Genomic DNA, 71,975 nt, shown 5'->3' with positions numbered 1-71,975 from the left:
TTCCTTCCTTCCTTCCTTCCTTCCTTCCTTCCTTCCTTCCTTCCTTCCTTCCTTCCTTTCTTTCTTTCTCTTTCTTTCTTTCTTTCTTTCTTTCTTTCTTTCTTTCTTTCTTTCTTTCTCTCTCTCTCTCTCTTTCTTTTCTTTCTCTCTTTCTCTCTCTCTCTTTCTTTCTTCTTTTTTTGACAGTCTCATTCTGTTGCCCAGGCTGGAGTGCAGTGGCACTATTTCGGCTCACTACAACCTCAGTCTGCCAGGTTTAAGCAATTCTCTTGCCTCAACCTCCCTCTCTCTCTTTCTCTCTTTTTCTCTCTCCCTCTTTCTTTCTCTTTCTTTCTTTCTTTCTTTCTTTCTTTCTTTCTTTCTTTCTTTCTTTCTTTCTTTCTTTCTTTCTTTCTTTCTTCCTTTGTTTCCCTTCCTTCCTTCCTTCCTTCCTTCCTTCCTTCCTTCCTTCCTTCTTTCTTTTTTTGACAGAGTCTCATTCTGTTGCCCAGGCTGGAGTACAGTGGCACTATCTCGGCTCACTGCAACCTCAACCTCCTGCATTCAAGCAATTGTCCTGCCTCAGCCTCCCGAGTAGCTGGGATTACAGGCATGCACCACCACACCTGGCTAAGTTTTGTATTTTTAATAGAGATGGGGTTTCACCATGTTGGCCAGGCTGGTCTCAAACTCCTGACCTCAAGTGATCCACCCGCCTCAGCCTCCCAAAGTGCTGCAATTACAAGCGTGAGCCACAGCGCCCAGTCAGATTTCATGCAATGCATTATCCATGAGACAAAGATGCCCTTGGATGTTGTTCCTGTCCTCAGGGAGCGCAGGTCCAGTAGAGAAGAGGGACGGATGACACAGTACAGTGTGCCAGAGCAAGAGGCACAAGATCAGAACATCTCATGAGCCACCTGTTCTGCTTGGGAGTGAAGAGCAGACCCACGCGGAGGAGCTGGGAGAAGCAGTGGGTGCAGCGTCACGGGATGACGGCTTAGTGGGCAGCCTAGTGGGGCTTTTATTGCCAACAATTTGATGCCTCTGGCGCCTGACGGAGGCAGCAGTGGAAGCAGTGGATGGTACGGAGCAAAGTCAGCAGGAAGACGGTGGTTGGCAGCCCAGGGGCAGGTGAAGGGTGGGTAGGGCCCTGGCCTGGAGATTCTAGCTTGCATGCCTGGGTGAGCGCCTGCAGTGTGAGAGGACAAGGCAGGGAAAAAGGAGGAGAAATAGCGCTGGGTTCCGGGGGTGGGGGGGCGGGGAGGGAGTGTGATCATCACTTTGTTGTATTTATTAAGATGTGTGATAAAATAACTCTTGGGAGCTGACAGGTAGCATCTTCATGACATAAATGTTACCTGAAAACACGCCTGAAACACTTTTTAACATGATAAAGTCAAACCACAGGCTCCTATGTTAATAGTGAAGTATTATGCCAAAGAATTAAATTCTTAAAAAATCCTTAATAATATTACTTTCCTGTTAGATATAATGCTTGATGATATATTTCCAAGCCTGACATTCTTTTTTGTTGTCTCCTTCACAACTGAAAGCAGCCCATCAGGTTAAATCTAGTGAGTAAAGAGTCATCATTTTCAGCAAGGTTAACAGTCTTCATCTTTATCTGTGTTGTATCAAGCACATGAAATGAAGTTACATGTCTCTTATCAATGGCATCTGCTTTCATCTGTATTTATTTTTGAATTTATTCTTTATTCATACATTCATTCACGGTAAGGAGAACATCTCAGTTTTTTTTCCCTCTGACCACTTCCTTGCTCAAGCATTCTTTCATAAAAAAGAAATGATATATTACAGACACAGGCAACATACCCTATGTACCTGATTCCATGTCTCCCCTTTCCTCCCGAGGAATAACCACGATTCTTTAATTTTACGTTTTTGTTTCCCTTGTCCTTTTTTTTTTTTTTTAAAGACAGAATCTCCCTCTGTCACCAGACTGGAGTACAGTGGCGCGATCTTGGCTCACCTCAACCTCTGCCTCCCGGGTTCAAGTGATTCTCCTGCCTCAGGCTCCCGAGTAGCTGGGACCACAGGCGCCCGCCACCACGTCCAGCTAATTTTTGTATTTTTAGTAGAGACAGCGTTTCACCGTGTTGGCCAGGATAATCTCGATCTCTTGACCTTCTGATCTGCCCGCCTTGGCCTCCCAAAGTGCTGGGATTGCAGGCGTGAGCCACCGCGCCCGGCCCCTTGTACATTTTTAACACTTTAATTGCAAGTCCTTGTGTGCCCCCTCAATACTGTTTTTGTTGCTTTAAATTTTATATAAATGCTCTCACTCTCAGCTAATCCTCTGTAACCTACTTTTCATCCTCGGTGTTAGATTTCTGATATTTCTCAATAGTAATCCATGTAGTTTATTCGTATTAACTGCTCTATAACATTCCATTATATGAATACACTACATGTCTTTATATATCTAATTTCAGTATTCATTTCATTTTTTACTATTTAAAAATAGCAAAAATGACTGTAATGAGTATTCTATCTCCTGTGCATGTAGGCTAGAATTTCTCTAGGGCATATATTTAGGAATAAAATGGCTGGGCTCTAGGGTATGAGCATCTTCAAGTTGATTTGGTATTGTCAGATTATCCCTAAAGTAACTGTTCTAGTTGTACTCCCACCAGCAATGTAGGAGAGTCCTTTTAAACTTGGAACGGCCAGTGTTAACATTTTACCAGTCTGATGGCGGTGAAAACTGTCAGATTCTTCAACTACTCTTTCCTATGTCTTCAAGCAGCTTTTATCCATTCAAAAACATTTTCTTGAATCTGAAAACTCCCACAACAAACAATAAAAGTCTTGCATGTTTTCAAGACCAATACATAGATTTCTTTTATTGCTAAATGTAATGTTCATGTTAGTGTTCAAATGCTGCATAATGCATTATTTTTGAGCTATTATTGAAACAATGTATCTTTGTGCATGCAAATAGTTACCTTCAACTTAGACTTTTGCATATTTCCAAAAGATGGAAAATGTATCCTGCAATTCTTGTCTTTAGTTATATATATATGTATAAGCCTTTCAGTGAAGCATCAGTTACTGCAGCTAATTTATGTTAGGATTTATTGTGCAAAGTTGGAGAACAGGATTTCCAGAAATCTGCTCTATGTAAAGTTGAATAACTGTAATTAAGAAGAATTTTGAAAATGCAATGACCTCATGCAATGACAAGCGACTACTAAACAATAACCAAACTTGGGGCAAATACACTCAGAGAAAGAACAAATATATTAGCAGCATAGTAAGTAAAGAGATAATAGTCCTAAAAGAAGAGGTGGACATTTTCAGCAACTTTAAGCTGTAGAATATCTTTGGGTCAGACAATAAGGAAGAGTACCTTTGGTGAGGCAATATTTGTTATTTACTTTCCCTAGCTAGAGCTGTATACATGGATAAAACTTTCATCAGCAGGTTGCACATTCAGTTTAAAAACAAAAAATCACAAGCGTTCATATGCATGCATAAAAGATGCCCAAATAATTACCAGTATAAGAAATAAGCTAATTTAAAGCAAGAAGAAAAGGTGGGAACCTTCTGATAGTACAAGTATCTACTGGGCATTTAATTAATTGCCTTTTCAAAAAGAAAGGCAAATTTTTTTTTTTTGAGACAGAGTCTCGCTCTGTCGCCCAGGCTAGAGTGCAGTGGCCGGATCTCAGCTCACTGCAAGCTCCACCTCCCGGGTTTACGCCATTCTCCTGCCTCAGCCTCCCGAGTAACTGGGACTACAGGCGCCCGCCACCTCGCCCGGCTAAGTTTTCGTATTTTTTAGTAGAGACGGGGTTTCACCGTGTCAGCCAGGATGGTCTCGATATCCTGACCTCGTGATCCGCCCGTCTCGGCCTCCCAAAGTGCTGGGATTACAGGCTTGAGCCACCGCGCCCGGCCAAGAAAGGCAAATTTAAAGCTTAAAGATGATGTAGTTCTACTCCTTGTTAAATATTTCAGAAAAAGAAAGCCTTAGTAATACTTAATTATAATTATTAATTTGTACAATAACAAACAAGATGAATATCATGAAGCAATTACAGAAGTTATGTGGTATTCACCAGCCCTACCACAATTACCACACACACACACACGCACACACACACAAACACACACACCATCACTACCATTACAACAACTACATGCTTACACACAGCTGTACATTCCAGCACCACCACCACCGCCAACATTACGTGTGTATACACATACACCCCAGTGCAGTGCCTGAAATATTTTAGAGGGAAAAAGCAAGCAAATGACTGCACAAATTACGACATTATTAAACTGGTATATCCAGAATAGTGAACTAGTTTATTCAATTACCACTGTGAATCCATTAATACATTACACAACTTATTTCAAGCCATTTTTCAAAAATTGCAAAATAGATTTCATTTCTTGATATTTCATCTCTATTGCTTTCTGCTTATCTTGTTCTGCATTTTTCTTCCATCTGAAATTACTTTTATTTTCTTTTATGGTCACTTTAATTTTCTATCATATTACATTTCAAGCCAATTGCTAGCATCATTAGGAAGAGATTCAGAATTTTCAAGGCCAAAAACATTATCTGCTATAATAATGTGAAATCTGTGTAACAGTGCTCAAGAATACCTTCTTTCAATAAGAAAAAAATTGAACCTACTAGTTCAAATTTCAAATGAAAGATAACAAAATATCTTCCATGGACACTTCATTTATGATAATTAAAACATACATACATTTTACTGATAAACATTTCAATATATGCTTAGGACAGAACAATTTTGTCTAATTTGACTGATTTCCTCCTGGTCAATCATTTGGAGGACTTAGTTAAGCTTTAAGATAATCCTGCATAGAATTCAGAAACATATACATATGCATATGCATTTATGTATACAAATATCTTGACATACAGTCAAAATTAAATGTTTCTCTAAAGCAGTTTCTAAGTGAAAGAAAAATTTATTATTTCTTGTTTCTCTTTTTAGACTTTATAAAATGTAGACAATAAAATTACCATTGCCCATATAACTAACATAATCTGATGTTTCTAAAATAGTGTAAACTGAAAGACTTATACTATTTTATAAATATTATTTAAAATCTGTTTTTTCATGAAATTGAAAAGCTAAAAATCCAAACTCCAATAGAGAAAAAAAAGACTAAAAAATGAGAGATGAAGAGATGGAGTTACAAAAATACTCAATTGTATAATTTGAGAGGCTGCCATGAGAACCAATGAAACTACGGTAATAAATAGAGAAGGCTTTAGAAAAGACGCCAACATCCCAGGAAATGCGAATTGGCTGTGATGCTTATAAACCTGAGGCTTGAGGCCTCTCACTTACTGGGGATCCCTGTGAGTTCCAGGAGTTGCAGAATGTTCCAATTGCTGAAACAGGCCTAAATCTTCAAAGCTCCAGTGACTTGCTGTGATTTCTTTTCTCATTCCAATAAACCTTCACATTTGTATTTAATTCCGTAATCCTAATTTTGTATTCTTTTACTTAGAGTTCATTCCAAATACAGTTGTCAGAATTAGCAAATAAAATTCAGGACTCACGGTTAAATGTGAAAATCAGGTAAACAGTGAATAACCTTTTAGTTTACGTATGTCATGAGTGATATTTGGGACATACATATATTAAAATTTCCTTATTTGTTTGGCTGAAATTCAAATTTAACTGGGCTTCAGGAATTTCTCTGGTAACTCTATCCCCAAATTATATATACTTTGGGCTTCATAAAACCTGAATCTACCAGATTTTCCTCCTGGGTAAGAAGTACTCAAAGAGGAAGCTTATGGGGTCATTAGAATCATTCTTTCAGAATCGGAAGAAATGTTAAGGAACCTCTAAGGTCAGCCCCTCAATCCCCTTCTTTGTAGATGGAGGAACCGGTGTGAGATCAGATGGCAGCTGGGCCTAGAACTCAGTGCCCCTGAGGCCCAAGATTGCACCAGGGCCAGAGGCGCCACTCTCAGTCTCAGCCTCACCCTCGCCTGCTGAAAAAGCTCTTGTTCCTTCTCAGGCTGCTTGGAACCTCTATCTGCACGCTTACTGCAGGGCAGCTTCCAGAGGAAAGCTGTGAGTCAGCAGGGTTTGGCTTGGCTCTGCATGGGTCTGTTCTCTCCTCACCCTGACACACCAGGACACCCAGGGCCCTTGGGCTTATCTGACTGTCACTGATCTCATCGCTTTGCCTCTCCACCCATCCCTTCCTGTTCCCAGGCTGGATCTCTCCAGGTCCCCTAGCAAACCCACCATACATGAAAGAGGCTGTGGAGGGCTGGTTCCAGGTAGCTGTTCCCATGATCATGTCTCTTTAACTATAGAGCCGTTTGAGAATCCAATAAAAGCTACACATTTCCTGGTTCCAAAGAGGTACAAGGGCACCAAGGCAATTTTGCATCTAATATCGAGTGACTCATAGATCTCCTAATGCCCTGTTTTTGGGCCCACGGGTTAAGCATCTCTGTATCACACCATGCTTATGCACTGATATTTACAAGAAGGTTGGGCCTTACCAAAACTGCCTGTGCACATATGCCCTAACATTGAAATATATGTCTTGACAAACCCAGGACACTCAGCCCATGGTGGGACGCGTCTTGGAACACAAGAAACTCATTTATGGAGACAAGGGAGCACTACAGGCACTTCCAGAGGTGCTAAGTTGCATTTTAAATAGGGAACAATGTTTAGGAAACCAGAGAAGTTCTCTAATAAGGCACTCCAGGCCTTGAGAACAGGCTGACTGAAGCTGGGTGTGGTGAGGCGCGCATGTATTCCCAGCTGTTCAGGAAGCTGAGATGGGAGGATTACTTGAGCCCAGGAGTTCAAGGCTGCAGTGAGGTATGAGTATGCCACTGTACTCCAGCCTGGGTTCCAGAGGGAGACCTTGTCTCTTAAACAAACAAATAAACAAAAAATAGGCTGACTGAGAAATTTCCCTCTCAAAGCACATCATGCCTTTAATCCCCACAGTGCCTGTGTAGAGTGCTAATAATAATGATAGTAGCTGCTCGCATTGACTAGATGCATTGACTAGTCATTCTAGACAACTGTTCAGTATGTCACAGACACCACGCAAAGTACTTTGACGACACCTCTGTGAGGCAGGTATTGTTATCAATCCCTTTATTCAGGTGAGAACGTGAAAGCTGAGAGAGTTTAAATAGCTGGCTCAAAGTCAAGCAGGTTCAAACCCAGGAAGATATGAAGCCATCTCTCTCATGAAGACTTCCGTGAGGAGTCTGCAGTTGTCCCTTTGAAAGTTGAGTTACGGCCTCTGGGTTGGAGACAGCAGCCTGCAATATCTGCTGTGCTCACTAGTCACTCTCCTTTTTTTTCTTTTTCAAGTTTAAAAGCAATACAATTTTTTTAAAAATTATACTTTAAGTTCTAGGGTACATGTGCACAACGTGCAGGTTTGTTACATATGTATACATGTGCCATGTTGGTGGGCTGCACCTATTAACTCATCATTTACATTAGGTATATCTCCTAATGCTATCCCTCCCCCCTCCCCACTCCCCACAACAGGCCCCGATGTGTGATGTTCCCCTTCCTGTGTCCAGGTGTTCTCATTGTTCAATTCCCACCTACAAGTGAGAACATGTGGTGTTTGGTTTTCTGTTCTTGTGATAGTTTGCTGAGAATGATGGTTTCCAGCTGCATCCATGTCCCTACAAAGGACATGAACTCATCCTTTTTTATGGCTGCATAGTATTCCATGGTGCGTATGTGCCACATTTTCTTAATCCAGTCTATCACTGATGGACATTTGGGTTGATTCCAAGTCTTTGTTATTGTGAATAGTGCCGCAGTATGTTTATTGCGTCATTCTCCTTTTTTGCCCTCTGGGCAAACATCTGGTGAAGCAAAAAATCCAGTGATTGCTTCAGGGTGTTCGTTCTGGGAGCATTTAGGAGGGTGATTAGAGATATCTGGTCAAAACACAAAAGTTTACATCCTTTTTTTATTCAAAGGTGTGTGGAATTTGCACAGCTTTTCTCTCCTTGAAATTTTATTTAAAAACAATTTCAGGTTGAGTATCGCTTATCCGAAATGCTTGGGACCAAAAGTGTCTGGATTTGACTCTGGGATTTTTTCAGATTTTGGAATATTTGCATATGCATAATGAGATATCTTGGGGATGGGACTCAAGACTAAACAGGAAATTCATTTATGCTTCGTATGCACCTTATGCACATAAGCCTGAAGGTAATTTTATTTTTCCCTTAAGGACGCTGGATAACCTTGGGGCATGCACTTGTGTTTTGACTGCTGCTGGCCACATGAGGTCCAGTGTGGAGTTTTCCACTTGTGGTGTTATAACAGCTCCCAAAAAGTTTTGGATTTTGAGAATGTAGGATTTTTGGATAAGAAATGTTCAATCTGTACTACAACAAAAGAGGTAGGGGACGGTCTCAGTGACAGAAGTGAATGAATAAGCCCTGGCATTTCAGAAACTTAAAAAAAAAAAATCACATATATCCCATCTTTTGGCCCAGTGACCTGAGCCAGCTGTTTAGGTGACAGAAAATACTAAACGAATTGTGATTTGGCTTGATCATCTAAACACGAATGTGATCCAGGAATAAGTCGTCTCCAGCCCAGCCCCACTGTGTCATCTGCCAGATGTCCCTCACTGTAGATCCTCTCGGCAGAGATAGCTAATGGTCCCTCATTCCTGTTTACCCCTCCCTCATCCCAGCTCCCAGTCTCAGAATCAGGCTCCCCTGCAAGGAGCCCCCTGCAGCCCACTACTGCCTTAAGTGCTAGAAAAGCCGACTTCAACTCGGGTTCCTCACATTTTCAAAGAAGGAGGTTCCAAACCTGCTCTGTGTTTAGGGAGTTCTCTGGCTAAAACCCCCTGCTTATGGTCATTCCAGTGTACACTTCGTGAATTTAAACCTATTGTGAATTTAATGTGGTCTAATGAGCTTTGCTTAGGAAAAAACTGTCATTGGGTCATAGAATCACATTCGTTGCTCTCAGCAGCCAGCTTTTAATTACATGCTTTTCATTACCAGGGCAACGAGGGGAGAGACTGAGTCCTCTGGGTGACCTCATCACCACAAACAGAAAAACAAGGAAAATAGCAGGCACTCTGTCTTAGAGGGAGCATTACATTGATCTATGAAGCAACACATTTATGGGGTGACTTTATCTTGATAACAGTGCGGGATGGTAGCTGCTTCTGGATTGGCTTTTGTTTCTTTGTAGACTTTGAACTGCTTGAGAAAGGAGACTATAAGATATATATTTGATTCTGTGCTCTTCCAACACACACACACACACACACACACGCACACACATTCCACATTACCTCATACACTTTATGCTGAGTTAGAATTTATTTGTTGTTAAACTGACTGGCATAGAAACGTTAAATGTTTCAGGAAAGAAATGGGCAGATTCGAAGCCTCAAGGGATCAGGAGTAGGGAGAAGCCACATTTCAGTTTCTAAAGAAGCAAGAATCTGCCCTGGGACACGGAGAGGGCAGCTGGCCAATTGGAAGGAATACATTTTGGCAGCTGGCCAATTGGAAGGAATACATTTTGACATCAGAAGCAGTGGACCCCTGGCTCTCTGGGTCCCACCTGCATCCCCATGCCTTTGCCAGCTCCGTGCACGCTAGTCCTCCCTCCAAGGGTCAGAGAACCTTCCTTTCACTGCCTGAGACCTTCTCTGAGTAGTGTGAAGGTTGCTTCGCCCACCTATGAAGCAGGCCGGAACTTCCAGGAAATTAACGCCCCTGGGAGCAACTCTCAGCCAATGACTGACCACTGGTGTATGTATTGGATATCTATGCTTCCTAAAAAACTGATGTACAGTAACTCTGTAAAACAACAACAGTTTTGTATTTCTCATGATTCTGTAGGTCAGAAATCTGGGAAGGGCTCAGCTGGCTTCAGGTCTCTGTGACCTTGGGTCAAGTGCTCAATTGCATTCAGCTGGCCCCTAGAGGATTTGGCGGGCCCAAGAAGGCTTCCTTCACATGGCTGGCACTTGGGTGTTCCTCCCTGTGGCTGCTTTCTCTCTCTCTCTCTCTCTCTTTTTTTTTTTTTTTTTTTTTTTTTTGAGACAGAGTTTTGCTCCTGTTGCCCAGGCAGGAGTGTAATGGTGCAATCTTGGTTCACCGCAACCTCCGACTCCCGGGTTCAAGCGATTCTCCTGCCTTAGCCTCCCGAGTACCTGGGATTACAGGCATGCGCCACCACGCCCAGCTAATATTTTGTGTGTGTTTTTTTTTAATAGTGATGGGGTTTCTCCATGTTGGTCAGGCTGGTCTCGAACTCCCGACCTCAGGTGATCCGCCCACCTCAGCCTCCCAAAGGGTTGGGATTACAGGCATTAGCCACCACGTCTGGCCCCTGTGACTTCTTTCTCTTTACATAGTGTCTCATTTTTTTAGTAGATGAGTCCAGATTCTTTACAGGATGACAGCTGGCCTCCCCAGACAGCATGGAAATGGAAGCTTCTAGATGTCTCAGAATGGGCCCAGCATCCGTTCTCCTGATATGTGCTGCCTTCTCCTGATAAAAGCATGTCACAGGCTACTCTGGGTATGAATAGAGGAGAAATAGACTCCACTTCTCGTAGGGAGGAATGGCAGGCCCATGCATATAGGGCTGGGAGGAACTGCAGCCCTCACATTTGGAAACCATCTTCCCTGGGGTGCCAGTATGTAGCTCCCTCAACCACTGGGCTGGACTAGGTTGCCGGGCACACTGTGCACTGGCTCCGTAGCAGCCGCAAGCGTGGGAACTCGCTGCTCTGCCTTTCCTGCCTGATTTCTTCCCTCCCTCAGCCATGCTTCTTGAGATCACTCCCAAATAAACCTGTTGAACTCAAAGCCTTTCCTCAGGGTCTGCTTCTGGGGGAACACAAACCTAGGCATGAGGGATCAGGAATATTTAAGGCACAAATGTGAAGCTCTCAGATTTCCAGTCAGTTGAAAGCTGTGAGTGGGAATGAGGGAAGATGAGGGAATCAGAACACCTTGTTCTTTTCCCTGATCTTAAAGCCCTCAGGATAAACTCTGTGGCTAGGTGTGAGGCACGTAAAAGAAGGAATGTTGCCCACACCTCTTTCTCTCCCTGATTGACATCCTGGGAGCTGGTACATGGGGTGCGTCCTCTTTAACATCCCCACCTTGGAAACAGCACTGCAAGTCACTCCCTACCATGAAGTTCTGGAGATTCACTACAAACTCTGCTCTTACTCATCTTTAGGTTAAAAAGCATATCTTGGCCGGGTGCGGTGGTTCTCACCTGTAATCCCAGGACTTTGGGAGGCTGAAGTGTGAGGTTCACTTGAAGCTAGGAGTTTGAGACTAGCTGGGGCAACATAGTGAGACCCCCCATCTCTACAAAGAAAGAAAAAGAACAAAATTAGCTGGATGTGTTGGCACAACCTGTGTCCCAGCTACTTAGGAGGCTGAGGAGGGGAGATCACTTGAGCCCAGGAGGCCGAGATAGAGTGAGATGTGATCATGCCACTGCACTCCAGCCTGGGTGACAGTGTGAGACCTTGTCTAAAAAACAAACAAACAAACAAAAAACAAGTATCTCCCATCCAGTGTGTGATGACTAACAACTGCGGCCTGTGATGCTGATGACAAGGGTTTGTTTTATTGTTTTAATCTCTGCAATGTGAAATGTAAATAAAACCCAATTGTACCATCCATAAATAATTGTCAATATTTCAGCAAACTTTTATACAAGAAATAAATCTCAATCCTGAGAAAACTAGCTCCAGGTGGATTGGGATGTTAGCTCTCAGGGACTTTGTTTGTCCCCAGCTGTGTCCCCAGGTGCTAGAGCCAGGACCCAGCATATAGTAGTAGGCATATAATAAATATTTGTTAAATAAATGAATGTCTGTATTTTGGGAAGGGGTAACTAATGACAGGGATAACACTTGTCGCTTCCTTCTCATACCTCCCCCTTCCCCACATGTCATTTGACAGGTAATATAGCAGGGAATAAAGATGTGCTATAAGAAAACAGTATTTGAAGTATAGAAAAAACTGATATAGGCCGGGTGCGGTGGCTCACACCTGTAATCCCAGCACTTTGGGAGGCCGAGGCAGGTGGATCACAAGGTCAGGAGTTTGAGACCAGTCTGACAAACATGGTGAAACCCTGTCTGTACTAAAAATACAAAAATTAGCCAGGCGTGGCGGTGGGTGCCTGTAATCCCAGCTACTCAGGAGGCTGAGGCAGGAGAAACGCTTGAACTCGGGACGTGGAAGTTGCAGTGAGCCAAGATCACGCCACTGCACTCCATCCTGGGTGACAGAGTGAGACTCCATCTCAAACAAACAAAAACCCCAAAACTGATATCTACATTATTGACACACAGGAAATAAACTGTTAAATACTTACTGTAACAAAATTTTGAAGTAAAAAATAAGAAAGGAAGAAGAATATTTAAAAAACATGTATGCTAATACACATCTAAAAGAAAAGTTAAGAACCACCGTTATTAAACAGGCTCATATTTTCTTTGACCTTGACTTTTTGAATTATACTCTGTAAATGTAATTCATTCACTTTTTGTAGAGAAAATGCAATTGTCATCTAAAAGTTGTGTGGCAGGAAAAATAGAATAGGGGAAAGAAAAAAACTGCCTCTTCACAAAATCAGGATAAAATATACATATGTTTATACCAGGTAGGTGAAACCCGAAAGTAGGTTATTCCACCTTGGGGCCCCTCTTTCCACCTACTTCTTTCTCCCAACTCCTCCCACTTCTTGAATATTTGCTCTTTTTTTACCCAGGGTGCCATTCATTCTACTATCACTCATTGAATTCCACTGAGCACCTACTTTGTGGCAGGTGCACTCTGGGGCTGGTGCAGAGGTGAGCACAATGAATGGAATCCAACCCACATGGAGCTTATTCGCTGGAGGGGAAGGCAGATAAGAAATAATCACAACTATAATAATATAAGAAATAAATAGCAACGCCCTGTGATGAGTGTTGTGCTTAGGTCTGAGTTGCTAAACTCATTTGTCTAGTTTTGACATTTGAACAAAATTATATACATATTAAATTAAAATATATTTTATATATTAAAAGATTTTCTTTCATAAAAAAATACTCTTGGCTGTATTTGCCTCCCACTCTAGTTCCCTGTACAGGACTGGCCGGGCACCACCCAAAGGACTGACCCTTACCCTCCAGCTCCACCAAAATATTTTAATTGTATCACAGTTCCTTGGTTCAGTAGACCCCCTTATCCACGGAAATATGTTCCAAGATCTCCAGGAGACGCCGAAAACCGCGGATAGTATTGAACCCTATATACACTATTTTTTAGATCAGATCACCTAGACCAGGGGCCCCCAACCCCCTGGGCCATGGACCAGTGCCAGTCTGTGGTCTGTTAGGAACCAGGCTGCACAGCAGGAGGTGCGTGGCGGGCAAGTGAGCTTTACTGCCTGAGCTCCACCTCCTGTAAGATCAGCGGCGGCATTAGATTCTCCCAGGAACTCGAAACCTATTGTGTGGGAAAATTGTCTTCCATGAAATCAGACCATGGTGCTAAAAAGGTTGGGGACCACTGACCTAGATGACTACTAAGTGACTTGTGGGTGGGTAGCGTATACAGGGTGGACCCACTAGACCAACGGGTGATTCACATCCCAGTGGTCCAGAGTGAGATCTCATCATGCTACTCAGAACAGCATGCAATTTAAAACTTATGAATTGTTTATTTCTGGAATTTTCCATTTAATATTTTCTGACTGCAGATGCCCATGTGTAACTGAAACTGCAGAAGGCAAAACTGTGGATAAGGGCGTTATTCTGATTCTCTGATTAAAGAAACTATGCTGAGTCATTACTGGGTGACAAAGAGCTGTTTTGTTGACCCTTGTCTAGAGATGCAATAATATCATACCCCCCAAAAACAGATATTTAAAGGGATTTCAGGAACTAGCAAAGGACTGCCGGGAAGGAATGAAATGGTTGACGCCTTCAAAATAACATTTAAGCAGAAAGAGGTTCAGCTTACTTGTAAGACTGTTCTATGGTAATGCAAAACATTCCTTTAAGTGCTTCAGCTGTGCCTTCAGTAATAGCTTTGTGGTCTGAAAGAGATAACAGAGGCTTCCCAAAGGATTCACTTATGTGGTTTTTCTGCTGATGGGGGATTCTCTCTCCAATAGTTTCTGTACAATGTAGCTGCCAAAGCATTTGAAGGAAAGTATGACTGGTTGACAGAGCTAGGCTGTAGACTTTGACTGTGACCACAGAATGGAGACACATTTCACATTTATTCTTTGCAAATCCTGAGGCAAAAATTTTCATCTTCCTTACTTTGGGCTCTATGAAATATTCTATTTGACTTCCTCTCCAACAAGCTGTCTACCTCACACTTCTAAATTCACCTCTCACATTCATTTCCTCTCAAAAGCTCTTCCTATGCCAAGACAAACTCTCCTGAATTGTGTTAAACCCTGCTTGTTACGCTGTCATGTCGTATTTCCCCCACAGAATGGCCTCAATCTCCCCATGTGATATGCTTGCAAATGCTTTCATGCTTGTTTATTTAATTTCAGTTCCAAGTCCATTTATTACTATTGTTTCTACAGTGCTAAGCGCCTAATGCTACTCCTAATAAATTGTAAATTAATGTTTTTGCTATCATACATGATTATTATACAATTCGTCCATCATTGTCATTATCATCATTCTGAATGGAGGTGTAATCATTAGAACCTTTTCAAATTCCTCCGCCTCATTTGTACTCACATAAAGTTTCTTATCATATTCATTTCTTTTTAAATAGCTTTATTGTTTTTGCAAAATTGCTGAGTGTTCATTGTAAAAATTCAAGCAACAGAGAAAAGTAGCGAAAAAAGTAGAAATCACTCTAGATTCTACAATTAAAACTTTAATGGCTATTCTTTTGGATATTATTTTATATTCACATGTAGACACATGTATATAATTTTACACAAATGAAGCATTACCATATATACTGTTCTATAAACTTTATTTGTAGTCAATTAAATATATTGAGGATCTTTCCAAGTGAATACATTTACTATAGTTATTAATCATTTTTAATGTTTTCATAATATCATCATGTACATATTCTACCACTGTCCCCAACCTTTTTGGCACCAGGGACAGCTTTCATGGAAGACATTTTTCCACAGACCAGAAGGGGGCAGAGGATGGTTTTGGGATGAAACTATTCCACTTCAGATCATCAGGCATTAGATTCTCATAAGGAGCATGCAACCTAGATTCCTCTCATGCGTAGTTCATAGGGTTACTACACCTATCAGAATCTAATGCCACCACTGATCTGACAGGAAGTGGAGCTCAGGCCATAATGCTCGCTCACCACTCACCTCCTGCTGTGTGAGCCCATTCCTAACTGGTATCAGCCTGTGGCCCCCGGGGTTGGGGATCCCCACTATACACAACACTTTTCTATAAATATTTGTTGTTTCACAATGTTTACTGATCTAAACAATGATACAATAAAGATTCTTATGCATAAACTTTTTTGCACTTGTGGTATTATCTCCTGGGGCTAAATGCCTAGAAGTGGAAATCTCTCTAGGACAAAGGGTATGCAGTACTACCCTTAATACATATTTTGATGCACATTGATGATTGGTTGTAATCGATCCACAGTGCATGAGAGTTTTCTATCTCGTCTTTTCTCATAACATCATCTCTGTGCCCAAAAATCTTTGGCGGAGGGGGCTGCTAATTACCAAGTTGGGGGAACAATACATCAGTAGCAATTTTAGACTGTATTTTTCTCATCAACAGTGGGAAGGATAACACCTTTATAGTCTTGTCTTATTCCGCTCCTTTGTTTTCATCATCTGAATGGATGATTTTACTGAAACATCACACACAAGGATTTTATGACAGTCAATTTCTATGAGCACCTGCACCCATTCTACAGTATAATTCATACTTAATATAAAGTGACAGTTGTTAGCAGATTGCATTGGCATTCCCTTCAAAAAGACAATTGCTCAACAGGAATCATTCTGAATCGATTAATCAAGCCACAGCTCTGCTATAATGCTGTGGTATTCTGACATCAGGAAAAAGGAACTAGCGCATTCTGAGCAATTTTTGCCCACATACTTTTATATTGCTGAGCTCATTAAAGCCATTAGGTCTTTGACAGAGATCTTATCCATCTAACATCCTCAGCCTCTTGAAATGGCTATGTGAAAAACTGGCTCATTTCCTCTGGTTTTTGTTTGCTAAAGTGGGTATAGTGAATTAAAAAATATAAATGCTTACAATGGGATTACGTTCCAACAAACCCACCATAAGATGAAAATATCCTGCCAAGAATGAATTTAATACACCTTACTTACTGAACATTATAGCTTAGCCTAGCCTATGTTAAATGTGCTCAGAACACTTATATTAATGTACAGTTGGGCAAAATAATTTAACACAAAGCCTCTTTTTATAAAAAAAAAAGTTGAATACATAACGTAATTTATTGAATACTACTGAAAGTGAAAAACAGAATGGTTGTGTGGGTACTTGAAGTAAGGTTGCTACTTAATGTATATTGCTTTCGTACCACTGTAAAGTTGGAGAATTGTACGTCAAACCATCCTAAGTCAGGGACTGTCTGTACGTATAGCTGACCTCAAACAGAATGAGTTGAACTTTGTGGGCCCACTTATATGTCGATTTTCTTCCACTTCTGCCATCCCTGAGACAACAAGACCAACTCTTCCTCTCCCTCCTCCTCCTCAGTCTACTCAATGTGAAGATGATAAGGGTGAAAACCTTTGATGATCCACTTCCACTTAATGAATAGGTTCTCTCTCTCTCTCTCTCTCTCTGTGTGTGTGTGTGTGTGTGTGTATGTATATATATACAGTCTGCATATATACACACACACACACACACACACACACACACACACACACACACAGAATCTCTCTCTCTCTCTCTGTTACCCAGGCTGGAGTGCAGCGGCTCATTCTCAGCTCACTGCAACCACCACCTCCCAGGTTCAAGTGATTTTCCTGCCTCAGCCTCTTGAGTAGCTGGGATTACAGGTGCCCACCACCATGCCTAGCTAATTTTTTTAGTAGAGAAGGAGTTTCGCCATGTTGTGCAGAGTGGTCTTGAACTCCTGACCTCAAGTGATCCGCCTGCCTTGGCCTCCCAAAGTTGAGATTACAGGCATGAGCCATCACTCCTTACCTGTGAATAGTAAATATGTTTTCTTAGTAACATTTTCTTTTGTTAAATTTAAGAATATAATATATAATATATATATATGTGAATTTTTGACTTACTAGGAGATGGGTGCTCCTAATCCTAGTCCCAAGGGTCAACTGTAGATTTCTGTGATATGAATGTAATCAGATGAGGGTATAGTAACTCTTTAAAAATATAAACCTATTTCTGATGTGATTGTGGTCTTGGGAAATCGATATCTTAATTAGCTCTGAAATCTGCCTTAATAATCTCAGAAGAATTGGATTTGAAAAGGTATACAGAAGTGAAGAGATATTCTGGAGACGATAGCAGGAATTACAGTAATGGAGATAGACCAGGATCTCCTATTCAATGGAGTTTTATATTCTTTGGGGTTATTTTGAAGGTCTAGTGTCTTCATAATAATGAATTTTGCCTCTAGAATCTTGAAAATAGTCTTCTCTATGGGCTTTGACTAGCCATAGTTCCAACACTAATGACTAAGTCTCTTCTTTAGACATTCTTAATTCATCATTCTGGCATGTGGCCTAGACAGTATTCGAAAAAGCTGACATAAAGCCAAGGTTAAGAACAACTGATTTAGATAAAGAAAGATATCTAAAATAAATGATTCGGTGCAAAGTGTTTTTGAAATTCCTTCAGTTTTCCTTGCATTTCATTCAATTCCAACCAGTTAAAATTCTCCCATTACTGTAATTACTTACATAACTTTTACATTTAAAAGCAGCTACATTACCCATAAATGAGGAGGATGGATTTTTCACAGTGATAGAAAACTATTACGGAAGTAATTTTCATGTTGCCTGTTGACAGGATGAAGCTAAGGTAGGAATTCTCTGACATTACTGTGCATGGGAATCACCTGGAGAGCTTATTAGAACTGATTAGCAGGCCAGGCTCCTACAGATTAGGGTTTCTAGGTTGGGAGAAAGCCAGTGAACTGCTTTGTCACAGGCACCCCAGGTGATGCTGATGCCAAGGAACCTTGGACCACACTTTGCTAACTCTGAACTGTACGGGTCTAGACTCGCTGCAGACTGGATCACGGTCTCCCACATGGTGGACTTTGAAAGCCTTGGTAAGAGCAATTGAAGAAATGTGAGATCGTTTGAGCCTGGAAGGTCAAGGCCACAGTGCGCCATGATCATGCCACTGCACCCCAGCCTGGGTGATACAGTGAGACGCTGTCTCAAAAAAAAAAAAAAAAAAAAGAAAGAAAGAAATGTGAGAAGGACTTCAGCATGCTTTATTTTATTTTCATCCAGCAGGCTCATGCATAAGTCCTCACCTGTTCTTAGCAGCCTTCAAATAACTGCCTGAATCTCACTGTCAAGAAAGAATTACTTGAGAGAAAAAAAAAATCACATACTTACAGCTCACCTTTTTGAAAGGGTAGGAGATATAAGAATGAAGGAAATAATGCACACAAGTATGGCATATGTACATTGATAGAAGAGAAACAGAGAAAAAGAAAATAAACTTTTTTTTCTATTTGCCAATAGTAGGCAAGAAGGCAAAATTAAATTTAACTCTGGATATCTTTAGGTAGTACACTATTGGTAGAAATACCCATTCAAAATTGGTTTAAGCAAAAAACAAATGTATTGACTCAATTACCTGGAATTGTTTATGGGCAAAGGTAGCTTCAGGTACTCTCTGCATCAGGCTTTAAGTATGTCACTTTGTTCTCTCCCAAGCCCCTCTCTCTTTTGAGTTAGCCGTAAGCCAGGCTATATGTGGTGCTCCCAGTAGATCCAGGCTTTCTCCAGATGGTTAAAGCAGCTACAAATGTTAAATTCTCACATCATTAAATCTAGCGGGAGAGAGAATCTTTGCTTTCTATCTTTCCCAGCAGGCTTGCCAATATGTATTATTGACTGTGTAATATGAACCAATCACTATGGCCAGGGGTATCAGGTTTGCTAATTGGCTTAAAGGCCAGGGATATCCCATCACTGGGGCTGGGAGAGGACTCATCTCCATCTGGAAGCATATGAACTGACGGGGAATGGCTGTGATTTTCCACAGGAAAGTCTGTTTAGCAAACAGCGTGCAACATATGTGGTCTACTCAGGACACAAAACCTTGACTGTCCACTAGAAATAATGTGTGCTGAATTTTTTTTTCTCATAGCAATGAGCATGCTTTAGAACATATTGAAACACTTCTGAATATTGAAAGAGCAAGAACTACCATAGATTTTGCCTGCACAAAAGAGGTGAGGACTGAAACAAAGGATTATATGCTGACGACTCAGCACTGTGACCTGATCTTGACCTCCCTGAGCAAATGTGAAATTAATTTAAATTTAGCAAGAGATAGGATTTATAATAACTAAAGGTTGCCTGTACCTCAAACTCCAGAAAATATAAATTGGCATTTCTGTAGATATTTTGAAGCACAAAATGTGCACAGAATAATAAGTGGTTATTGTGTGAAAGAAGAGAAGTTTATCGAATTTTCACATATTCCCTGCTCCCTCAACCTCCCACCTTCCAAACTTTTTTCAGAAGACAATTAAAAACAATGCATCTTTTTTATAGGTTTTTTTTTTTAACCTACTTTCAGCTGTCATGCAGGGTCCTCTGTCTCATCTCTGTCTGCATTGCTTCCCTTTGGTTTTGAAATTTCGCTTTTGCTGATGAACAATACAGTTAGGAGTTACTATGTTCCATTAATCATTCTAAGAGTGATTTACAGACTTAGAGCATCTATGCTTATGTATACCTATTAATACATTATAACACAAGATAAAAATAAGTAAACGTGATTTAGTGAAATAAAAATAAGTTGAAAAAGTCAAGTCAAGCCAAGTCAAAGGAGAGATCAATCTATAATATGTGGGCCATGAGAATCAGCATAGTTTGTAGAAGTCCATGGATGTAGCTCTGAGCTTTCTAGCAGCCAATACAGAGAAAGATGATGTAATGATTATTTATCTCATTCATAAAATAATTAAGGTCAAGACACAACTTTCCCTGGTACTATGTCCCCAACAAATTTCCTTCTGTGGGTCTCTGGAAAGAAGACCTTGTGTGATGCAGTGAATGGAGTCCTCAGTTACTCAAGAGTGTGTCCAACATCCAGTTTCATAGATTTGTTTCCCACAATGCAAGGCATGCAGGTTGATGCCACAATCTTGAAAAAAACTCTATTCAAAGAAGTTCTATGGTGTTAAATTGGAAGGACAAGGAGAATGGAGTCCAGCTTTCTGATGGTCTGGCTTAATTCTGAAGAAGGTTCAGGTTACTTGGAGAAATGAATGGATTGCACATACTTTAGGCAACATTTGGTAAATAGTACTTCTTTCCCCGAACTTTTGCTAGCATTGAGTAGCAGTGATTTTGAAGCTAGCTATATTGTTAAACTCCTCAAAAGAGTCCCGGAATATTTTGCTTATTAAACATAGTTCTATATACTTTAGAAGATAGTCTAGCTGATCATTGGGTTGATATTTTCTATGAACATTAAAAAATCTGTTGGAAAGCTAGCTATTTCAGCCTACCTCTGTGAGCCAAAATATTCCCTAAAAAATATTTTGGTAGTGAAGCTTCTTTCTACTGATATGAGCTTTATGAAAAACTTGAGGCAGTTTTTAAAAAATGCAATGCATAGGCTTTCAATTTAGCTTACAAATCTTATTCTATTTTTAAGTCTAGTAAATTTTATCAGTTATTTTTAAGGGACTTTAAAATTCAGTTTGGTCATATTTACAGATTTTGCTAAAATGTTTAAACCTTCAAGTGTTTAAAATTTTATTTATAAATTTGACATGTTTAATTTTGTTTTATAGGACATGTATTTCAATTTTCTCAACAACAGCAATAAAATCTTTCTGAGCATTTAAGTCTTATATATTGTAAAATTTCCAATACTAAACTAAACTTAGTAAGATTTTAGTTTAAAATCTGAAGTCTACAATGAGAATTACAAAACAGTGTTCAAATAAATCAGAGAGAAGACACAAATGGAAAAACATCCGATGCTCATGGATAGGAAGAATCAGTATCACTAAAATGGTCATACTGCTCAAAGCAATGTACAGATTCAATGCTATTCCCATCAAACTACCAAAAACATTCTTCAAAGAACTAGAATGGGGTACAATATTTGCAAGCTATACATCTGACAAAGGTCTAATAGCCAACATCTATAAGAAACTTATACAAATGCATGAGAAAAAAACAAAGAACCCCATTAAAAAGTAGGCAAAGGACATGAACAGACACTTTTCAATAGAAGACATACATGCAGCCAGCAAGCATACGAAAAAAGCTCAATAGCACTCATCATTAGAGAAATGCAAATCAAAATCACAATGAGATACCATCTCACACCAGTCGGAATGGCTATTTCTAAAAAGCCAAAAAATAACTGATGTTGGCGAGGTTGTGGAGAAAAAGGAACACTTACGCACTGTTGGAGGGAGTGTGAATTATTTCAACCATTGTGGAAAGCAATATGCTGATTCCTAAAATAGCTAAAAGCAGAATTACCATTTGAACCAGCAATCTCATAACTGGCTATATACCCAAAGGAACATGAATTATTCTACTATAAAGACACATGCACGTGAATGTTCATTTCAGCACTGTTCACAATAGCAAAGTCATGGAATCAACGTAAATACCCATCAGTGACAGACTGGATAAAGAAAATGTGGTACATAGACTCCATGGAATACTATGCAGCCATAAAAAATGAGATCATGTCTTTTGCAGGAACATGGATGGAGCTGGAGGCCATTATCCTCAGCAAACTAACGCAGGAACAAAAAAACAAATACTGCATGTTCTCACTTATAAGTGGGAACTAAATGATGAGAACTCATGGACACAAAGAAGGTAACAACTGGGATCTACTTGAGGGTGGACGGTGGGAGGAGGGGGAGGAGCATAAAAGACAACTATTAGGTACTGGGCTTAATACCCAGGTGATGAAATAATATGTACAATAAACCTCCGTGACACGAATTTACCTGTGTAACAAACCTTCACGTGTACCCCTGAACCTAAAATAAAAGTTGAAAAAGAAAAACAGAAGTCTATCTCAGTTACTTATTTACATGTTTCAAATTGGAGTTATGAGATTATCATTCTATTAGGACACATTCTCTTAAACATTACATCAATATGAAATACTAAGTATGCACAGAATCCTTCTCAATCTGGAAATAGTAAACTGTGGTTTTGACTGTGTAAACCTTTCTATACCATTTTTTTCCCCCAGGCTAAAAGAGTCATACACTTTAAAGAAGACAAATACCATCCTAGTTTACTGAAGTTATTCTGGCTAAAAATTCTATCTGGACATTTGCCTCAAAGATACCATCACACTCACTTTTTCCTCTCAATATATTATAAAAATTGTTAACTGCAATATTAAAAGACTTGTACAGTGAACACTAGTATACACACCACCAAGACTCTACTCTTAACATTTTACTATACTTGCTTTATCACCTTTTTCCTTCATCCATCCCTCTGTCCTCCAACCAACTCATTATTTTCATGCATTTTAAAGGAAATTGTAGACATAAATGTACTTCCTCCTAAGTATTTCAGCAGACATAATATTAACTGCAGTTCAATATTGATATACAGTTTCTTCTTTTGATATAAAATTAACAGTCAATCAACCAAATGCAAAGTTTGAAACGTACAATCACTGAGTTCTAACCACTGGTCACACCTGTATAACCAAAACTATGATTAAGATATAAAACATTACCATCTCCCCTTAGAGTTTCCTCATGTCTCTTCCAATTCCTTCCCCCACCTGCAGAGACTGTTGTACCTTTTTTCCGCCATAAATTAATTTGGCTATTTCTAGAGTTTATTATTAGTGGAATCAGCCACTAATATTAGTAAAACCAGCATGTACTGTTTTGTATAAAACATGTTTCATCCAGTATAATGCTTTTGAGACATATCCATGTTGTTGCCTGTATCAGTAGTTTTTCTTTTTATTGATGAGTATGCATATACCCTTGTATGCATTTATTACAACTAATCCATTCACCTATGGATCCATCCTGGACCATTTCCAGGTTTCGGTTAGTATGAAAAAAGTTGTGAATATTCTCATGTAAGTCATTTTGCTGATTACTGAGTCTCTTTTAAGGTTTACTATTAATATGTCATGGCATGCAAAGCTTAAAAAGATACTGGTCTTCTAAACACATCTTACATCAATATCTGTGAACTCAGAGAAGCCTGCAACTCCTACCCAGAATGAATAGTTTTACATTTTCTTGGCTTTTATTACACATTCATGTATTTTCCTTTTCACTCTGAAGACTTTTGATGATAGAACACTAATATAATTAAAGTGTAATTTGTGCCTGACTTAATGGAATATTGAATTATTTCATATTCTTAGGATAGAACTCATAGGAATAATAAGAAATGGAATCCAATGGCTTTATCTGAGTTGGAGGTCAGATCCAATAATCTATTAATGAAAATAAATACATTTCTAGGAAACAAAATAGTCTAAAGACTTTGATATGGCGGAACTGCTGCTTATTTTCACTTATTTCACTTGGGGTGGAAATTTTTTATGTAAAATATTGCTGTTAATCTGTGAGTATTTGATTTTCCTTTGTTTCTCAAAACTAGACCTCTCGAGTTTTAGCTGAGCTGGGCCCACCCAAAATAAAAACTACATTTCTTGGCCTTTTATACACCTAGGTGTTTTCACATTATTAAATTCTGGTCAATAGGATAGAAGCTAAGTGTTGTAAGTGTATGTAACTTCACTGCATAGAGGGGAAACCCCAACAAAACCGGCCAGTTATAGGGAGTGGAGGAGGCAGAACTCAGTGTTCCAGAAGGCTGAGGTAAGTAGAATTTGTGAGTCGAGTATCAAGAAGAACTACACACATGAGCATCTCCAGAGAATCTGCAGAGCACTGCACTGGAGTCTCTCACTGAGTTCCGGCCAACACCTGGGTGGTGTTCAAACTCCATGAGGCCAAGGAAAGAACCACTAGAAAACAGTAAGCCAAATGCTTCCCGGAGTTCATTCACACAACGTTGGGAAAACACTGCATTATCACCAGCCAGAAAGTAGAGACCTCATAATGTAAGGGTTATTTGTTAAAGTTTTCAGAGGAGTCATGTCTTAGTACAATGACTTAATTAGCCCTAGAGTAAAAGTTGCTCCATATCCGACCCAAAATTTGCTTATAAAGAACATAAACAGAACAGATGTGCAAAAAGTTTTAACAACATGCCACAGCAAAGTCCAGCACTCTTTACAGAAATAAAACAAAATCTGAAACTCAAAAATGTAAAAATCTAAAATGTCTAACATCTAACCAAAACTTAAGAGGCATGCAATGAACCAAGAAAGTATGACCCAGAACAACGAAAAGCCCCAAAACAATAAAACACAATAAAATCAGCCCAAGAAATGACAGAATTGATGGAATTAGTAGACAAGAACTTTTTTTAAAAAGGCCCAAATGGAATATATATATATATATATATATATATATATATATATATATATAACTTCATCTTAAAAAATTCACTGGAAGGAACTAATTAAACTTGTCCTTCCCCTAAAAAAAAAAAATCAGTGAACTTGAAAACATAGCAAGAGAAACCATTCAAACTCAATCACAGAGAGAAAAAAAATTGAAAAAATTAATAGACAGTGATTTTCGGAAAGATATAAAGCATTCTAACATATGTATATTTGGGGTTTTGGAAGAGCAGGGCCACAGAGGGGAGGATGTCAAAATATTTAAACAAAGAATTGTCAGAAATGTTACATATTTGATGAAAACTATAAACCTACAGATATAGAAAAGCCCCTAAAATATTAAGTAGAATAAACATAAAAATAACGACACTAAGAACATGACATGCAATTACTAAAACACAGTGACAGAGAAAAATCATAAAGCAGACAGAGAAAAAAGACATTATGTGCAGAGCAACCAAGATAAGAACGATTGAATTCTCATCAGAAACCATGTAATCCGGAATACAGGGCACCGACATTTTTAAAGTACTGAAAACCAAAAACCTATCAAACCAGAAAAAGCAAGTTAGGGTTTTCAGTTTTGCATGTAAGATAGAAGCTTGGAAGTTGCCCGTCTGCCCTAACAGCATGTTAAAAGCTGAGCGTACTGAAACATTAACAACTCTTCTAGGATCTGAAAGAGAGGTGAGGACATTATTCCCACGACTGGAGAGACAGACAGGCAAGTGCAGGGAGTCATAGTTTTTCCAGAGCAGAGACTCACCCGTGGAAACCACTGCGGCGACCAGTGCTGGGGCAGAAAAAACTGAGCTCTAATTTACAAATTGCTGGAGGATCAGGGTGAACAAGCCTGAGAGTTAAAAACTCCAGAGCAACCCAGTCTAGAGTGACTACCAAATATTTGTGAGTTTCACCTCCAGGAGCTTGATCAGATTCTTACAGAAAATATCAGAAAAAATCTCTTCATGCTTTCAGCAGGGCGTGAGCAAAAGGAACGAACCATTTAAAACTATGCCGGAGCAATCTGTTCTTCTTAACGAGGGTTACCCTGGGGAGAAACTAGTTAACTAGAGCCTCACCTGCTGGGGATTGTCAGAGTCTAACTGATTTGGGGGAAGGGACATACCCAACTCTGGTCAACTCTAACCTTCCATGTGAAAGAAGGAAAATACCCGATTCCAGCTCACTCCATCCATTCTCTCCCACCTAAGAGGGGAGAAAAAAAAAAAAACTGAGAAAAATTTGAGAAGTTCACAGTTGAGACACAGGTTGAGTGAAAGACTGAAACTTAATCATAAGACTATAATAGAACACTTTCCTTGTCCCAACACATTAATAAAGCTTATTTATAGCAGTTCCTTTTACCCAGTACATCATGTCTATCAGTAAAAAATTACAGTGCATATTAAAAGGCAGAACCTCCCTCCTCCATCCCCCCCCAAAACACACACACACACATACACACACACATGCACACAATTTGAAGAGACCAAGGAAGCCTCAGAACCAGACCTGGAAAGGATTTTGTAATCATCAGGCCAGACATTTAAAACAATTGTAATTGATACACCAAGGGCTGTAATGGATAAAGTAAATAACATGCAAGAACAGATGGACAATGTGAGCGGAGAAATGGAAATCCCAAGATAAGACCAAAAATAAATGTTAGAGATCAAAAACACTGTAAGAGGAATGAAGAATGCCTTTGATGGGCTTACTAGTAGACTACCCTAGCCGAGGAGAGGATCTCTGAGTTTGAGGACATATCACTGGAAACCACCAAAAGTGAAAATCAAAGAGAAAAAAGACTGCAAGAAACAAAAACAGAATATCCAGGGACTGTGGGACAACTACAAAAGGAGTAACATATATGTAATGGGAATATCAGAAGGAGAAGAAAGGGAAATAAATGGAAGAAATATTGGATACAAAAATGACTGAGAATTTCCCCAAATTAGTGTCAAACACCAAACCACAGCTTCAAGAAGTGAACAGAATAAGAACCAGGATAAATGCCAAAAAAACACACTTAGGCATATCATTTTCAAACTATAGAAAAATCAAAGATGAAGAAAAAAATTCTGAAGGAAGCCAGAGGGAAAAAATTCCTTATCTATAGAGAAAAGAAAATAAGAATTATAGCTGAGTTATCCTCAGAAACCATCCAAGCAAGAAGAGAATGGAGTAAAATATTCAAAGAGTTCAGAGGAAAAAATCCACCAGCTTAGAATTTTGTACCCTCTAAGATTCTCCTTCAAAAGTGAAGGAGAAATACTTTCTTAGACAAACAAAAATTGAAGGAATTTGTTGACAGTAAACCTGCTTTGCAAGAAATGTCTATTTTCTTTCACCACTACACAACATATTCATGTAACAAATGTGCACTTGTACCCTGTAAATTTATGCAAATAAAATCTTTTTAGACAAAAATATAAAACTTACAATAAGCAAAAAACAAAATAACATTGTAAGTAAAAAATATTTTATAGAAAAGGTAAACCATACAGGTCAGAAACTCAGATCTACATAAATAAAGAAAGAACCAGCACTTTGGGAGGCTGAGGTGGGCCTCCCACAAGGTCAAGAGATCAAGACCATCCTGGCTAACATGGTGAAACCCCATCTCAACTAAAAATACAAAAAATTAGCCAGGCATGGTGGCACGCACCTGTAGTCCTAGCTACTTGGGAGGCTGAGGCAGGAAAATTGCTTGAACTGGGGAGGTGGAGGTTGCAGTGAGCTGAGATCATGCCACTGCACTCCAGCCTGGGTGACAGAGCGAGACTCTGTCTCAAAAAAAAAAAAAAAAAAAGAAGGAACATTAAAGATGGAATAAGTCAAGATAAAATGAAAACTTTGATTTTTCTTATTCTTAATTGATCTAACAGATAACAGTGTGTTCAAAATAGTAATAGCAATTTATTCAAATATGTATTTGCTTATGTGTGCTTATATATAAGTGAAATGAATGACAACAATGATGCAATGGACAACAGGGTGAAATTAGGATTGTTTGGTTAATATAAGGAACTCACACTCACCACTGTAAAGTGGTATATATACTGTCATTAGAAAGTAGACTTGGATGAATTGTAAATGTACACTGCAAACTCTAAGGCACTTACTAGAAAAAGTAAAATAAAAAAAGAAGTATAACTGATACGCAAAAAAAAGAGAACATAATCATATAAAAAGCACAATTAAAATCACAAAAAGCAAAATAATGGAAGACAAAAAAGGGAACAAACAAGGGCTGCAGAAAGAAAATAGTAATAAATATGATAGATATTAATCCAATTATATTAATTACTTTGAACATCAATGGTCTAAGAAGACCACTTAAAATACAGAGATTGTCAGAGGGGATCAAAAAACTAGACCCAAAATCATGCTGTCTACAGGAAGCAAACATTAAATATAAAGACACATCTAGATTAAAAGTAAATGGATGGAGAAAGATATAATATGCTAACATTGATCAAAAGAAAGCAGGAGTATTTATGTTAATTTCAGACAGAGACAATATAACATAAAAGAAATGATTAGAGATAAGGCAGGGCATTATATGATGATAAAATTATTATAGTCTCCAAGAGTAAATTCTCAAAGAAGACATAACAATTCTTCAAATGTATGTGCCTGACAACAGAGCATCAAACTATGTGGAGCAAAATCTGATAGAAGTGCAAGGAGAAATAGTTGAATCCACTATCATCGTTGGAGACTTCAACAACCTTAGATCAGAAATAGGCAGATCCAACAGATAGGAAATCAGTAAGGACATAGTTTAACTCAAGGGCACTATCAATCAACTGGATATCATTTATATCTGTAAACTAGTTTATCCAACAAAAGCAGTGTACATATTCTTCTCAGGCTCACAGGAAACATTCACTAAGATAGATCACATTCTGGGCCATAAAACACACCTTAAAAATCCAAAAGAATAGAAATCATACAATGTCTGCCTTCAGACCACAATGAAATTAAACTAGGCACCAACAACAGAGAGATAACTACAAAATCTTGAAATACATGAAAACTAAATAATACTTCTAAGTAACACATGGGTCAAAAGAGAAATCTTAAATTTAAAAATATTTTGAACTAAATAAAAATGAAAGCACCCTTACCAAAACTTGTGGCATGCAGCAAAAGTAGTGCTTACAGAGAAACTTATTACATTGAATGCATGTATTATAAAAAAAAAAATCTAAATCAATAATCTCAGCTTCCACTTAAAGAAACCAGAAAAAAAAGAGGAAGTTAAGTTCAAGGTAAGAATAAAAGAAATAATAAAAATTACAGCAGAAATCAATAAAATGGAAACCAGAAAATCAATAAAGAAAATCAATGAAACAAAACACTAGTTATGTGAAAAGATCAATAAAATTAAGGAGCCATTTGTCAGACTAATTAAAAAAAAAAGAGTGGACACGAATTACTAATATCAGAAAGGAAGGAGAGAATATCGCTACTGATCCCAGGGACACTGTAAGGATAATAAGGAATTATAATAAAGGAATGCTATGTATAACTTCATGCCCACAAATTTGATAACCTACATGAAATGGATCAGTTCTTTGAAAGACATAATCTACCAAAACTTATACAAGAAGAAACAGTCCAAATAGATTTATATCTATTAAAGAAATTAAGTCAATAATAAGTAATACTAACCTCCAAAACAGAAAATAACAAATCCGAAGACGTTCACTGGTGAATTCTATCAAATATTTAAAAAAGAAATTATATCGGCCGGGCGCAGTGGCTCAAGCCTGTAATCACAGCACTTTGGGAGGCCGAGATGGGCGGATCACGAGGTCAGGAGTTCGAGATCATCCTGGCTAACCCGGTGAAACCCCGTCTCTACTAAAAAATACAAAAAACTTAGCCGGGCGAGGTGGCGGGCGCCTATAGTCCCAGCTACTCGGGAGGCTGAGGCAGGAGAATGGCGTAAACCCGGAAGGCGGAACTTGCAGTGAGCTGAGATCTGGCCACTGCACTCCAGCCTGGGCGACAGAGCCAGACTCCGTCTCAAAAAAAAAAAAAAAGAAAAAGAAATTATATCAATTTTCTGTGATCTCTTTCAGAGGACAAACGCAAAGGGAACACTTTCTAACTCATTCTATGAGGCCAGTATTATGCTAATATTAAAACCAAATGACGACATTACCAAAAAAAAAAAAAATACAGACCAATATCTCTAGTGAACACAGATGCAAATATCCTCAACAAAATGTTAGTAAATTAAATTGCAATTTATAAAAATAACTATGTAACATTACCACGTGGGATTTATCCCAGATATACAAGGCTGATTCAACATTTGAAAACTGTAATTTATCACATCAACAGGCTTAAGAAGAAAATTCATATGGACATATCAGTGGATACAGAAAAAGCATTTGTCAAAGTCCAATACCCATTCATAATAAAAACTTTGAGCAAACTAGATACAGAGGGAAACTTCATCAATGTGATTTTAAAAATCTACAAATAACCCCACAGCTAACATTGTGAGAAACCAGAAGCTTGCCTGCTAAAATTAGAAAAAAGGTGAGGATGTCCTTTCTCATCACTCTTTTTCAACATTGTACTGTAAGTCCTTGCTAATGCAATGAGACGAGGAAAGGAAATAAAATGTACACAGATTGAGAAAGAAGAAATAAAACTATCTTTCTTCACAGATGACATAATAGTCTCTAGAAAATCCAAAAGAATAAACAGCTACAATAATAACCACCACCAAAAAATTCCAGAAACTAACAAGCTGTTATAGCAAGGTTGCAGAATACAAGATTAATACACAAAAGTCAATCATGTTTTTATATACCAATCACAAACAGTGGAATTTGAAATTAAAAACACAATACCATTTATACTAGCAGCCCCCCAAAATAAAAGGCTTGGGTATAAATTTAACAAAATATGTGCAAGATCTATAACAAGTACAAAACTCTGATGAATAAAATCAAAGAGGAACTAATAGAGATGACATGTTCATAGCAAAGAAGATTCAATGTTGTCAAAATTCTCTTTCTTCCCAACTTGATCTATAGATTCAATGCAATCCCAATCAAAATCCCAGCAAGTTATTTTGTGGATATTAACAAACTTGCTCTAACATTTACATAGACAGGTAAAAGACACAGCATAGCTAACACAATACTAAAGGATAAGAACAAAGTTGGAGCAGTGACACTATCCAATTTTAATACTTACTATAAAGCTACAATAATCAAGACACTGTGGTATTGGCAAAAAGTAGACAAATAGATCAATGGAAAAAGATAGATCGAAATAGACTCACATAAATATAGTTACCTAATCTTGGACAAAGAAGTAGAGGCAATATAACAAAACAGAGATAGTCTTTTCAACAAATGGTACTGAAAAAACTGGACATCCACAGGCAAAGAAAAAAAAAAAAGACACAGGCCTTATACTTTTCATGAAAATAACTCAAAATGAACTGTTTGCCAACGTATAAAACACAAAACTATAAACTTCTAGAAAACAAGATGGGAGAAAAACTAAATGAGTTTGGATATAAAGATGACTTTTTAGATACAGCAGCAACGGCAGAATCCATGAAAGAAATAATTCAAAGCAAGACTCCATTAAAATTAAAAGCTTTTGGCCGGGCGCGGTGGCTCACGCCTGTAATCCCAGCACTTTGGGAGGCCGAGGCGGGCGGATCACGAGGTCAGGAAATCGAGACCATCCTGGCTAACATAGTGAAACTCCGTCTCTACAAAAAATACAAAAAAATTAGCCAGGCGTGATGGCTGGCGCCTGTAGTCCCAGCTACTCGGGAGGCTGAGGCAGGAGAGTGGCGTGAACCCGGGAGGCGGAGCTTGCAGTGAGCTGAGATCAGCCACTGCACTCCAGCCTGGGCGACAGAGCAAGATTTCGTCAAAAAAAAAAAAAAAAAAAAAAAAAAAAGCTTCTTTTCTGCAAAAGACAATATCAAGAGAATGAGAAGATAAGCCACAGAATGGGATAAAATATTTGCAAAATTCATATCTGATAAAGGACTATCATTCAAAGTATACAAAGAACCATAAAACTCAACAATAAGAACACAAACCCAAATGAAAAAATGGGTCAAAGACCTTAACGGATACCTCACCAAAGAAGACAGACAGAAGGCAAATAAGCATATGAAAAGATGCTTTACATCACATATTATTAGGGAAGTGCAAATTAAAACCAAAAATGGGATAATACTGTATACCTATTAGAATGGCAAAACTCTGAAGCACTGACAACAACAAATGCTGGTGAAGATGTGGAGCAACAGGAATTCTCATGTATTGCTGGTAGGAATGCAAAATGGTACAGTTATATTGGAAGATAGTTTAGTGGTTTCTTACAGAACTAAAGAAACTCTTAACATATGACCCAGCAATCATGCTCCTTGGTATTTATCCAAAGAAGATTATAACTTATGTCTACACAAAAACCTGCACACAGGTGTTTATAGCAGCTTTATTCGTAATTGCTAAAACTTGGAAGCAATCAAGATATCCATTAGTAGGTGGATGGGTAGATAAACTGATACATCCAGACTAGGGAGTGTCATTTAGTACTAAAAACAATGAGCTACGAAGCCAGAAAAGACATGGAGGAAACTTAAATACCTATCACTAACTGAAAGAGGCCAATCTGAAAGGCTACATACTGTAATTTAAACTATACGATATTCTGGAAAGGGCAAAACTATGCAGAAAGTAAAAATATCAGTGACTGCCAGGTGCTGAGTGGAGGAAATATACATAGGTAAGGCACACAGAATTTCAGGGCAGTGAAACTATTCTGGATAATACTATCATGGTGCATACATGTCATTGTACATTTGCTCAAATCCTTAGAATGCACAACACCAAAAGTGACCCTAATGTAAGCCATGAGAGCTACCTCCCGCATTCAGTATCCCACTTGTAAATCAGGAGTGCTACTCTAAGAGGAGGGTGCCATTGTCTCTACCTGTAGCACAAGAGCTGTGGTGCAGAGGTTTTGTTCAGGGGACAGGGAGGCCTAAGAACAGACATGGGGAGGTTCAAACCTAAGGGTGATGTTTAAATTAATGGTGATTTTGGTGGTAAACAATTATGAGGAGAGCTTCATGATAGCAACAAGCTAAACTGTAGGCCAGCTAGAAGTTTAACAGAGAGAACCAGGGAAAGAAACAGCTAAGAAGAGCCCTTCTGGGGTCGGAAAAAATCTCACTGCCCAGCCTCAAAGACTATTTCTGCAAAGGGACCTGAATCAGACTGTGGAGAAATGTATGAGGCGTGATTTTGTGGAAGATAACAGAGAAATCAGCTGGATATTAGGGGAGGTTAACTGCCATTGTGATACTAATAGAGGCAGAGGAGCTAGAAGCTTAACAGAGAGATCATGGGGAGGAGACATTCAAATATAATTCTGGTAAAACCACTGTCCTCCCAAGGTAATCATGTGCATACTCAGGTCTGTGCCATCTGAGGAGAAATATCGGAGGCTACACACTTCAAGGTAAATACATTTTACTGAAGTAGCCCAGTCAAATCACTAAATGAATAAACAAGCAAACAAAACAACAATACTTCTGGGAGAAGGACAATATCAAGTGTCACCACAGTATATTATCTAAACTGTCCAGTTTTCAAAAAAAAACTATAAGACACACAAAGAAATGGGAAAAGTGCAATCTGTGTAGGGTTGGGGTGGAGGAGAAAAAAGTAATGTTTTATGAGATGTCGATGATTTCAAAGCAGGTATTATAGATATGTTTAAAAAAACTAAAGGAAACAATACTTAAAGAAGTAAAACAAGATATGATGACAATATCATCATGTGGAGAATAAAAATAAGAGATAGAAATTATTAAAAAGGATAATGGAAATTTGGAGTTGAAACGTGTGATAGCTGAAATGAAAAATAATCTATTTATAATTAATGACAGCAAGAACAAGAGAAGAAGGAATAGAGTTTTATAGGAGTAACATTTCTACATTTCACTGGAATTAAGCTAGGAGAAATCTAAGGTAAATTCTGATAAATTAAAATGCATGTTGCAAGCCTAGAGCAACCATTAAGAAAATAACTAAAAACTATAGTGAAAAAACATTAAAGGAATTAATTAAAATGTTACACTAGAAAATACTCACTTAATGCAAAAGAAAGCAGTAAGAGAGGAACGAAATGGGAAAGATAAGTAATAGAAAAAAGAAAAAGTAAAATGGCAGATGTAAATACAACAAAATATAAATATAAATAATGACATTAAATGGTGAATGGATTAAACAATCAATCAAATGAAGAGATTGTCAGATCGAATTGAAAAAATAACAAGATTCAACTATATTTTATACACAGGAGACATATATTCCATTCAAAGATAAAAATAGGTTGAAAGTATCATTCAAACAGCAACCAAAGGAGAGCTGGAGTGAATGTGCTAACAGATAAAGTAGACTTGAAAACAAATACAGATGCTCCTTGACTTATCATGGGGTTAAAAACTAATAAACCCATTGTAAGTTGAAAATATTGTGAGAGTTGATTTATGATATTTTCAACTTAAGATCAGTTTGTCCAGACATAACCCCATGTAACTTAAGAAATGTACTCAATGTGTATTGCTTTGGCACCATTGTAAAGCTGAAAAATTAAGTTAAACTTCATAACTCGGGGACTATCTGTAATATTACTAGAGATAACAGAGCTTTTTATCTGATAAAAGGGTCAATCTATCACATTATATTATAAAGATATAACAATCACAAACATAGATGCACCTAACAGCAGAGCCCCAAAATATATGAAACAAAAACTGACACAATTGAAGGGAGAAATAGACAATTCAACAAAATAGTTGGAGATTTTAATACCCCACTCAATTAAGAGCATAATATAAATTCCTCAGAAGCACACATGGAACATTTTCCAGGATATATATACCATTGCTTGTGAAAATGTAAAATGGTGCAGCCATTTTGGAACACAGCCTATAAGTCCCTCAAAAGGTTAAATATAGGGTTATCAAATTACCATATGACTTAAGAATTGTGCTCCTAGGCATAGATGCAAGAGAAATCAAAACATACATTTATATAAAACTTACACATAAATATCTATAGAAGCTATATTTATAATAACTAAAAAGTGAAAACAACCCAAATATTCATGAATTGATAAATAGATAAGTCACATGTGCTATATCCATATGATGAAATATTATTTGGCAAAAGCATTTAAAGTATTGATATATGTTACAACATGAATAAGCCTTGAAAATGTTATGTTATGCTAAGTAAAATAAAACAGTCACAGAAGATCATAGGCTATATTATTCTATTTATATAAAATGTTCAGAATAGGCAAATCTATAGAGATTGAAAGTAGATTAGTCATTGCCAGGTCTGGGTAAGTTGGGAGACAATGGAGAATGACAGCTAATGGGTACAAGGTTTCTTTTGGGGGTGAAGAAAATGTTCTAAAATTAACTGTGGTAATGGTTGCTCAATTTTGTTAATACACTAAAAACATTAAGCTGTACACTTAAAATGAGTGAATTGGATGATATGAGAGTTATATCTCAATAAGACTGTGAAGAAATATTTCAAGGACCTCATTCTCCTTGCCCAGTCATTTTACTAGGTATTGGTTAATAAGGTGTAACTAGAAATTTCTTGTTAAATAAAAAGATAAAACTTTAGATGAAAGGACTTTTGCCTCTGTGTTTTCGTTCCACCTTCAATTTTTATGTGATATCTGAAGCTTCAGTGGTCATCTTTTAGCCCTGAGGCAAGAAGAATGAGAATGAAAGTCAACCCACTAAGGATAGTGGAGAGAAAATGTGGAAAGAACTTGACCCTTGATGGCATTAATAAGCAACTGAGCCAGTGCTGATAATCATCTTCATCATATATCTTGTTACATGAGCCAATTTTGAGGCTGGTTTTTCTGTTAGTTGAAGACAAATGTATTCCTAACTTATAAGAGAAGAAAAGGTAAAATGTTTATGTAAAGAAATAAGCAAAGAGATAACTTCTTGCAAACTTATCATTGGTTATGCAAGAAGGAAGCGATTTCCTCAATATCTACCTCATATCAGGCATATATATCTATTTTGCTATATGTAATCTTCCCAACAATATCATGAGGCAGTTATGATTCTTTGCCATTTATAGATGAGAAAGCTAAGGCTTGATAGGATAAATAACTTGTAGAAAATCATGGTAAAGAGCAGAGAGGGATCTGAGCATTGGCTTGTCTGACTCTAATGTCTATGTTATTTATACTGTCTCGTGTTACTCCTTTGTGCAATCGCTGTGACTTTGTTTTGATTATACAAAAATGTCTCATCATGGTCATGTTCACCTCTGAAAGTTTATGAGCCTTTTCTATGAGGGTTTTTCTTTTTTGACCTTTTTTAGAAAGCACTCCCCAAATTTTTGCCTCATTTCTAATCAATGCCTTAGCTGGGTCTTCTTATATAAACTGGTAATTTAGTACCCTAGCAACCAGTTCTACCACAGGATTAAATATAAAATTGCTTTAGTTACAGAACTTAGAGTACAAAAATATTGGCTTACACCAGAAATTGTTTTCTCAAGGTTCGACATCTCTTCTAGAAGAAATTATCTCCAATTAAGATTTAAACAGACAATGTTCCTTTTTTAACTTAACAATCTTAACTCTTGAGGCCAGTTTTATTTTACCTTATATGATGACAATCTTTTTTGTTAGACAGAAGGAAGATAAGTTCATCATAAAAAAACTTTGAAACTACAAGAGAGTAGGCTAAGGAAAAATATCCACTCATTTCTACCTCTAACAAATAATATTTTGATGTATTTCCTTCTAGTGTTCTTGCTATTTATTATATGCCTAGATTCGCATAACTGTGATCTTACAATTCCTTTATTTTTATACAATTTTGTATTACACATTTTAAATGAATTGTATCGTCAGCATTTTTAATACATGGGACATTTTTTATAAGTTATGTCTTCCTTCACTCTCCTTCACTTTCTTCTTTTTAAGCTACCAAAGCACTTCCAAAATATTTGAGAGTAATTGGTAGTCACCGAAGATTGTGTACATGCATATTTATAAGTACAGTATTTACCTATTGACTATACCACATACATTCTCCTTTCCACAGCTTAGATGTTTCAAGTTGTGTTTTTGTGTTAAATTGCTTTGTATATGCTATAAAGGAAAAATATAATGTAAATAATAAACATAAAAATGGAGAATTAGTGGAGGGTGATTTTTCTGCAATAATTTTTGATGTTCTTTACCCCAATTAGACACCAGAAAAGTTACAGAAAAGTGGGTGAAATTATTTTACCTATTCTTAGAATGGCATAGAAAGGATAACAGAAAGATTAGCCATGAAATAATCCTCCTTGAGGCTATGAATATTTCTCCATTACCCCTAAGCACTTAGATCATAATTTGGTCATGGTGCATGATGTTATGAATAATGAACATTATGATTTCCTAACTGGTGTGTCATACTTTGTAAAAATTTTTAGAATTTTTTGCAGATGGAGATGTTTATAAGAAAAACTGGAAAGAGAATTGAAATGAATTATGTATGCTTGTATGTGTGTGTGCACACACGCCCATGGGCATTCTTGCACTAATTGATTTGAATGCTATGTGTGTAGCAATTGGTGACTAAATTCTTTCTTGCCTTTGGCATTAACAAGTAGGCCATAACCCAGAGATGAATATTAATCACATTCTATAATTATCCTTTCAGTTATAAACATATAAATATTACAAATATATAAACCAGTGCCTATATCTAGATATAGGTTTATGCATATTTAAAGAGATAATTATACATATAATTATATATGTATTATGTAATATGTGTTACATATAATTAGTGCTATTTCAATTACACTGCTCTGACTTTTAAAAGTTAGTCATTGCTACCCTGTCAGAGAATAAAACTGATAAACTTTCAGAAATTTGGGAATAGAAATGAGCTTGGCAAGCCGGGCCTGGTGGCTCATGCCTGTAATCCCAGCACTTTGGGAGGCGGGGGGATCATGAGGTCAGGAGATAGAGACCATCCTGGCTAACAAGGTGAAACCCCGTCCCTACTAAAAATACAAAAATTAGCCAGGTGTGGTGGCAGGCGCCTGTAGTCCCAGTTACTCGGGAGGCTGAGGCAGGAGGATGGCATGAACCCGGGAGGCGGAGCTTGCAGTGAGCCGAGATTGTGCCACTGCACTCCAGCCTGGGCGACAGAGAGAGACTCTGTCTCGAAAAAAAAAGAAAAAGAAATGAGCTTGGCTTACTCATGAACAGGAAAATATTTGGTCTGGCTTGAGCAAAGGTTACTTAATGAGAATATAAAAAGTCAAGTTGAATAGACTGGGTGAAGCACTAAATTATAAAATAATGAAAAATGCGAATTAAACTATGGATTTTTTTTTTTTTTTTGGCCTCTGCTCATATCTTTGTAGTTACAATTGCAAAATAATCCCCCAAATATCTGTAAGTTCTGAACAGGTAAGAGGACCTAAGCTCCCATGAAGGTAAAGGAAAGATAGTAAGAATAACTTGTGTTTGCCCAGAGTGGACCAGTTTGCAGAGAACTTCCATCATAGTATTAAACTTAAAGTGTCCACGTTCCTTGTCAGAATTCCAGCCAAAAAGAACTAAACAATGGGATACTGGACATCAGAGAAAAGGAAGGAATGTTTTAGTGTCACACAGCAACCTCAGCTGTTTCCCACCTTCTTCCATGGACTTATTGCTGTGTCCTGTGAAGGCAACTCACTAGGGTCTATTTCTGGTCGGTATTCCATAGTTTAGCTTCAGCTTTCTCTTTCTATCTTCCACCTATAAGTCTTTTCTCTCGGAACCCTATACCTGCTTCTACTTTCCAAGTTGGCTAACTAGTTGATGCAATTCACAAATCTGCACTGAGTTTTTTGTTTTTTGAGACAGAATCTCGCTCAGTTGCCCAGGCCGGAGTACAGTGGTGTGATCTCGGCTCACTGCAACCTCTGCCTCTCGGGTTCCAGCGATTCTCCTGCCTCAGCCTCCCAAGTGACTGGGATTACAGGCTGCCACCAACACGCCAGGCTAATTTTTGTATTTTTAGTAGAGACGGGGTTTCGCCATGTTGGCCAGGCTGGTCTCGAACTCCTAACCTCTGGTGATCCACCTGCCTTGGCCTCCCAAAGGGCTGAGATTATAGGCGTGAGCCACCGCGCCCAGCCTGCATTGATTTCTTAGGATGATCTATGATGGCTGGCTTGCCTTCTTTCATCATCTAAACTTCAAATCCTCTTTAAACCCTTTGTCTCTCTCATTATTTTTCATCTTTGGTTACTCATCAAGTCTGTTTTACTTCCCTTCAGATTTTCTCTTTTACTCACAGATTATTTAGAAGCTTGTTGCTTAATTTTTTGGTGTTAGGAGATTGTTTTGGTCTTCCTATTATTCATTTTTGGTTGATTCCCTTGTGGTTGGAGAACACAGCTCTGAATAATTTCATGTTTTTATTGTCTTCTATTTATCCCATTGGCAAGGGAGAAATTTCTACTCTAGGGTTCCTGGGATGGCCAAACTTAAGATACTCAATGTTGTACAGATAAGCTTGACAGCAGTTTATCAGTTACATATACCCATAGCCTGCAATAGGAGGGCGCTGTAAGCCATCCAGGGCCATACAGGTGTCGTACTTGGAAACAGAGTGTACAACTGGGGGTTGTGTGAGGCAGGCTTTGTAGGGTTAAGAGGATGGGGCATCCCCTGATTTCCAAAGGCATATGCGATTGGCACGTTTGAATAATTCCATAGCTGCTAGGGTAACTTGCTACTCAGGGATGTGCAGGAACTACATCTGTTCCTCTTCATAGGAGGGTTGTTTGACTAAGGGGGCCTTATCCACAATAGCAGAGTGGGGAGGAGAACTTGTGATTAGGCCAGATGCGGCTCTTTCCATTTTACCAGCTATCAAGGCAGCACACAATATTGAGCCTTTATTTTAGGTCTTACTACATCTCAATTATTTTCAATTTTGGGGAATTTGTTTAATGGCTCGGGATGTGGTCTGTCTTGGTCTATGTCCTGTGTGCACTTATGTTCTGCTGATGCTAGGCGAAGTGTTCTATAGATGTCAATTAGATTTTGTTAGTTGATGGTGATGAGTTCTTCAATATCCATACTGCTTTCCTGTCTAATCATTCTATTAATTTTTGAGGTAAGGGTGCTAAGATCTTATGGTGGATTTATCTCTTTCTCCATTAAATTCGATCAGTTTTGGATTTACATATTTTGCAGCTCTGTTATTTGATGTATACACATATAAGATTGTTATATCTTCTTGGTTAATTGAAACTTTTATTATTATAAATGTCCCTTTATGTTTCTGGTAATTTTCTTTACAGTCTACTTTATCTGACACTAATATAGGCACTCCTCCTTTCTTTTGATTAGTGTTTGCATGATTTTTTTTATCCTTTTTCTTTCAATATGATTGTATTATTACATTTAAAGTAATATTATTACAAAAAGCATATAGTTGGGTCATGTCTTAAAATTTATTCTGCCAGTCTCTGTTGTTTAATTAGAAGGTTTAGATCATTTAAATTTAATGTAATTATTGTTATGTTAGTCAGCCATCTTTGTTTTTGTTTTCTATCTGTTCCAGTTTTCATTTATTTACTTATTCCTGTCTTCCTGTGGGTTACTTGAACATTCTTTAGAATTCAATTTTGTTTTATTTATAGTGTTCATGAATATATCTCTTTGTAAATATTTTTAGGGGTTACTCAAGGTATAACATTCTATATACATAAGTTATAGTTTACTGTATCACCACTTCCCAGTTTAAGTGAAGTATAAGAACCTTACTTTCTCTTATGTCCCTTTACCCTCCCCCATTGTAACACAATTATCTTAAATATTTTCTTTACATATATTGAGCACTGTAGCAAACACTGTCATATCTTTTCTTTCAATCCTCAAACATGATTTAGAGGATTCAAGAGAAGAGGAAAAATGCATTGTATTTAGCTACACTTTTTCTTATGTTCTTTTTTCAGTCCTGAATTGCATGATTGTTTTATGTTGTTCCCTCTCTGTTTAAAGAGCTTCTTTTAGACATTCTTTCTGAATACGTCTGTTGGTAACATGAAATTCACTTAGCTTTTCTTCCGCTGAAAATGTCTTGATTTCCTCTTCATTCCTTAAAGATGTTTTTACTGGATATAGGATTCTGGGTTGATGGTTCTTTACTTTCAGCACTTGAAAAATGTACCGATTCTTTCTGGCTTTCTTGGTTTATGTTGAGAAACCCATTATTATTCAAATTGTTCTCTTCCTATAAATAAGGAGTTGTTTCTCTCACAGTGCTTCCAACATTTTTTCTTTGTCTTTAGTTTTCAGAAGTTTGACTGTATAACTGAGTGTGGATTACTTTGGGTTTATCTTGTTTAGGTTTTGCTCAGCTCCTTGAGCTGTAGATTTATGTCTTTGATCAAAGTTGAAAGTTTTCAGCCATTATTTCTTTGAATATTTTTCAATCACAACCTCTTTTCTCCTCTCTTTCTAGGAGTCTAATGAAACAAATGTTAGATTTCTTATAATAGTCCCATGTGTCCCTGAAGCTCCTTTCATTTTTCATTTTTTTCTAGTTTATTTTTACTCTGTTGATACCATTGAGTAATTTCTATCTATCTTCAGATTCACTGAATCTTTCCTCTGTTCCCTCCTGTTAAGTTCATCTACAGCATTTAAAAAATTTCAGTTATTGTATATTCGGTCCTAAAATTTCCATTTGGTTCTACTTTATATTTCCTATTTCTTTGCTAAGACTCTATTTTTAAATTTGTTTTAAGCATATTCTTAATTGTGTGTTGAAAGGATTTTTATGATGGCTACTTTAAATTTTTTGTCAAACAATTCTAATACCCGATTCATTTCAGTGTCGGCATCTATTATTTGTATTTTTTAAAGGAGTATGAGACCTTCCTGTTTCTTGGTATGAGTGATTTAGATTGAAACTGGTCATATTGAGCCTTATTTTATGAAACTGTAGGTCTTATTAAACTTTGTATTTTAGTGGTCTTGTTCTGCTACCACTTTGGGAGGAGAAGAGAGATATACCCTTGTTACTGCAGGAGGGAACAGATATCCAGGCTCACCACTCTGCCTCTGTTCACGCCTTATTAGGGCCATGGTGATGGGAGTTCTGGCTTCCCCTGGGCCTCCAGATATACCACTTTGATATACTGGCTGGGAGGCATAGGAGTGCCTCAATACCACTCACCATGTGATCCCTACTGACACCATGATGGAGGGTTGGCTCATTACTACTGGTGGTGGTGAAATTCTCAACTCTTCACAAGACCTCGCAGGCACCACCTCATCAGGAAGGAAATGTGCCTGGACTTCCACTCCCTTGATTGGGGTGGAAGACTAGGCTCCCACATGGTCTGCACTGACACCTCAAGGCAGACACTCATTACTGCTCATTGGGAATGGAAGTCTGGGCTCCCTACTCAACCTGGCAAACAGATTGCGGGGCCTTTTTACAGTTTGATAAGGATGGAAGTCTAGGTTTTCAACTTAGCCTTTGCTGATGTAAGTGGGAATGTGGCCACAGGGTCTTTTAACCCCACTGTGGTGCTTGTCTACAATGCAGTGTTGACTTTTCTAAAAACTTTCCTTCTTGCTAGACTGTTCCATTTCTGATCCTTTGGGTCAAGACAGAGGGATTTTGTTGGGCTTTGTTTGGTCTGTGTTTGTGGACATTACAAGGTTATTGGCTTTTTTAGTACCTGATTTGGGATATATGGGGAAAATAGAAAACCTAGAGAACTCGCTGTCATGTCGTTTTTAAGGTTCTGAGGTTCCCAGCTAGTCTGCCTTCTTTCCACCTTTCAGAGACTTCTCATGTTTGTTTCATATATAATGCCCAGGGTCAGGGAGCAATTTAGTTGTTCTTGGTGGAAGGTATAGAAAAAAATTTTCTACTCCATCTTTCTGTAAGTAGAGGTATCCCCATTAAGTTGTTTTGATTCTACTACCTAATTAAAAAATACTATCGATTTTCGTAAGTGTTGGGTTATCAAGTAAGAATTCCCCAATTCTTGAATACATAAGAATTATAAATTCAGCTTATTATAAATTATATTTCAATTATTTTATAGTATCGTGTATTATATATACAAAATATTATAAGTATATATTATTATGTATTACATATACATAAAGTGCTAGCAATACAAAATATACTATTTTGGAAGCCATTGAGTGTTGTTCAGGTCTTTCCCATGATGAGCATAGTGTTTGATGGCCCCAGCTGTCACCCACTGGATTCACTACTACATACACTCCAAGGCCATGCTTCCCATGGGCTACTCCCAGCGCAATGGGGATACTAATTGTTTTAGTCTGTTTTCACACTGCTGTAAAGGACTGCTAGAGACTGGGTAATTTATAAAGAAAAGAGCCTTGGCTCACAGTTTTGTATGGTGGGGGAAGACTCAGGAAACTTAAAATGATGACAGAAGGGGAAGCAGGCATGTCTTTTTTTAAAAATTATTATTATTATTTATTTATTTTTAAATTATACTTTAAGTTCTAGGGTACATGTGCACAATGTGCAGGTTTGTTACTTATGCATACGTGTGCCATGCTGGTGTGCTGCACCCATTAACTCATCATTTACATTAGGTATTTTTCCTAATGCTATCCCTCCCCACTGCTCCTACCCCATGACAGGCCCCGGTGTTTGATGTTCACCACCCTGTGTCCAAGTGTTCTCTTTGTTCAATTCCCACCTATGAGTGAGAACATGCAGTGTTTGGTTTTCTGTCCTTGCAGTAATTTGCTCAGAATTATGGTTTCCAGCTTCATCCATGTCCCTACGAAGGACATGAACTCATTTTTTCATGGCTGCAGAGTATTCCATGGTGTATATGTGCCACATTTTCTTAATCCAGTCTATCATTGATGGACATTTGGACTGGTTACAAGTCTTTGCTATTGTGAAGAGTGCTGCAAAAACATACGTGTACATGTGTCTTTATAGTAGCATGATTTATAATTCTTTGGGTATATACCCAGTAATGGGATCACTGGGTCAAATGGTATTTCTAGTTCTAGATCCTTGAGGAATCGCCACACTGTCTTCCACAATGGTTGAACTAGTTTACATTCCCACCAATAGTGTAAAAGTATTCCTATTTCTCCATATCCTCTCCAGCACCTGTTGTTTCCTGACATTTTAGTGATCACTATTCTAACTGGTGTGAGATGGTATCTCATTGTGGTTGTGATTTGCATTTCTCTGATGGCCAGTGATGATGAACATTTTTTCATGTGTCTGTTGGCTGCATAAAAGTCTTCTTTTGAGAAGTGTCTGTTCATATCCTTTACCCATTTTTTGATGGAATTGTTTGATTTTTTCTTGTAATTTGTTTAAGTTCTTTGAAGATTCTGGATATTAGCACTTTGTCAGATGGGTAGATTGCAAAATTTTTCTCCCACGCTGTAGGTTATCTGTTTACTCTGATGGTAGTTTCTTTTGCTGTGCAGAAGCTCTTTAGTTTAATTAGATCCCATTTGTCTATTTCAGCTTTTGTTGCCTTTGCTTTTGGTGTTTTAGTCATGAAGCCCTTGCCCATGCCTGTGTCCTGAATGGTATTGCCTAGGTTTTCTTCTAGGATTTTTATGGTTTTAGATCTAACATTTAAGTCTTTAATCCATCTTGAATTAATGTTTGTATAAGGTGTAAGGAAGGGATTCAGTTTCAGCTTTCTACATATGGCTAGCCAGTTTTCCCAGCACCATTTATTAAATAGGGAATCCTTTCCCCATTTCTTGTTTTTGTCAGGTTTGTCAAAGATCAGATGGTTATAGATGTGTGGTATTGTTTCCAGGGGCTCTGTTCTGTTCCATTGGTCTATATCTCTGTTTTGGTACCAGTACCATGCTGTTTTGGTTACTCTAGCCTTGTAGTATAGTTTGAAGTCAGGTAGCTTAATGCCTCCAGCTTTGTTATTTTGGCTTAGGATTGTCTTGGAAATGTGGGCTCTTTTTTGATTCCATATAAACTTTAAAGTAGTTTTTTCCAATTCTGTGAAGAAAGTCATTGGTAGCTTGATGGGGATGACATTGAATCTGTAAATTACCTTGGGCAGTATGGCCATTTTCATGATATTGATTCTTCCTATCCATGAGCATGGAATGTTCTTCCATATGTTTATGTCCTGTTTTATTTAACTGAGCAGCGGTTTGTAGCTCTCCTTGAAGAGGTCCTTCACATCCCTTGTAAGTTAGATTCCTAAGTATTTTATTCTCTTTGAAGCAATTGTGAATGGGAGTTCACTCATAATTTGGTTCTTTGTTTGTCTATTATTGGTGTATAGGAATGCTTGTGATTTTTGCACATTGATTTTGTATCCTGAGATTTTGCTGAAGTTGCTTATCAGCTTAAGGAGATTTTGGGCTGAGACGATGGGGTTTTCTAAATATATAATCATGTTATCTGCAAACAGGGACAATTTGACTTCCTCTTTTCCTAACTGAATACCCTTTATTTCTTTCTGTTACCTGATTGCCCTGGCCAGAACTTCCAACACTATGTTGAATAAGAGTGGTGAGAGAGGGCATCCTGTCTTGTGCCAGTTTTCAAAGGGAATGCTTCCAGATTTTGCCCATTCAGTATGATATTGGCTGTGGGTTTATCATAAATAGCTCTTATTATTTTGAGATATGTCCCATCAATACCTAGTTTATTGAGAGTTTTTAGCATGAAGGCTGTTGAATTTTGTTGAAGGCCTTTTCTGCATCTATTGAGATAATCATACGGTTTTTGTCTTTGGTTCTGTTCATACGATGGATTATGTTTGTTGATTTGCATATGTTGAACCAACCTTGCATCGCAGGGATGAAGCCAACTTGATCGCAGGCGTGTCTTGCATGGTGGAAGGAGAGAGAGCACATGAGCAAGAGCAGGGGAAACTGCCTTATAAAACCATTAGATCTTGTGAGAACTCACTCACTATCACAAGGACAGCATGGGGGAAATCCCCATGATCCAAGGATCTCCCATCAGGTCTCTCCCTCTACATGTGGAGATTGTGGGGATTATAACACAGATGAGATCTGGATAGATCACAGAGCCAAATCATGAAATGAATGTAGGCCATTTCTGAGATACTTAGGACTACTCTACTTGGTGACTTTGACTCGAAGACTCCAAATGAGCCTGGCAAACTGTTTATGCAATTTTCTTGACACTTTCTTGGAACATTCCAAGACTCTTCCTACTCAATGGATGTCCATCCACCTCCTCACCTTCACAGGTATCATGACTGTTCCGTGGTCCAAAGTCTCTGCCTGCCTCCTCTGCTGCTCTCCTCCCTTTCTTCTTCATAGACTTGTACCTCATGCAAATCTAATCTCACCTTGGCATCTAGTTTTCAGAGGATCTGAGCTGGCACAGTCAGTTGGTGACACAACCACCAAGTACTTTATACATCTAGACCTAGTTATAGGAATAGATATAGTAAATAGATGGACCTGTAGATATATAATACGTAATACTGTATAATATGTAGCACTATGTACACAAACACATGCATTATGCAGGATGATTTGATCATCACAGAGTATCATTGATATGAAAATTCTGGTGGGGGCAGAGACAGTGTGGCTCACCAGTAGCCAAGTAACTATCTCCCATGTATCAATTCACAGTATGTTTCACATTCATGCCTTTTTAATATTACAAATTCTAATGTCATCAACCTTCACAATTAGTCATAAATTTCTGAAAGAACGAAACTCTACATAGCCTTTGTAGATGGAATGTTCTGCAAATGCAGACACATACTATATTTGCACAGTCCAATGAAGTTGCCACTAGCTAAGTTTGACTATTGAGTCCTTGAAATATGACTAGTGTGACTATGAAATTTTTATGCTATTAATATGTTTAATATTATTTAATTCTAATGAATTAAAATTAAAATTTTAAATTTAAGTAGGCACATGTGGCTCATAGCTACCATAATGAACAGTGTAGGCTATAATATGTCACAAATCCTTACCTTAGCTCCTATTCCAATAATTACTCCTGACATGGTTTGGCTCTGTGTCCCCACCCAGATCGCATCTTGTAGCTCCCATAATTCCCAAGTGTTGTGGAGACACCCAGTGGGAGATGGTTGAATCATGGGGGTAGATCTTTCCCATGTTGTTCTCGTGATAGTGAATAAGTCTCATGAGTTCTGATGGTTTTAAAAATGGGAGTTTCCCTGCACAAGCTCTCTCTTTGCCTGCCACCATCCATGTAAGATGTGACTTGCTCCTCCTTGCTTTCCGTATGATTGTGAGGCCTCCCCAGCCATGTGGAACTGTGGGTCCAATTAAACCTCTTTCTCTTGTAAAGTGCCCAGTCTCAGTTATGTATTATCAGCAGCATAAACACAGACTAATATACTACCTGAGACAAGGCCTTCATCCTCACATGCCTGGACTCTTACAATAGTTTTCCAAATCTTCTCCGTGTTTCACCTCTCCTAATCCTCAGTTAGCCTCTAAGTTGCCACTATGGTGATTTTTCTAACATACAAAATCAGGTCACTTCCCAGCTAAAAAGACCTCCCAGAGGTGAGACTGTGGCTGACTCAATTGATGCATTCTCTTCCTTTCCCTTATACTTGGCCCCATATATACCTGGTGGCCTAATAAATGTCTAGTGGGAGAAAAATGCACATATTTCAACTGTGGGATATTCTGGAGATAGTTTGTCTTAAATCACCCTAATTTGAGGAATTAGGCCCCCTAAATTAGTAAGATAATGAGGGCATATTTTTGGGAAATGACAAAAACATGTATAATATTTATGAGACTTACTACATTCTAGTGAGTAGGCCTTGTTCCCAAGCATCCCCTGGCTATTATCAATGCAATGGGCAGGAGAAAAAGTGCATTTCTGGACCTCTTCCAAAGTGACCCTCTGTGAGACAGCCACCCTGGCTCAATGTGAAGGAAATAAGATTCTCAAGAAGGGAAAATCTTATTTGTGAAACATTAGACACTATTTTCAATTCAATGAATCACTTCATTATTTCACTAATAAATCCATTGCTTTCCTTAGTAAAGCCTCTCCTTAGCAAGGGAAACATGAGTAAAAGGAATATGATCAACAGCAAAGCTTATTTAAGTTTGATCCTTGTCATAAAAAACATTTTGAGTATTAGCAGTGTTTTCTGTTTCTCAGGCACCAGTGCATGTGCACACACACAGACACACACAGACACACACAGACACACACACCCTTGAGTGTATGTTTGAATACATGAAATCCCCAGATGTGCACAAGCATTTTCTTCTTCTCCTCCCCTCAAGACGTACTTCTGTTTTCATCCCATCAGTGGGTCTTCCCACAGAAAACACTCCTCCCTCCCATCACAGTCTTCTCAATGGGGTATGCAGTTGGTTTCTCTGCTCAGTGAACTTTCCTTTTTTCAGGGAGGAAGATTTAATTGCAGGGTTTCACATTAAAAAATAATGTTTAGACTGGGAGGGATCAGCCACGTTCAAGGAATGTGGTTTGCTCAGAAATGAGTGGCATAAATCCCCTGCTTTTTGCCGGCAGGGAACTCAGGAAGAAACTCTTTGGCTATTGTTGAAATAATCCATATTTGATTATATTTCTTTCAAACAAGTGCTTGATTCACTTGGAACCGAGTTGTTAGGCTTGTTGCATGGTCAAAAAAATCTACAATTACATATGTTGTTCATGTGCATGTGATTGGAAAATCCCATAATTCATTTGCTGTAAAGTTGGCTCCTAAATATTTTTTGCACACCACAATAACATTTAATTATTTTGCAACTTGCAATTATGACTCTGACTGTTCTAAATCCTTTGCCTTGCTTTGTCATTAGTGACAAAGTTGTACTGTTTTAATTCAGCTCAGGCATGAAAGATGATTTTATTATTATTATTATTATGCTTGTCCCTTCCTTGACCAGAGGCTAAAAATGTCACTTGTCTGATTAAGCCAGCTACAAACTGCAGGAAGTAAGATATCACCTGGAGTAGCCTGTTTATTGGGAACACACTAAAATAAAGTGGTAGGAAACAGCTCTCCCTGCAATTATCCATCAAGCTCTAATTTTCCATTCTGAAACATCAACATTCAACCACTAAATCTGACTTTCTTGTGCATGTCACTAGCTTTATGCTTTAGCTCAGACAGTGAAATTCCCCAACTCATCCTCCTGCTGTTCAACTTTTTGTTGTCGCTGCATAGCAAAGCTCATGTTATCTTACTCCTTTGGAAAAGGCGCTGTGAAAGTTCCTTTCCCCCTGTTAAAAACCGGACGTGCTTATTGGCAGGCTGAAGCATATAATGTAGCCATGTATACATTTATTTCCCGTGTGAATGTCTTTATTCACTGTGAAGAGAGCAAACTTTGCACTAGCAAACTGTTGCAGATGAACGATTTCCTTGTCAACAGGACAATGATGTAAAAGGCTTGTTAATACGGACATATTTGTACAATCTCTACATACTTGAAAGAAGCCAGATGCAAAAAGAGTATATACTGTGTGATTCCATTTGTGTAGAGTTCAAAACAAACAAAAAGAATCCCAGGTGTTAGAAGCCAGAGTAGTGGTTACTCCTGAGCAGGCTACACTGGAAAAGGCATGAGTGGTGTTTCTGGGTGCTGATGGTGTCCTGGTTTTTGGTCTTTATTATGGTTACATGGGTGCGTTCACTTCATGAGGATGTACGGAGTGTACACTTACAATACATGCACTTTCTGTTTGTATCAGACATTTCAATCAGAGGTTGACACTAGAATACACTGAAAATGTTCTTCATGTAGGTCATCAGGATAGTAAGGATTTGAGGGTTTGGACCTAAGAGGTTCTGCATTTAGAACACAGGATGTTATCCCTGTTTTTCTTCTTTGCTATGTCTCATGACTATTAAACACCAAAATGCCATGCTGTAAGTGACCAGTTCCAGTTCTTTTTCTGAGAACATAAGCCGACTGCTTCCTTTCCTGGTACATAAACATGAATCGAGTGTGATGAATTTTTCAAAAAGCACTCTATGGCTAAGACAGCTCCGAGAATAAACACCAAGGCCTCTGCCCACGAAGGGAGGCATTTTAAACAATACTCTCAACCGCCCCCAATCCAACTGCCACCAAACAGTTGAGCTGAAGGGTAAAAGCCCAAGTGTGCTGCAAAACCTGCGAGCAGGAAGTCAGACAGCATAGGTAATGACATCTACTCAGAGCCGGATTCACATCCTCCTTCACTCCACGGGAATTCTCAACAGTTGGTCTTGACAACTCCGGCAATGCCGAGGTTCATTAATCTATTTGCAGGTGCTCTGCTTTCTAATCCACCTGTGTTTAGAGAGAAACGTCCTCAAAATTCTCTGATGCAGCCTGCCACCTGGGTTCAGGGTTGAGTTCATGACGCGTTTTGGGACTCGAGACGGGAAGTGAAAGCTTTGAGTGATTCTGAAGTCAAGAGTTTTTCAGTTGGTAATCCCATGAAACATTTAACATCAAATCCACAGTAATCAGAGAGAAGCACGGTAGGTAATCTTCAGTGGTTGAGCAAACCTTCCTAGTCTACTATTTATGAAGCTAGGCTGTGCTAAAACCCCCAAATATCTGAACCTTTTAGGGTAGACAAGAGAACCAGAGATTTCCTCATGTCTTTCGTTTATTTCTTAGGACACATGTCTGTGTTTTTCTGCTGAATTGTGGAGTGGGATTTCTGAATTAAATGGTTCTGCCCCATCACCCTAAGCCCTGGGGAGCTGGACAACTCTTGTTTGGTGGTTTCTATGATGGGCTACCTTTGAGAAGCACATTATTTCTAAAACACAGGGACCGCAAAATCTTTTGCTGGGTACCCTCCTTTTTGAGACATTATAGGATTTACAAATTGCCCTCAAGTATTTTCCTCTGTAAAAGGACTGTTGAATTAACCCTTCATAGTGAGGTTTCTGATATACAATAAGTTTGTTATATCAATGTATTTTCCAAGATTCGCAGCAATGAGTTCTCTGGACAGGGGCCAACACTACCTTGCCTTCCACTGACCTTGTGATAGATACCCAGAGAAACGTTGGGGAGAGTCTCTTACATATTAATGGTCAGTCTGCTCTGGTTTCTAAATCAATCTCCTTTTCTTTCCTTCTTTGTTTCTCTCTTTCTTTCTCTCTCTGTCTCTCTCTCTTTCTCTCTCTCTCTCTCTTTCTTTCTCTTTTTCTTTCCTTTTCTTTCTTTCTTTCTTTCTTTCTTTCTTTCTTTCTTTCTTTCTTTCTTTCTTTCTTTCTTTCTTTCTTTCTTTTTCTTTCTTTCTTTCTTTCTCTTTCTTTCTCACCTTCCTGCCTTCGTTTCTTCCTTCCCTCTATCCCTCCCCCACCTCCTTCCTTCCTTTCTTTTTTTTTTTTTTTTTTGGTTTTGGATCAAAACTATAATAAGGATTCTAGAACAGATAACACGTAAAATTATGGAGCCTCCAACAAGCAGAATTGGCATAAGTATACAGCACTTCTGATCTCCCTTTAAAAAATCAGCAATCAGCCAAGATGTGACCACCTTCACTTCAATTCACTGTCAGGTTTTTGGGTTTTTTTTTAGGTCTAATACTAGAAGATAATTGTGCCTCAATTAAAGGACAAAGTCTCTTAAAGCTACAACTTTTCGGAAGTCATTAGGGAGCGAATGCTAACAGCAAAGGTCCTCATGGTACACCTGGCGACATGGGGACTGCAAAGGAAGGCTTGTTAGCACAGGGTTCCAGAAGGTTTGGCTGGATGAAATAATTGTGTGTATATATCCTGTCTTGGCCTTGGGAAAGAACAAGTTATTTCTGACTGAACTATAATCAAGAATTCTGTCAGTACCTCAGAGTACTAGACAAGCAAGCTCCTGGTTATCCAGGGACAACGTATAGCGCCACTGAAATGCCTTCTGTTTGAAATCAGTAATGTGATTATTTGAGTTGTAGCATTCAGTGTGCTTTGTCATACTACCGATTTTGAACAAATCTTTCCTTTCTGCAAATCGCCTCACAAATAACCTCTTTCCCCGGAGTCATGGGGACTAATTGTTTTGAAAACATAAAGTCCTAAGCTTGTCCCTGAGAGTGTAGTCACAGAAGCTCATAGTATTCAGGGCGAACAATTGGATTGTGCTTTTGTGGGCTTGGAGGGAGGGTAGTCAACCGTACCCTGCTTTCTAGATGGAAAGAGGGCTCCGTTCCTTAGCAGAGCAAGGGTTAGAACCAGGACTGCTGATTCTTGTTGCAGCCCACCTTGTCACATACTTACTTTTGTGAAACCAACCTATATTAATCTCTGAAAGCTGGAGTAATTGATCTACAAATCATGAGTGAGTGGTCATAGGATTGCAGGGGTTAACTGGAGTGGCAGAGATGGAGGTAGCATTTGATGGAGTCTTGGCATTTTTCTGACAATACCCTGCAAAGATTCCTTGTTGAATTAACCAAAATGTTGAAAAGTTAGAAGGCAAATTTTTTGCTGCTATACCTTTCTGCTGGTCTCCTCCTGATTCTATATTTATGTGACACTGACTCTATGTCTTGTACAAACAGCTTTTAATCTGTGTAGTAGCACTAATTAAAGGAAGGGAGCTGGAGAAAGGTTTACCTCATTAAGAGAAGCAGCTTTTGTTTTGTTCTAAAGGGCAGTCTGAAACACATTTCATCACTGTTGCTTCTTGAAGGGTATGATTTGGCTTTGATGAGTTCCATTATGAAGAGTAAGTTCAGGGTCAGCGCTGAAAAGAAAATAACTGTGCATATGTCTGGGACTGCATCCTCCAGAAAGACAGGAGAGAAATGACGTATGTGATGTTGACATCAGATTGGAGGCCATGCACCTAAGGTAGATAACTGGGAACTGGGATGTCAACTTCAGTATGGAAAGACATGCATGGGTGAATGATTCAACTATTCCCACTGGAGCTACTTATCTCATGTATGGCATACACTGGAACTTTTGGGGCTTTGGGCCACTTTTAATATAAACTGGTTATTATCTATCCATTAAACCCACTGGATGTAGCTATAATCTGTTAAGATAAAAGGCAGATTTCATTGTCTTCAGATGAAACGACTTTTGTTTGAAGCTAAAACAAAACCTTTCAGCCCCTCTCACGATAAAAATTAAAGTCTTTGTGAAGACTGACAAAATGGACCCCAGACGCTCTCCCTCACTCTGTCTGGACAATCATTGCCCCTTCGTGGGTTCTTGAACACCCTAGCATGCCCTTTCCTCAGGGCCCACATTGCCCTAGATAGATATTCCCTTGATATGGGACCATGCTGCCATTCTTTTTTGCTTTTCTTTCTTTCTTTCCTTTTTTTTTTTTTTTTGTAAAAATGGAATCTGACTGTGTGTCCTAGGCTGGTCTCAAACTCTTGGCCTCCTGCGATCCTCCTGCCTCAGCCCTTGACACTTACCTGGCTCACTTCTTCACTTCCTTTAACTCTTTTCTCACTTTCATCCTCAATGAGGCCCATACTGCCAACCCATTTAAAATTGTAGCCCCTCCCTCAGCACTCCTGGTTTTCCCACCCCTACTGAGCATGGACTTGGAGTCATTGACTTGTCCTGGTCTCCATCTGTAACCTGTGTGACATCTTCCCAGAGCACATTTCATATTCTAAAAATAATAATGCTAAGTCATTATGTTACTTTAAATTGTTGACTTTTCCCCCACTAGAATGTAAACTGTCAAAGAGCAGAGGTTTTTGTTTCTTTCGTCTGCGGATGAATCTGTAGAACCTAGAATGGTGCCCAACATAGAGACATTAGTAGTATATTTGTTGAATGAACAAATGGTTGAATCTGTTAGAGCCCTGGTGAAGAATTAGGTACACAGAAAACTAAGCAATAAAAGTGTAAGGTGATTATCACCACCATTAGAAAAAAAATCCCCAAAAGTGGTCTGAGTAAGAAAATATAATCTTGGCTCAGAAATAAGCAGTATTTACAGAAGCAAGATACTGTAATTGCTGAATATTGATTAAACAAACATTTTGTTTTATCTTTATTGGGAAATGAGAAGAGTGGAGGGAAGGTGATGGTAATGTAAGACATCTAGGTCCTGATCTACTGTAATAGAAAGTCAAGAGAGAACGGCCTAAAAGTGATAAATCGAGAAATTATGGAGAAAATATGTTATTTAGCAATATGAATTTTCTCTGAGGGTGTGGGGAAGAGTGGGGTTGGAAACAAGTTTTTCATTATAAAATATATTACCATTTGACTGTGTACAGCATACTACCTTGATAATAGTAAAAAATCATGAAAAAAGGAAAAAAGGAAACATTAAATAAGCCCTTTATTCAGAAAGCACTACATTTCTCTTCAAATTCTTTTTCACTTTTCTTCTTAAATACTTTCAGATGATTAATGCTATTTATTCTATGAAATATAAAATTAGATATCATGAAGTATTGCAATTGCTAGACTATTAAAAATTGCTAAAGATTGCTTTCAGTGTAATTCATATAGTAAATTATAAATCATCTATAATAAATAGATAAATTATGTATGATGATTTAAATAAGTAATTACATTTTATTTTCTTATAAATTCCACATTTAAAATAACATTGAACTATTTCCAATGTTTACTGGATGCTTAGATTTTTTAAAATAATGTATTTATGAGGAATCAATGCAAATACAAAGTTACAAATAAATACAAAGTTTCAATTTGCTATTATTTACCCTGGCCTCCAAAAAAACCCCATACATTGAAGAAAAACAAGAAAATGAATTCGGAAAATGTAAAGACTGCTCTTTTGGCTGAAAGTTACAACATCATTTAGGTGAGTCAATCTTGGATTCACTGCTTAGCTCATGAATGAACTTTATTTAAAACAAAGCACAGGAAGGGGAACATCACACACCAGGGCCTGTTGTAGGGTAGGGGGAATGGGGAGGGATAGCATTAGGAGATATATGTAATGTAAATGACAAGTTAATGGGTGCAGCACACCAACATGGCACATGTATACGTATGTAACAAACCTGCATCTTGTGCACATGTACCCTAGAACTTAAAGTATAATTTTAAAAAAAACAAAGCAAATAATAGCAACAATAAAAGTCACTAAAACCACACACATATATAAACATAAATATAAATAAATTATATATATAAATATATATAATATGTCTTTATTTAGATAAATAAATATATATATACCCTTTTTCTAGCTTATTGATCAAGCACAGAAGACTAAGAGTCAAATTCCACCATCCATGTCTCCACATACCATAACATAACCTTGGCAAAGTCCTCCAGAACTTCTGATTACTGATGAGTGCACTTTGGATGTGCTGTCAGAATCAGGAGCATTTAACAAATAGCATTAACTGAATCATTTTAATGATTACTGAGGCCATGGTAGTGACCTTCAAAGGAACATTATGTATTTACCTATTTTTAATTATCTCTATATATGTGTGGTTTAACGATGGTTTGGTTTCTTTCTAAATATTAAGGTAAAGACATATGTATGTATAAATAGATAAACATAGTCTGTAGACATGAAATTATATAAATTATTAAGATATACACATGTGTACATGAATGTATGACTTTCAGTTGTTACCGAGCAATAGGTTGGCCTGTAATATAGCAACTTTTAATTCAATCAGCCCATGAACATACTTAATAAACATAACAGAGAATGTGAATTATCTAAGATAAATTACTTATCATGATTTAAACTAGTAATTTTGTTTTCTTATAAAATTAACATTTAATTTTTTTAAGTTAAAAAGTATGAGGTCTTTCATATATATCCACATATTTGCTCCTATTATAGCATTCATTGCCTAGTATTATAAATGACTCTTCTCTCAGTACTTGACTAATAGGTGACATTCAATTTGTGAAAAGGAAGGAAGGGAGGATAGAACGAAGGAAGGAAGGAAGGAAGGAAAGAAGAGGGAGGGAGGGAAGGAGGAAGGAAGGAAGGAAGGAAGGAAGGAAGGAAGGGAAAGAAGGGAGGGAAGGACACACACTAGGGCACCAGAGAGAGATTCCCAGAATGAACAATTTGGGTATTGATATGGTTTGGTTCTGTGTCCCCACCCAAATCTCATCTTGTAACTCCCATAATTCTCACATGTTGTGGGAGGGACCTGGTGGGGGGTGATTGAATTATGGCGGTGAGTCTTCCCTGTGCTGTTCTCGTGATAGTGAATGAGTCTCATGAGATCTGATGGCTTTAGAAATAGGAGTTTGCCTGCACAAGTTCCCTCTCTTTGGCTGCTGCCATCCGTGTGAGATGGGACTTGCTTCTCCTTGCCTCCTGCCATGATTGTGAGGCTTCCCCAGCCACTGGAACTGTAAATGGAATTAAACCTCTTTCTTTTGTAAGTTGCCCAGTCTCGGATATGTCTTTATCAGCAGTGTGAAAACGGACTAATACAGGTATCTTTTTTAGTAAATGAGGATCATATGGCTAATAGGAAACATTAAACTTTTACTTAATTCTATCATGTTTGGGCAGCAAATTGTCTGGGCTGTGTTGTTAGTAGAAAACTCAGATGAAAAACACAGCATATGCTTTTGGAGACTTACAGACTGACCTTACATCCAACAGAGAAGACAGAGAATCAAACTAGAACACTCCAGGGAAGGCCACTGAAACAATCTCTAAAGGACTACAAAGGAGCTTTGAAAGGACAGTCTAAAGCATGCTTTCCATACAATAGAGCACACATTGGTGGGCTCTGTGGTGTCAGGCAGACGAGTCTGGCACAGAGTGACGGTCACACATGGACAGGGAGATCATTGAGCCCATGACGGGATTTCTCGTTATGTTCTAATATGGGTGGTTCCTGCTCACTAATACTGTGTTAAGATTGGACAGCATATACCAAGAGTGGCCCAGTCTGGGACTTCACATACACAAGATGCATTCACTCTGAATCAGATGAATGAGAAATCCACCAGTCTTTCAGGGCTTAGTGAGTTTCCATAGACCCAGGAAGGCGTATCCTGGGGCCCAAAGGCAAGTCAGGCAGTGATGAAGACTCCAGACAAGGTTCCTGGGATACAAAGAGTCAGAAACCTGGCAGACAGTCTATGTGAAAACAAAGAGATGCAACAAGAAGACTCCAATATGAGATTAACTAAAGCCTCCTGTGTCTCCATGTTTCTTCTCACGGTCTCCATGGTGGGGGAAGATGGACCCATTCTCTGGGGACAAAGAGGATCCTTAGCCAGTGTCAAGGAGGGAGAGCACTAGGAAGAAGCTGTTCTAAAAGAAAGTTCTTTTTCAGGACTGAATTGACAGGATCATCTCCAAGGTGAAGCCGGGGTGGGGGCCGGGGGGTGAAAAACAAGAGGGAAATGTAGCTGTTTTGTAAAGCGCGTAAACGTTTTTCAGTCTGTTTTCCACCCAGAAAAAGCAAGATGTAGGCCTTTCCATAATTGTAGACAAGATGAAACCAAAGTAGCCTCAGGCCTAAAACACCAATCCTTCATGACAGCTCTCTTGCTTTAATCTTGGCTCAGTGCTCAGAGTTCTGAAAAATAGACCATGCAGTACAACCTCCTGTTAATAGACGGTTGCCATCCATCGCATGCCTTCCACTCTTTGAGATGTGTGATGGTACCCTTTTAGGGTACAGATCAAATCCCACTGTAGCAAATTCTCCGAGAATATCCTAGAACTTGGTTGCAAGGAATATTGCTTGAAATAAGAGAGAGGGCCATTGGCTGAGGATCAGGAATCTTATTATAATGACCACATTTACCATAATGTAATTTGACCTGTGTTCACATTGGGAATTGGGAGAAAGTCTTAAGAGATGATTTTTGAATGGCATCATTTATAGAACATGGCTAGATTTAACTTTATTCTTCCCGCATCTAGGACTGGCAGTTTGGCTTTGGGTCAGATTTTCTTCCCAGTTTCTCAGGCACTGACTCCATGCTACAAGGTTTGGGTTGCAAATATTGAGAGGGAATGCTTAAACACAAACAAAATGTCTCACTGATTAAATGTCAGAGTGTAGTTTACCTCCTGAAATTCAGGGAGGGGAGCCAGAGACCCGGGCTCCATGCCCAGCTCTTCTACTGACATTAGGGGTGACCTTGGGGGAAAGTATTTAACTATTTCCTGCCCAGTGAAATGTGACACTTGGGGGCATTGCAAACACATTCCTGAGGTTTGTAGTTCTTTGCAGATTTTTGAGCAGGCATGGGTTGCGTGGAGTTCTTTCTTCTGTTCCCTTTTCTACATGAACACCTGAGGCCCTGTATTTAAAAAATGCCAATAAGGAGTTCTAAATAGAAGGCACTTCTGGTATTAATGCTATCGACAACAGCATCATCTCCCAGAAGGAAAAGCAATGAGTGAACACATAACAGTGCTTTTTCTTATATGTATTATTTTCAACCCATTTGCAGGAAAATCTATTTTTTCTGTAAAATAAGCCAAGCATGTCTATGGCACGTAAAAAGTACCATTTCTTCATTTCCCATACTATCATGTAGCAAATTGCAGAAGAACATGGACTGGAGTTAGACCGCCTGTGTAACCTTACTCTGACAGGTCCCTTCAACTCCTCTGTGCCTCAGTTTCCTCTTTGGTAAAATCATCCCCATCTATTGGGCTCGCTCTGAGGACAAAGTTGTGCACACATTTAAAGTGCTTCGAACAGTACCTGGAACTTAGTAAGCACTCCAGAAACGCTCGCCTTTATTGTTGTTCTTGCTGCCATTAATGTGATGAGCCCTAGGAAACAGCATATGTTGCTACATTTAGAAAACGAAGACAAACTGGTTGTCTAAGGTAGAAGGAGTCAGTCAGTCAGTTACTAAAAAAGTAAATAAAAGTGTTTCTTTGATTCAAAGGTTTCTTTAACTCAGTAGATCTTGGCCAGTCAACGGAATAGGAATCCATAGTTAGATGCTCTCCAGGAATCACATGGACAACTTTAAACATTTCACAATATTACCTCATTTTATACCTAAGGCTGCAAGTGGCTTCTGCTATGCGGATAGCAGGAAACTCAGCTTCAGCCAGGAGAAAGGGTTTAATTCAGATCAGAGCTGTAGCCAACCCAGGCAGGTACTTTAGATGCAGTGCACCGTGCCACGGTCACCAGGCGTCCATGTGGCTGTGTCCAGCCAATGGCCTAATGTGCACCATGATCCAGTGAGATCGGGAATGCTTGCAAAGACCTTCCTTCTCAATGCAGCCCCTCTTATCTTTATTAGGAGTACTCAGCACCTTCTTAGACACTGGGCTCAGAATCAGGGCCCAGATCTGCCACAGCTCAACCTCAAATATCCCTTCTAATGACTAACATTGTTTATGGCCCAGGGATACGCTTCTCAACATCTTTGTCTAATGTCCTTGAAACAGTAAATGACTGCATCTGAATGCTATGGAAATTTTGGGGTTGCATCCCTGCTGTCAGCACAGACAAAAGCACGACTCCAGAGTATAGGGAAAATTTAAGTGATGAGATCATTTGGGAGACAGAAAAGTTAATTAATGTGTCAAATCCTTCTATTCTTTTTTATTAATTGATTGATTGATTTTTTTGATACAGGGTCTCACTCTGTTGCCTAGACTGGAGTTCAGCGGCCCGATCTCAGCTCACTGTAACCTCCGCCTCCCAGACTCAAGCAGTTCTCCTGCCTCAGCCTCCCGAGTGGCTGGGATTACAGGCGCCACCAACACGCCCGGCTAATTTTTGTATTTTTAGTGGAGATGGGGTTTCATCATGTTGGCCAGGCTGGTCTTGAACTCCTGACCTCAAATGATCCACCCACCTTGGCCTCCCAAAGTGCTGGGATTACAGGCATGAGCCACTGCGCCCAATACTTCTACTCTTGTACAACAAAATACTCTTTCTCAGTGTTACGCAGCATTCATTTCCTGATTCTCCTCCTGTTTGTGGTTCTGGAGGTACTTGGGAATTAGCAAGGTATTTTCAATAGTTGCACATAGTAGCTAGGAGACATTTTACTATGTTAAACAATCATATGATTTTAAATTCATATGTGGATCTAGAAGTTGCTTGAGTGATACCAATGTTTTATGTTGGCAACTAGATGAAATATTGAAAGCTAGAATTGTGAATAGTTTTATTAAAACACTTAATAAGTTTAAAATGTTACTTCATTTAAATACGTTTTATTTTAAAAGATCATATTTATTAATCATAATTTCTATGTAAACAACTTTTATTAAACATTTTGACTTCATGTAACACAATTTCTATTTTTTCTCTTAGTTTCAATAGAAAACTCACTATTTTGGAAGAAAGATAACATTAAAAAATAAATAATTTTAATTTTTCAATTTTAGTATTTATTTAAATTTGCTCTTAGATAAAAATATATTTATATTTTGTATATATTGCACACAATCACATTTTTAATTCTTTGGTTTATTCCTAACCATAGAACAAACTATGTGGAAATCTTTACTATCACAACATTATTAGTGCCTTTGCTGAAATGAAGGCAAGAAAAAAAATATGGAGTGTATACACAATACCTCAAGAACTATGTGTCTCTTTTTTTTTTTTTTTGAGAAGGAGCTCTGTCGCCCAGGCTGGAGTGCAGTGGCGCGATCTCGGCTCACTGCAAGCTCCGCCTCCCGGGTTCACGCCATTCTCCTGCCTCAGCCTCCCGAGTAGCTGGGACTACAGGCACCCGCCACCACGCCCAGCTAATTTTTTGTATTTTTAGTAGAGACGGGGTTTCACTGTGTTAGCCGGGATGGTCTTGATCTCCTGACCTTGTGATCCACCTGCCTCAGCCTCCCAAAGTGCTGGGATGACAGGCGTGAGCCACTGCGCCCGGCCGGACTATGTGTCTCTTTACAGTTCATCCAGACATGGCCAACCTGTTCACAGGACACCAGGACATCCGTGATAATAATTAAAGTCTATTTTCTTTGATATTTCTTTTGATATTTTAGAAGATAATTTTTAGTCATCAAAAAACCATGGCTTTGCACATCTTCTTTTCTTGTGTCTTTATGAATGTGTGTTTCTTATGGTAGGAGGCCAGTACAGTTGGTTCTTGTTATTTTGGTAGTTGCGTCCTATAAAGTCACAGGGAACACTGAATTATCAAATCCTAGACAATTGCCCTGCGGAAATGCATGGTTAGGTTCCTGGTCACAGCATTTTAATCAACTGATGAGTTCATAAACTGTTCCTGTTCAAAGACACCTTATTTAACATATATTGTTGATTTAATTAATGTTGAACTCAGGGTTAACAGCACTATTGCTCATGTCTGAGTGATGCCCATTGTATGTTCTCCATAAAGCTCATCACAGCCTCCCTGCAGTTAGGGGCACTGCATGGCAGTGATCCCCTACCTTTTTGGCACCAGGGAGTGGTTTAATGGAAGATAATTTTTTCACAGACCGGGGGGTGGGAAATGGTTTCAGGATGATTCAAGCCCATTACATTTATTGTGCACTTTATTTCTATGATAATTACATTGTAATAGATAATGAAATAATTATATAACTCATCATAACATAGAATCAGTAGGAGCCATGAGCTTGTTTTCCTGCAACTAGACAGTCCCATCTGGGAGTGATGGGAGACAATGACAGATCATCAGGCATTAGATTATCATAAGGAGCATGCAACCTACATCCCTCGCATGCACAGTTCACCATAGGGTGAACCATAGGGTTTGTGCTCCTATGAGACTCTGATGCCATTACTGAGCTGACAGGAGGCAGAGTTCAGGCGGTAATGCGAGCGATGGGGAGTGACCGTAAGTACAGAGGAAGCTTCGCTGACTCACTGGCCACTCACTGCCTGCTGTGAGGCCCGGTTCCTAACAGGTGGTGGACCAGTACCCTGCTGTCTGGCACTTCAGCACGACACTTGGGGTCATTCTAAACAGCAAAACTACCCAAAAAAGCACTAAAACTTGAAATATGTGACACTAAATAGACCATAAAAAGGACACCCATTTACTAGATGACAGCTGAAAGGAGGAGGCAGAGATTCGCCTTGTTCATTTCAGCTGGGAACATCGCATTGGCAACTCGAAATGTTTGCCTTCCTTCCAGTCTGTGAATGTCCGCAACAGTGACTCAAGAGCTGATTTGGGATTCTAAACGAATTTTAGCTAGTAAGCAAATTAGCAATTTGAGAATAAGGCAAATCAATTGTACATATTTCATATAATAGTTTGTTAACTTGATTTATAATTTTAAATACTTAGTCATATGGTATGTGAACTTCTGTTTGTATTCTTAGGCCCTACAAATGTGAGGAATGGGACTGAAACACGACATTTGTTGCTGAAGTTACATATTTTGGTATGTTTGATAAATTTAGGTAAATATCATGAGAGATAATTCATTTTAGAATAGAATATTTTAAAGACTAATTTAAATGCTAACGAAAATCTGCTGCAGCCAATACTCTAACAGAAAAAGTTAAAAAGATCCAAAAGTGTACTGTGCTGTTTTTCTAAGTGTATCATAAATTTCAATATTAAATGAATGTGTCTCTTAATAGTAGTAAAATAAGAAAGAGTGTTGTACTCAGAGCAGGGTGACACACATTAATTGTTGAGTTTCAAGCAACTGTAAGCAGTTTTGTGCCACTGGAAGAGAAGATGATTCTGGTTGTGTGGAACGGACACAAGAGATTAGGCAAAGGATAACTCACACCAGGCAACTTCTTAGGAACTGTCTCCAAAGCTGGCTCTGGAGAGCCCCAATTTCTCAGAATGTTGCAATGAAGAAAGGGGGTTGTAAGTCAGCTAGCTGTAATTTAGAGACTAGAGATTTCAGAACCAATGGATTGTTTGTGTGAGGCAGAGTGGGGGAGTAGATCAATAGAGAGACTGATAGTGTGCATAGGCTGATGACTGGATAGATTTTTTTTTAAGTCACCTCTAGTCCTATTTGTTTATCTTTACTTTTGTTGCCTGTGCTTTTGGTGTCATACCCAAGAAATGTTTCTGTGTATCAAAGGAAACAATCAGTAGAGTGGAAAGGCAACCTATGGAATGCAGAAAATATTTGCAGATTACATAGTGGATAAGGGTTTAATATTCAGAATCTGTAAATAACTCTTACAACTCAACAACAAAAAATCCAAATGAGCAAGGGATTTGAATAGACATTTCTCCAAAGAAGATATACAAATAGACAACAAACATATAAAAAGATGAAAAAGATGTTCAATATCACCAATCGTTAGAGAATGCAAATGAAAACCACAACGAGATGTTGCTTCACATCCATCAGGATGGCTACCATAATAAAAAACACACACATAGAAAATAACAAGTGTTGGTGAGCATATGGGGAAATTGGAACCTATCTGCCCTGTTGGTGGGAGAACAAATGGTGCAGCTGTTATTTAAAACTCTATGGAGATTCCTCAGAAAATTAAAAATAGAACTACTACATGATTTGGCATTTCAATTTCTGGGCAAATATCCAAAAGAATTGAAAACAGAACATTGAAGAAATATTTGCACACCCATGTTTAGAGCACCATTATTCACAATAGCCAAAGGTGGGAACAACCCGAATGTCCATTGCCAGATGAAGGGATAAACAAGAGATGTTCTACACCTACAGTGGAATATTATTCAGCCTTCAAAAAGAAGGAAATCTTGTCACATGCTACATTATGGATAAATCTTGAAGACATATGGTAAGTGAAATAGGCTAGTTACAAAAAGGCAAATACTGTATAATCCCATTTGTATTAAGTATCTAAAATTCATGGAAACAGAAAATACAATGGTGGTTGACAGGGGCTGGGAGAGAGAAATGGGGAATTGTTCGACAGGTATAAAGTATCAGTTTTGCAAGATAAAAATGTTCTGGAGATCAGTTTCACAGCAATGTGAGTACCCTTAACACTACTAAACTGGATGCTTAAAAATGGCTCAGATGGGCTTACGTTATATGGCCAGAAACATTAGCTAGTGCTTATCCTACTCTCTCTAATGGGAAAGCAGTGGATTACCAGAGACTGAACTGTATCTGCCTCTATTTCCAAGAGACTCACATTCAACTTGGGCTCACAAAAAGCTGGGAAAATTTCATGAGTCCTTTTAAAAAAAAAAAATTAATATAAAACTACAGCAAAAAAAAAAAAGCAATCTGAACTTTAGTAACACAGCTGAAACCATCTCTAGCAGTGGCAGCTATGGCAGGAAAAGAGGTTTAATTTAGTTGATTTTCTGTGGCTGTTGGTTTGTTCACTGGGAGCTGCACATTTTCCTAAGAGACCGAGAAGCTGCTAGAGGTCTGGTTCTCCTGGAAGCAACTCAATGCAAACCAAGGATCTGGGGCTTTTCATACCATTCTGAGATCTGAATGGGGGCATACCTTTTTGTTTGTTTGTTTTGGGAAGAAAGTCTTGCTCTGTCACCCCGGCTGGAGTGCAGTGGCCCAATCATAGCTCTCTGTAGCCTCGAACTCCTGGACTCAAGTGTTCCTGCCGCCTTGACCTCTCAAAGTGCTGACATTACAGGCCTAAGCCCCCGTGCCCGGTAGAGACGTTTCATTATGAAGACATGTGGTACCACTCTCTTGCTGAAAGCACTGGTTCTCCTTTTGAAGCTTGCTAGGGATTACAATGGATTTGACTCAATTCAAAGCTTCCTTTATTTTCCTAAGGATTTCACGAAGCCTTCTCACTAAAGGAACCTGGGATTTTCAGAAAGAAATTGAGTTTCTTAATGCAATTTTTCCAAATGGAGCAGTGTATTGTATGAGACATGTGAATTCTGACTGTTGGTACTTACATATTCCAGATTTCCCAGAGAGTAGGGTAGTAAGCCAGATCAAACCCTGGAAATGCTGATGAGAGAGTGTGACCAAGCAGTTAAGGGAAGATTTTTTCTCATGAAAGACTGTGTCACTACAAAGGATGTCACTCAGACTGGAAATGGTGCCCTGACACCAGGTTCTGTCATTGATGCCACACTATTCAATCCTTCTGGGCTGTTAATGAAAGGAACAAAATCAGATGGCACTTATGGAACTATTCACATCACTCCAGAACCAGAATTTTTGTACATCAGCTTTGAAACAAACTTAAATCGGACTTCCTGTGCTGACCTGATCAGGAAAGTTGTGGAAGTCCTCAAGCCAGGAAACTGATGACCACTTCATTTTTTTAATGTTTCTTATTTTTTTATTTTTTTATTTTTGAAACAGAGTCTTGCTGTCGCCCAGGCTGGAGTGCAGTGGCGTGATCTTGGCTCACTGCAACTTCTGCCTCCTGAGTAGCTGAGTTCAAGCGTTTCTCCTGCCTCAGCCTCCTGAGTAGCTGAGATTACAGGCGCGCACCATCATACCCGGCTTATTATTGTATTTTTCGTAGAGACGGAGTTTTGCCATGTTGGCCAGGCTGGTCTTGAACTCCTGACCTCAATTGATCTGCCCACCTCGGCATCTCAAAGTGTTGGGATTACAGGCGTGAGTCACCGCGCCCAGCCCACTTTGTTAATCAGAGTTCTACACAGTGCTTTTTTGTCCCAGATGATTGAAGGTTTTAAGTGTCTTGATTGTCAGAGGGTTATGTTCAATGACTATAATTTTGTTTTTACCAGTTTGGTTAAGAAGCAGCAACGGCACCATTGACTAAGTAAAATGAAGAAAACATCACAAAAGAAGAACACTCATAGAAAGAGGTGGCTGCTTTTTAGATGTTGAAACCAGGGACCATGCTTTCCATAACTACTACCTTGTAGTTTCAGAAACCCCAGATACAATGAGAGTGTAATCATTTTTGAATTGTATGTGTTATTATATCAAGGAGTTAGATATATTGCAGCAATGCTTTCTTCTGTGTTTAGATATTCTTTGCCATTCTTACTGTGAAACTGAAGTGCATGTAGAAAAAATCTTTTACTATATGAAACTTTACAACACTTGTGAAAGCAACTCAATTTGATTTAGGCACAGTGTAATCTTTCTCCAGGTATCGTCCAAAATTCCCCATAGACAAGACTTTTATCCTCAGCCTAACCATCTGGGACTGTCCAATTAAATTGCTGCCAGAATTTTACATCCAGTTTCATCTACTTTCCAGGCTGTATTCTTTACTAACGTTATTGAAACCAATTTCTGCTTCACACAAATATTTTTTTGAAACAGCAATTAAAGTTTTTCTTCCATGAGTGAAGTTCTTTTGGGAAAAAAAAAAAGGTTAAAGTGGTTTTTTTTTTTTTTTGGTTTTATTTTTTATGGAGTCATGTTCTATCACTCAGGCTGGAGTACAGTGGTATGATCTCAGCTCACTGCAACCTCCACCTCCCAGGTTCAAGCAATTCTCCTGTCTCAGCCTCCCAAGTAGCTGGGATTATAGGCACCCACCACCACACCTGGCTAATTTTTGTATTTTTAGTAGACACAGAGTATCACCATATTAGTCAGGCTGGTCTCGAACTCCTATTGCCCGCCTCAGCCTCCCAAAGTGCTGGGAATCAGGAACGTTTTACTTCTACCTATACAGGGAGACAGGGGCAGGATGTCAATCCTCGTTCTTCTGACTGGCTCTGCTTAGTACATGAATGGTTCAGATGGGCCATGATTAGTTCTCACTCTTTGTCCTTGTTCCTGAAGTTAGTTATCTATTGCTGCATGTCAAATTACTCAGAAATGTAGTGACTTACAACAACAACATTATTCTATTTCACAGTTCCTATAGGTCAGGAAATCCTGGCTGGCCCATGGCTTAGCTGGGTCCTCTGTCTCGGGTCTTATAAAACTGCAATCAAGGTGTCCACTGGGGCTGTAGTCATCTCAAAGCTTGGCTGGGGGAAGATTTGCTTCAAATGTTGCCCATGTGATTGTCAGAAGGATTCAGTTCCTTGATGGCTGTTGGCAGGAGACACCCTTCATTCTGGACACGTGGGCCTCTCCATCAGGGCAGCTCACTTGAGAGCCGGACTCCTCAGAGCAAGTAAGAAGGGCCTAAAAGATGTTAGTAAGACTGAAGTCGTCATGCTTTATAACCTCCTCAAAGTGGCATTCTATCACTTTTGCTATATTTCATTCATTAGAGGCAAGTCACTAGGCACAACCCACATTCAAGGGGAGAAGATTCTACAGGGCATGAAGACCATTGAGGGGCATTCTAAAGACAGCCTACCACACCAACCTTCACACAGATGTGTTTCATTTGGGCTCACATTTGTATTCAATTTCTAAAGGGGTAAAAGAGATTTGTAAGAAATAGGTGAGGTAGGAATGAAATCAAAAGTGTATCCATGGAAATGGGCTATAGATCCAGGAAACATTGAGAGAGGAGAGCTGGATGGGTTCAGGAGTTACTGGGATTCTAGACATTAAAAAGATGCAGTTCTACGGAGAACCCTGAGGACCTAGAGAGGCGATGCGTTGGGTGGGAGGAACATGTTAATGGTTTTCAAATATCTGAAGTTATATGCGGAAGAGGAATTATATTTACTTTTTTATTCCAGAAAATAAAGTCAGGACCAATGGGTAGCAATTATCCAAGAGATAAATTTCTGCCAGTGGAGCCATGAACCAGTGGAATGGGTACCGCCACGGTGGGTGCCCCACTAGGTGGAAATGTTCAGGAGGAGGCTGGGCAGCTGCAGACAGAGACTGTGAAATCTGGAACCCTGTTCCCGCTGCTGCTAATCCCCTGGCCTTCAGTTCCCCTGCCACAGGTAGGACTCATGCAAATGAAAAGACCCCGATGAAATGAGGGGCAAAGGAAAGACCCCATCATGCCCAAGGCAGGGTTGCCCTGACAAGTGGTCTTGGAGTGCGAGGCACAAAGTAAAGCCCTCCACTCTCTCCTTTCTCACCCTCCCCTGACGTAGATGGCTGAGATTGCAAGGCAGATGCAGTGCATTCAATGAACCAGCCCTGCAAAGATCAGAATTGAGAGTACTGCCTGAAGGTCAGAGCCTGTGAGTGTATACAATGCAATGAAGGAAACAGAGATCCACTTGATTCTTCATCACTGCTGCTTAGTATTCTGGTGTGGAGATGTTTATCTAAACAATATTGATGAAGGTACTTAGAACACTGAAACAAAATAAAGCACTATTTTGCATATAGAAAAAATCAAATTCAAGAAATGATCAAAGAGAAAAATCCAGATCTTTCATAAGAATTGATTTGTTGTTCTTATTAGGTAATAGAGTCATATATTTACATAGTTCCAAAGGTATATGTTGAGTGGTGTCACTCCTGCAGATTCTATCTCCAATCCCTGACTCTATAGGTCCCAGTCTTTTTTTATTGTGCTAAATATACATAACATAAAATTTACAAATTTAATATTCTAGGGTATAGTTCAGTGGTATTAAGTACATTCACGTTGAAGTGCAACTGTCACTATCATCCATTTCAAGACTTTTCATCACCACAAATAGAAAAACTGTACCCATTAAACAATAGCTTCCATTGCCTCTCCCTCAGCTCTTGGTAACCTCTATTCTACTTTGTTTCTGTGAATTTGACTGTCCTAGGTGCCTCATGTAAGCGGAATCACACAATATTTGTCCCTTTGTGTCTAACTTATTTCACTTGGCATGGTTTTAAGATTTATCTGTACTGTACCATGTATCAGAATTTCATTCCTTTTCAAGGCTGAATAATATTCCATGTGTGTATATATCATATTTTGTTTAACCATTCATTTATTGTTTGACATTGGAGTCCTTTTCATCTTTTGTTTATTGTGAAAAAAGATGCTGTGAATGCTAGTATATAAATAAATATCTGTTCAAGTCCCTGCTTTTTAGTTCTTTTGTGTATATATGTAGAAGTGGAATTGATGGACCATATGCTAATTCTATGTTTAATTTTTCTAGGAACATAGACAGATACTTTTATTAGTTTATTGTTTAGTATATAGCTTCTTGTGCATAGGTAGCCACTTTTATTAGTTTATGTTTTTAGTGATTCTTTATGAAGAGAGAGCAAAAGCAAGCATATGTACTTATTTCTCCCTTTCTTATCCAAAAAAATAGCACATTGGATTGATATACTATCAGCAACATTTTTCTGAAGATATTTCCATATCAGTATGCAGAGAGCATATTCTCATTCTTTTTTCTATCTTTTTTGGTAGCTACATAGTATTTCACTCAGTGACCGTGCCATAGTTTAATTAACTATTCATTTACTGAATGACATTGTTTTAATCTTTTGCTATAACATAAATATCTTCATAAAAAATATTGTACACATATAATTATGTAAATATGAGGTATATGTTTAGGTTAGTTCCTTAGAATTGTATTACTGAATCAAAGAGTAAATGTATTTTTACGTTTGGTCAATATTGTTAAATTGCTTTCCATGGGGGATGTGAAAATTTACACTATTTATTGGCAATGAATGAGTTTCTGTCATGTCACATTTTTATCATGGATTTCAGATTTTTGCTATCTGCTAGATAAAATCTCATATCTTAGCATAATTTTAACATGCATTTATCTTATTATAAGTGAGGCTAAGCAACTTTTCAAACAGTTAAAGTCTATTTGTCTTATTTTTCTGTGAATTTTCTGTTAATATCCTCTGCCCATTTTTTTTTTCTCCTGGTTACTGGCTGTTTCCTAAGCACCATCTAGGAATTCCTTATACACTTGAGAGATGAGTTGTTTGTCTGTAAAATAAGTTAAAAATATTTTTCCCAGTTTGCCATTTGTCTTGTGACTTGCTCAGGATGTTTTGCTCTGAAAAATACTGATTTTTATATATTTGAAATGATACTTCTTTTTTGTTTTTTTGATGCCTGGATTTTGAGTCAGTTAGAAAGTGCTAAAGGACATTGTCTATGTTTTCTTTTAGTATTATACTTTAATGGAATTTTTAAAAACCACATTTGTTTTCTAGAATTTTTTGAAGTTTATCTGGAATACAGTGAGAGGTAGATATCCTCTTTTATATTATGTCATCACTGCTTGGTAGGCCCCAAAATGTTTGTTAAAAAGTCCTCCTTCACTCCACTGACTTGAGATGTCATCTTTACTCTCTGTTAATTTTAGGGACCATTTTGAATGATGCGTGGGCTCTCTATTCTTTTCCTCTTGTCTGTCTATATTCATGCCACAGTGCCACACTGTTTAAATTATTGAGGTTTTATAGCATATTTTACTATCTAGTGTAAATAAAATTTACAAATTTAATATTCTAGGGTATTACAAATACCCTAATATTAATATTAATATTATAATATTATTTTATTATAATATTATTAATATTACAAATTTAATATTCTTTATCAGTTTTCTGTAGTTGGTATTTTGTTTGGAACATGTTACGTTTATAAAATAACTTAGGAGAAATTGACATCTTCATGAGATGGAGTCTTCTAATTTACTACATTAAATTTTTCCATTTGCTAGTTGTTACTTTTGTATCCATCAGAAATGATTTAAAATTTTCCTCAAAAAGGTTATATACATTAGTTAAGTTTTTTTCTGGGTAACTTACCTGAACTGCTATTTTTGGTCATTTTTTACACTTTATTAAGGCTATTGACTTCTGACATGTTCTACTAACTTATTGATCTAATTTATTGCTTGCAAGTGTTTTGGAAAATTCTCTGTGATTTTACACTTACATAAGCATGTTATCTACAAATAGTGATCATTTTTCCTCCTCTTGCCAATTTCATACCTCTAATTTATTTATCTTATCAAATTGCATTGTTGAATACTTCCAGGGAAATGTAAGAGTAAGAGCTATAAAGGACATCTGTAGTTCTCTACTGTGTGATTCTCTATTTCAGACAGTGTCTGTTGACTTCTACTAGGACAAATTAAGACTTTTGCTTAAATACACTATCTTCTTTCTCTATCCCTCTATTCCAACCTGTTTCCCAGTTTTGGTAAGTCGTATTATCATTTATTGCTAACGTTTATGACATTTAAATTCAACTAGCCACTTGTAACTGCCTTCCATGTTTTGTCCTTAGATATTTACTCTGAAGGAGTATTGGTCTATTATAATTATAGAAACATTAATCACAAAGGAATCCATAAAAGAGTAATATGATCTGTGCCACAAACTTTTGCTGCTCCAAGTAAAATGTCCAATTAGTATCTATTTAATTCTTTTTAACTTTGTTTGCAGCTTTCCTCACCTCTTCTTGGTCACACTTCATTGTCACGCTCTCTTATGTCTCGTGTTCTTTTGAAAATTGCTTTATTTTGGAAGTAAGAAAGCCCCTGGGGAATACTTTCATATGGGATATAGGGGTGATGTACTTTTTGAGTTACTGCATATCAGGAGATGTTTGAATTTGACCATGTGCTTTATGATTGTTTGACTGGGTATAGAATGCAAGGACCAAATTTGTTTTTCTTCAAAACTTTGAAGCTTTACCACCCTACCTATTAGTGTCTTCTGTTGCTAATGAAATGTCTAACACCAATTGGATTTGCATCCCTTGCCATGTGGCCAATATTCTTCCTTCTCTTAGCAAGTTTTTAGGCTTTTCTATTTATTCTGTGGAATTCTAAGAGTTCATCAACTTGAAACCAGGGGTGAATTTTTTCCATCCACCTGCTTAATCCTTAGTGGATATTTTCAGTATTAAGACTTCTAACATTTTCAACTCACAAGAACTGTATAAAATATGATTATTATCTCCAATTTGCAAATAAGGTTCAGAGAGATAAAAACAAATGCCCCAGGTCACTGCCTGGTCTTTCCACTGAATTATGTTTGGAGTAAGGAAATATACCTGAAGGCCATGATTAAGACTATACTTGGTGCAAAATATAAAGCATTTTGATTTTACTTTAGAAAGTTGGATAGCTGCTACCTTGAAATTTTGATGTTCATAACACTAATGATTAATAATAAATTGATAAATGTACATCTGCAAGTTCTATCTACTGTAAAAACAAAAAGAAACACTTGAATAGTTACATCCTTATGAGCACTCTCCCTGACTACACTTCAAGCAAAACACTTCTTTTATGGGCCCTGAAGGTAAGATGAATACAGAAACGGTGAAAATAGGATCTGTTGGAGTAGGCAGTAGTAGCATTTGGGGTTCGTCCCCAAATCAAACCCTCCCTGTTGATGGAGGAAAAAGCCTGACACACCACACACACATACCATATATATATTTTTTTTTTTTTTCAAGAAATCGTAGTTGATTCTTTTTTTTTTTTTTTTTTTTTTTTTTTTTTTTTTTTTTT

At 38.3% G+C, this 71,975-nt stretch overlaps 1 pseudogene; it reads left to right on the top strand.

Annotated features, from left to right (window-relative positions):
* The first annotated feature begins 18,204 nt into the window (after positions 1-18,204).
* LOC112622521 lies at positions 18,205-64,932 on the top strand (annotated as a pseudogene).
* The last annotated feature ends 7,043 nt before the right edge of the window (positions 64,933-71,975 follow it).

The sequence above is a fragment of the Theropithecus gelada genome, chromosome 4 (genome assembly GCF_003255815.1).
Source record: "Theropithecus gelada isolate Dixy chromosome 4, Tgel_1.0, whole genome shotgun sequence".
In the NCBI taxonomy this organism is placed as follows: domain Eukaryota; kingdom Metazoa; phylum Chordata; class Mammalia; order Primates; family Cercopithecidae; genus Theropithecus; species Theropithecus gelada.
This window is presented reverse-complemented; position numbering and strand designations above follow the sequence as displayed.